Here is a 64,524-nt window from a genome sequence, read left to right as displayed (position 1 = left end):
ATTTTGGTTTGGGTTTAAGTGCTATTGATATTTTTGTTTGTTGTTTAAAGATTTAATCTGCATTTTTTTCTGTTATTTTTTTTTTGTTCAGTGAGAGGAATTTAGTTGGTTTTGGGCTTGAAAAATACATTGAAGTGTCACGGCTGCCGAGGCGAGCCGTGTGGAGTTGGAAGAAGGACCCAAGATGCAGGCAGTGGATGAAATGCTAGTGAGGTTTATTTACAAAGGTGTAGTGGCAAACAAGCAGTGGGGCATGACAAATAACTGAAGACACCTAAACTGGGAGAACTAAAAATAACAGACCTGGGAGCATACGATAAAGGGATGAGAAGCCGAGAGACTGGGACACAGGTTAACACAGACGAACCGGCAACAGGCAGGAGAACACACAGGGCTTAAATACACACACCAGTAATCAGGGGATGAGAGACAGGAGGGAAACACGGCTGGGAGGAATCAGAGCTGATGGGACTGGGGAAACGTAAACTGAACACACTCACATCAGACAGAGACCTTCACAATAAAACAGGAAACTAACAGACAGAGAACCAGACAGGACACTGAACTTGATAGGCGGACTCATAAGTAGACACAATAACACCATGGACAGACAGAGGGAACACAGAGAAGTGGGAGCAGGCAGGCAAAGAACAGAAACCTAACAAATGGCAAAATCACAACAGAATACATACTCGGAATAAACAAAAGCATAAGGAAACACAAAACACTGAGTCCTCAGACTCAGGACCATGACATGAAGTCGAATTCAGTGTTTGAGATTCTTCTGTTTAGCACTTTGCCCAAGCTTACCTGACAGCTGCGTGGTAGCCTATGTCACTATGTTCAGTTTCATGTTGCTCTACAATTGCAACAAATTCTTAGTACTTCAGTGTTCTTGCTATGGTGATGCTAGCCATTTCAGATTGAAACTAGGGATAGGACTCGGGGCCTGGAGCCTGGGGCTCGCTCGGGCCACTTCGGAGGTGGGGTGCCCCCGGCCTCTCGGCCTGGGGCTCGGTCACTCAGGCACGGCTGGCTGCCGGCAGAGCTCACGGGCGCGTCACTGCAACTCCCCCTGGCTTCTGCTCCGCGGCTGCTGAGTGAGCCCTCATCTGGGACTCTCCTCAGCTCTTTCTGGGACAGTGGCGCGGCTGCCCCTCTGTTGGTCTTCCTTGGTCTCTTGCGTTCTGGGGGCCTCTGGATGTCTGGAGTTTTGATCTCCTCCATACCTGCTTCATGCCCTGGAGGACAGGGCTGTGGCCCCCCCACACCCTCTAGCAGATCATTACACGAAGGAACCTTTTAAAAAAACAAGCGCATCCATGCTCACAGGTGTACACACGGGTGATCACACCCACAAACTACACCCTTTTTGGCTCCTACCTCAAAGCACACTGTGTTCTGTTGATCTTATGTGCTGCACAATAATGTTTAATATTTAGTATTTACTGTCATATTCCCATATATCATTGTGATGTTGTTTATTCTATTACTCTTGTTCTCTTCTGCTTGTTTTCTTTTTTCTTTCTCAGCAGGTGATCCAGGTGATTGATATATGCATTTTTTTTTCTGCTCATTCTGTTGGTTTTTGTTTTTTGCCCTTCTCCCCCGTCCCTCTTCTCAGCTGTTTCTCTTTCCCTCTTTCTTTCTCCCCTTCTTTCCTCCAGTCAAGTCTGTCCCGTATTCAGTAAGTGAAAATAAAATAAACAATAAAAGGTGAATCAAATGGACCATTACGGCAAGGCTGGGATGGTCAATTTGGTAAAGTAAATCCGTTGGGCATCTTTCTTTGCCTTTAGACAATAATTCTGATGGCAAAAGAGCCAAACGGGACAGGCGAAAAAAAAAAAAAAGGGATAGGACTCGAATTAAAAAAATTATCTAAATAATTAGAGGCTTTGTAATTTATTAATCTCGATCAATCACATTTGATTGCACAAGAAAATTTGCCCAAATCACAATTTTATTTTATTTTTTTAATGAATATTCATGAATATTGTAAACTTGAGCTCTTTTCATTTCTGGTGAAAAAAAAGTAAAAACTGTATTTCAATTCAAAACAGAGGAACAAAATAATATCCCTGGCCAAAATTGAGCAGACTTGAAAAACTAAAGTGCTATTTTAAGTACTTTAAGTCATTAGGCTAACACAGTGTGATCGCTGAACATTTTAGTGCCAAAAATAATAAATCCATTGGACTCACAATACCTCCATGCTTATTTACTGTCCATCTTTTTCAGCCATTTACTTAGACAAACTAGCCTGTTCACATTTTCAGAGCTCAAGGCAGCTCTCTCTTTTGTTACTATGTGACCTGCGAGTGAGAAAAGTCTCTCACATGGGACAGACGTGGCAGGACTAATCAGATACTTGTGGGCCAGGACAGACAGCTGTGGGTGGGTCCCTGCTCAACTGGACCACCACCGCAGTTACACTGTTCCTGCAGCAGATCCTCAAGGCTGGTCCAAACCTCTTCTCGCTCTCCCTTTGCAAGACATTTTAAATCTATAAAGCATGGGTCAAGCACAATAGCTTTCTTGAGCCACTGATGGTTGACTATAGCTACACTTTGGGATAGGTCCTTTGTGAAGGCAGTCTTAAATTTCACCACGTAGTTTCATTCATCATCGGAGACCTCCATGATGTGATGCAGGCGTCAGAAAGCAGGTAAAACCACTGAACATATGTCTCACCTCCAAGAAGCTCAGTTACAAATCTGTTGTAGACAGTTCAAGAAAGTAATTATTAATCTACATAATTACTGTCAACTAAAGCTTATTGAAGAAACAGTAACAATAAGTTTAAAAATTGTTTTATTTGCCTGCATGGCTCAAAGACAGCCGACAGCTTTGGGAGTTTTACCAGCTCTGATGGAATGAGTAGCTTGTGCGTTTGTTTGTCTAAAGCAGGAAAAATAGCCTCTTGATTCTTTAGTAACCAAGAAACCATATCCAGGATTGAATTACACTGTGTGGAAGCATCCTGTATGTAGTCTTTCAGCACAGGAGTTCGAAAGTTAGATCACCCGACGCCAGGGCTGGACTGGAACAAAAAAATCGGCCCGGGCATTTTGACTAGAGACTGGCCCACCAAAAATGTGACGTCATTCAGGGGTAAAACCGCAAAGGATTCTGGGAACTTGTGGCAAGAGGTACTAGCGCATGCAGGCTTTCAATTGAACTCAGTTACACAGCGATAAAAAGAAACACAAAAATGGCAAGAAGCTGTTGTATTATTAACTGCAATAGCCGGTGTTGTGCCAAAAGGTGATTGTCTGCCAAAAACTGATTTCCGGTATTTGCCAAAAGCTGATTGCTCGTATTTAAATTGCTATAAGTAACTTGTTGGGCTATAATATGTGAAACATATGTCAAATGCATCCCTCATGGATGACATAAAGTCATCTCTCCATCTCTCTCTCCTGCTCTTTTATTTCTCTCTCTTGCTCCATCTCTCTCTGCTGCTCTTCTGTCTCCTCTGTCACAGACTTCTCCACTTTTGATGATAAATCAGCCTGGTGCAACATGTAAGGATTGGCACAATTTGTTAAGATTTTGAGGAGTTTGAGAAACTAACCTTAAGCATAAAATAACTTCATAGCACCCGCCCAGCAGTATATAAACTCTATCATGCTAGCTAGTACGCAGTACCAGTCATTCTAAGCGACTGTAAAAAGTCAGCACAACGAAAACAAACTACAACTAAACTTGGTTTATATCTGACACAGATAGACAGCAGGTCATAACTTCTTACCTGAAGTTCAGTTCGTCTGCCACTATGACCGGCGGCCGCCTCGGGTCTCTCCTCCTCTTGCCTCCCCTTTCCCTTATCCACCTGCTGGCCTCCACCACTTGCTGATGTTGCTAAATCTGTGGAAGCTATGCCATAGCTACCGCCAAACAATTCAGTTATTTTTACACATTTGGCAGCGTCTGCCTGAAGGGCTTGTTTCTTTTTGGCCCTAATTTTTTCTGCACCTCCTTTCTTTTTTTTGTTCTCCATTTTCTTTAGTTTGTCTATAAGATTACTAAACAAGGGGGAGGGTGCATCCGACCTCCTCGGCTGTAATTGGTCCAGCCCAGAGTCGATCATGACCAATTGGCCAATCCAACACCTTTCATTATTTATACCCTTCCAAAAAAAATAAATAAAATTGATCGGCCCATAAAAACAAAAAATCGCCAGTGGCCCACCGGGCAAATGCCCGGTATGCCCGATGGCCAGTCCAGCTATGCCTGACGCTAACTGTAGCACATTTGCTAACCCCCTGTCTTCTACCACTGATAGTGGTCTACAGTCCTGAAGCCAGTCATTTCATCAAGTTTGGGGTGCCGAACTGGGACAGGTAACGCTACCAGCTCCCACAGTTTCTGTGCTCGCTGTAACATGCTTCACACTTAGATGGTACCCTAAGGTTGTAATGCTTCGGTGGTATGCAAACTCCTGTTTGCACAGTTTGCACAAAACCACGCTTTTATTAAGGCTTCCGTCGGGTAGTCTTTTGAAATGAAATTTGTCTCCAATCAGTCCAAGCAACGCGCTTTCTTCTGATTTATCCATTTATGTAGCTCTGATGTGTCCATCAGTCTAATCTGCGTACTAGGAAATCGTGCATTAACAAAAGTTCGAAGTTTGATTGGAATGCAAAGTGTGATTAAATGCATTATGTTTTTTTTAACGCAATATTTTTTTGTAATTAATTAATCGCAATTAACGCGTTAAATTCCCACCCCTAGTTAAAACATCAATAATGTAATTCAATTTTAGTATTGAGGTACACACTTCTTGGTGTATAACACAATGCAAAAATACTCATTTCAGTTCTGGGTTCATTTAAGTCACTTTATCTTGCATCCAGTTCAAAACTTGGACTTTATTTCCTGCCAGATTTGGTCATAAAATCTGCCAGTTCGTCTGACTGCCAGCTCCATTATAATCTCCAAAAAAAATGTTTATCCCAATTATCACTTCAACATCTCGTATTAAAGATGAAGTCAGAAATGTCCAAATTTCCAGCAGTGCATTTGATCCATCTTGTTACAATTTGCCCAGAGAGGGGCTCATTCTTAAATTAATTAAACTGCAGTCAAACAGCAATCTGCTCCTCACACGCACCTCACACAGCTTTACCTCTGACTTCATTACATACTTTTATATCTGTTTCCTGTTAAAAAAAAAAAAAAAAAAACTCTATCAAGCGCTCTTTTTTTTTAATCTTTGCTGGATTAAATGGAGCTAACTATATGACTAACTATCCTAATTTTCTATTGACCTAACGAGGTCTGTCAGGGACAACAGAAGGGCCAGATGTGGCCCAGGGGCATACAAAGGCCAGTTCTGTTCTAAAATAACTACTCTGTGCAGGTTTCTGTACTGCAGACTGGTGTTTCTGTGTACTCTGTGGGGGAGAGTCAAACATCGACAAGCACAGGCAAAGAAGAGAAGGCTCCCTTGATTTACTAACAAGCCCTGCTAAAATGCAGAAAGAACAAGCAGTTCATATTATGAAACCTAACTGTGGTGCTGACTGAAAAACACTTAAACCCACTGTTACTAACTGGTATGTCCTTGTGTTCAAGAGGAGGCATTCCTAGCCTGTGTTGAACACTTTATTAAGATTGAAGGATTCACTAACTAGAAAGTTATGAGTTTGCATCAAAGATCAAAGAGCAGCAGTCCTGATGCAAGATGGAAAAAATCATATTTATGCAGCCCTTTTCCTCTGAAAAGTGCTCCACAGCAAAGCAAATGACAAAATCAAACAGTGAAATAATAAACACAAAGAAGATTCAAATCAAACATAAAGAAAAGAGAAAATAGCAAGAATGGTAAAAATTAAGATGAAGACCAGCTAAGAAGATGCAAAACTTAGTGCATCTACCAATGTGTTTGGGAACTTGAACTTTGGAGGCTGTGAACATAATATTATAGATATATAATATTAAGATGTTTATTGGACATCACTGCTTCGATTTGCTACAGCACAGAAAGTCTGGTAATACCAGTAATGCTTTTATCATTGCAAATTTAATATATTGCTGATATATAGTACTGATTTCTGGAACTTTGAGTTTGCACCTTTTTTGCCATCTGTTATGTTAAACCTCCTGTAGAAACCTATTTATTCCCAGCAGAACACATCTTGTGTTTCTTGACAATGTTTAAATATAGTCCTCCTCTCCAACATCTACTCTTGGTGCTCATTCCCCGCTTACCTGCTGTTAGCCCTAGTTAGCATATAATGCAAATGAGTCTCAGTGGAATCTGTGAAAATAATTGCCTCATTTATCCAGACATCCGCTTCACTTTGATATTGAAATCTTTTTGCCCATTAAAATGTAAACAGATGCACGCTGGCATATTTAGGCTTTCTCACAGTCACAGGCAAACAAATACACATCCACACACGAAAAAGACAAACGCTTCCTCCATACATAGAATGCTAAACTGTTTTTTTCTCTTTTGTTTCCTAAGCATTAATCCATCTGCACTGGGGAATTACTAATTTTAGCTACATGTAACAGAGTTATTTATAGTCAGATAACTGATAAAAGTATGTTTAATTAAATGATGGTGTGACATTCAGAAATGTTATTTTACAAATTATTTTATAGTCATCTTCTGTCAACTTTTGCTGCGTCTCTTTGAGATGTTGCATCACCAAACCTGTTGTAAAAACGTGAGTTTAGCATCCTAAAGAACAGGATAACTTACAAGTTAATGGACAGCTTTAAGTGCTGTGTATGCATATTAGTGGCCAACGGGAGGTCATTTTGTACAGACTTTGGGAGACTTGATCAAGCATTACCTTACCTTTTGGAGTAGTGTAGCGTTCAGCTCCATCTTGCCAACCCAGTTATAAAAGGTTGGGATACTGTGTAACATATAAATAAAAAGAGAATGCAATGTTTTGCTAATCTCATAAATCCATATTTTATTCACAATATAATAAAGAAAAGCTCAAGTTTAAACTCATTTTAAGTTTTGATGACAGCAACGTGTCTCAAAAAAGTTGTGTAGGGACAATAAAAGGCTGGAAATGTAAGTGGTAATAAAAAGAAACAGCTGGAGAAATATTTTGCAACTAATAACGTTAACTGGCATCAGGGCACTAACGTGACTACATATGAAAAGAGGAAGAGATTCTCAGAAGTAAAAATTGACAGAGATTCACAAATCTGCAGAAAATTGCTTCTTTAAATCATTGAACAATTTCAGAATAATGTTCTGCCACATAAAATTGCAAGACTTTGGATATCATATCGATGATATCTACATGCCATCATCATAAGATTCACACAATCTGGAGAAACTCAGTACTGGAAACCTGTGATCTTTTGGCATTGTATTAAACACACACATGATTCAGTCGTGGAAATCATTGCATGGGCTCAGGAACATTTCTAGAAATCAGTCTGTTAACACTGTGCCACCCACAAACGCAAGTTAAAACTCTATTGTGCAAAGAAGAAACTATAGCTGAGCATGATACAGGAGGACTGCCGTCTTCTCTGGGCTGAAGCTTATTTAAAATGAATTGAGACAAAGAGAAAAAACTGTTTTAGGGTCAGACAAATCAATATATGAACTTCTCTTTGGAAAATATGGAGAGGAAAGAGACCGTCTGGCTTGTTTTCAGCATTCAGTTCAAAAGGAAGCATATCTCATGGTATGATTGGCAAATCACTGGATTCTGTTTTTATTTTAACTCATTCACTGCCAGCCATTTTCAAATCAGGTAACTCCCCACTGCCAGGGTTTTTGAGCATTTTTACTCATTTTTGAAGAGCCACAGAAAACTGTGTGTTATGATCATATAAACGCTGAACCTACCAAAATGAAGAACAGACTCTCTTCTTTCATCCAAAAAAAAAAAGCTTGTTTCTACCATTTTCCATTCTTTAGTAATCAGCTGTAGAAGAGAGGTGGGCTCCACCAAAAATGCCTGTTTTGACCAAAAAAAGGGAGAAAACGAGCTTTTTGTGAAAAATACATTTCAAGCAGAAAAGTGCCTTTGACACTAATATTTCTTGCTTTGTGACACCTCTAACATATAAAATAGTTTTTCACTTCTATAAAACAGAAATAACACTGAGAAAGGTTATGTTTTATCAAAACAATTTATTTACAAATATATGAAAAAATAAAATGTACATAGTGAAACATTTATTCACAATGAATAATTCACTTTTGTGTGGTAATCATTATAACACTTTCCGGGATGCAAGGGCACACAACAAGACTTGCACCACATTTTTGTCTCACTGCGCAATCCCTTACGTGCGCAAACCCTGCACCTCCTTGCAGGTCTACTTTTACTGCTGGTGGGCTTCAGTTTTTCAAGTTGGTGCCTGCCTAGGTCACCGTCTAGCCTGCTATCAGGGTCGGTGTTGTAAGGTGCCCTTGGGGTTTTTCTGCCTTTCCAGTCACCTTCCCCTTCAAATCCCACACCTGCCCCCTCCCATTGAAAAACGTAATTGACGTCTATAGACGTCAATGGCAGTGAATGAGTTAATTTTACATTCCAATTTTTGGGGAATTTCGGTTATGTTTAATTTCAATATTACCTATACCAGATGGAGACAAATACGAAACAATCGATGGTGCCAACAGCTGTAAAATTATAAAAGGACTCATTAGTAATTCTAAACATTTGATAGTAGACAGGAAGCAGAAACAACAAAACCAGGTCAAAGGTCAGAGTTCATGAGTTCTTGGTGCGGTCTGATCAAAGTCCATACTTAAATCAGATTGAGACGCTTTGGCATGACCTTAAACAGGCAATCCATATTTGAAAACCCTCCAGTGTAGTTTTTAAATAATTTCATTTAAGTAATTTTCTAAAGAAGAGTTGGCCAAAACTCCTCTGCAGAGATGTGCATTTGATCACAGTTCTTGCTGCCAAGGGTGGCACAACCAATTATTAGGTTCACAATTGTAACAGGTAGATTTGGATAGTTTTTTGTCCGCTGCAGAGAGGAATCTGGAGAAATGGAGGCGAGACGAAGACAGACAGAGAAAGAAAATATCCATTCGTCTAGCAGCGTCTGTGCCTTTAGTTTGTTCGGAGCTGGTCTGCTGGTCTATATAAATCAATGTAATGAGTAAATGTAATGGCCTGGTTGGGGTGGGGATATAACAGGGACATTTTGCTGATGCATACAGTTTACATCAACTTTCCTTATCATTATCACCTCTAGTTTGAGCATAGCTTTAGCTGCCTCATTTACATTTTACATTTTTTAATATGGAATAAGTGAGAGGGGAATATTCATGGCTGAATATTTGAACACAGGACATTTAACTGGAGAATTTTCAACAGTTACGTGTCACCTGATTCACTGTCTGAATATTGATAGAAGTGGTTATTTCCCTTCAGTGTCCTTTATGGTTGAGTTCAGCTGATATAAGATGATGAAATTTCATATCTGTGCTTATAATGGTGACCGTGCCTCTCATCATAATTGGACTCAGGGGGGGGCAAACAATGAGAGTGTGTGTGCGGCTGTGTTGGACTCTCCCAGGTGTAACTATATGCAGCTTATGCTAAAAATGAGCATGTGTACTCAGCAAGCTTTCCTGCAACAATATGTGCTTGTAGTCTGCTCCAGTAAAATTATTTGGCAGTGTTAAGTGATGAAGGGCTAAGATTTACCAGGCCCTGTGGCTTTTCTAGATACTTGTCCCGATGCGATGCTGTAATTTGCCACCAATTTCAAAGCCACCCCACAGTCCCCTGTCCCAATTTTCCTCGCATGCTCTTATTTATTCTGCAAACCAAACGGAGCCAGCCAAGGGATCAATGCACTCTTCCTCTAACTTTTTATTCACAGCATCTGCTCGTGGAATATTTTGGCAGGTCATTTGCCTGGAAAAGTATTCAGTCGTCTCCACGGCTTTCTGAAAGAACCTCAGCATAAGCTTAGTTGTATTATTCATTCATTTTCCAATATTACTTTTTCCTGTTCAGGGTTACATGGAGCTGAAGGCCTGTCCCATCATGCAATGGGTGGAAGGAAGAGCACTGAAACGCTGGCACTAAGGTTCACTTTCACACCTACTACGCTAAACAGTCATTATTTAGCTTATGTTGTATAAGTGAAGTCCATTTTTGAGGTTTAAGGAAGGTTTTGTCAGTATGCTGAGAGCTGCTTTACATCTCTGTCCAGTTACCCTTGTAATGAAAACAAACACAGCCTCGAGGTGTTACTTATGAGACTAGATTTATAAAGCAAGGTCAGACGAGAGGAGAGAACAGCACTCCATAAAGCTGATGTGATACATGTTTCTTCTGGCTCATTCGTGAAACATTCTGGTATGACATATCTGGAAACAATGCCTTTCTTAATCCCACTTGTTCCCCTCTGGGAAAAACACTGGTTTCGTTTGAAGTTCCTACCAACTTTATCTATTACTGATTTATTTATAATTAATATCCAACAAAACATATATGTAAGAGCACTCCAGGATCGAAGTTTTTACTAAAGCCACTGCCTGACTTCATTTGGGGCGACCGTGGCTCAGGGGGTTGGGAAGCGCATCTGTAACCGGAAGGTCGCCGGTTTGATCCCTGGGCTCTCTGTCCTGGTCGTTGTGTCCTTGGGCAAGACACTTTACCCTACCGCCTACTGGTGATGGCCAGAGGGGCCGATGGTGCGATATGGCAGCCTCACGTCTGTCAGTCTGCCCCAGGGCAGCTGTGGCCACAACCGTAGCTTGCTTCCACCAGTGCGTGAATGAATAGTGGCATTGTAAAGCGCTTTGGGTGCCTTGAAAAGCGCTATATAAATCCAATCCATTATTATTACTTCATATAAAATCTAACCCATATTTATATCAGCACTTAATGTAGTTTTTCTTTACACCATGTTTCATCTCTCTACCAGTGAAATTTAAATGAGCTAACTAAAAAACAGCACTGATCACTTTGGCCTTGCCTTGGCAGAGGTAGTATATCAGTTTAGTTTGTTGTGAAGTACGTGGTGGTGTCAGTAAGTCTCTCCTCCAAAGACAGTTAACAGCACTGACATGAAGCTTTCAGATCCTTGGGGATTCTCCTCAGACGTCATTTTTTCTGTTCAAGTTCATGTGAAGTCATACTTTATACGTGCAGGTTGTTTCTATGGAATCAGGCACAATAACCATGTAACACAGTGAGATGATATCTTCACAGGTACTCCATTGATCAGGGCTTCACAGTTAACTGCTGAGTTCCTGTCGTTCACTTTGGTTTCAAATGTATTTTCATTTTTGTGCATTAATAATCTAAAAGGAAACTGTTTCATTATATCCATAAATATAATTCAATTTCACCTCACTAATGAAAAGATTATTTAAAGGAAATTAATTTAAGTCTAAACTCCACGTTGCTGGAAAGCTGTGGTTCTGCCTCAGAATTAACATGATTGATAGAAGTAGTTGTCACATCATCAATCAGACGTTGCTATCAGGGTGTCTGCATGGCTGGAATGGGCCCCAGTCCCCCCACCCAAACTAAAAGATGGGTGGATCTATTGGTGTGCCATGTAGCTGAGTTGTTAGCATTATGGGTTCAAACCTTATCGGGACTTTCTGTGTAAAGTTTGTACCTGTGGTCGTTCTCCCTGGGGCTCCATTTCTCTCAAGCCGCGTTTTAAGCAATTCTAAATTGACTATTGTTAAAAAGTTAAGCCTTTCCAAACTTACCCAAACAGCCTCCACGTGTTTTTCCATCTCATATAATTATTAATATTATCATTATTATTATGGCTCCCTTTTGCCATAAGCCAACTTTGGGTAGCAACAATTAGGTATTAGCAGTTCCAGCACAGCTATCACGGTTCGGAATTATTAACGGACCTAAGATGCGGCACAACTGAGGTGAGGAAGCTTTATCTATGGAACGTGCTCAAACAACAAAGGCGAGGGTGGCGAAAAACAGAACTGAGTAAAACCTAAACTGGGAAAACTTAAACAAAACCTGAACACGAGTGAGGGTAACTTGCAGGGAGAATTCACAGGATGACGACGGGAGCACAGCAGACCAGAAAACACCAAATAACGCATACAAACCAGCAACAAGCAGGAGAACACACAGGGCTTAAATACACACAGCAGTAATCAGGGGATGGGAGACAGGAGGGAAACACACGTGGGAGAAATCACAACTGACGAGGCAGGAGAAACGTAACCTGAGCCAAGGACCTTCAGAATAAAACAGGAAACTAACAGACACAGAGAACCAGACAAGACACTGAACTAAACAGACAGACTCACAAGCAGACACAGTGACACCATGGACAGACAGAGGGAACACAGAGCAGTGGGAGCAGGCAGCACAAAATAAAACCCTAACGAATGGCAAACCAAACCCAAAGACATAACAGAATAAACAAGAACACAGAGTAATATAAAGAAACACAAAACACTGAGTCATCAGACTCAGGACCATGACAACACCTAACTGTAGTTGTCTCTTAGCTTTAGCAGCCACTCAGTGTTGCTTCACCAAGGAATTATTCTACATTTCTTTTTTTTAATGTGTCTTTTGTTTAGCCCTTTGTAGCTTTTTTCCCTCCACATGCTCAGTCAGGTTGATAAATGAAACTTAGCTAATCCCTTGGTTGCAGCGTTATATCTGGTGTATCTATCGACATTAAAGTCACAGTTTAAACTTTTTGCTGTTAATACTCACAGGAAGAAGGTAATGTAGGTACTGAGGAACCTAAAGTGCAAATTATTTTAGTAAGGAAGAAAAAAGGAGTGTATGATTCAGTTTGATAGCTACACTAGCTGATGCAATTACAGTCAGGCATTTCAAGGTAGGATAAATATAGGTCTTGCCTTCTGAGCAGATGGAGTCTGCCAGGGTTTGATGTGAACCTGTAGACACTGGCTCCACGGGATGCTTTTCATTTGACAGCTGCAGCTTGGCCTAAACATCAACAGCTAAAATGTGAAGATGATAAGGAGGACCCCAGCCTGCTGAGAGGCAGCATCCCACCAACAGAATTATATAAATATACAGTACTGTATGCAGTATTATATCATGTTCTCTATGGATGAGGAAAAGATTTTAGGACAAATAAGGAGTTTCAAGATGGAAATGATGAAAAAACCTTCATTTGGCACTGTTTGGTTCTGGCTTGAAAGATTACTTGAAATTCAAAATACTTGAGATAAATTTACAAAAAGGCTTTAGGATAATGAAAGTACTCATTCAAGTGCCTTTAAAAGCATTCAGCCCCCTTCTGAGTGGTTCTACAATGCCTCCTATGAACTGACATATCATGTGACTCAGGTAGTGGAACAGGTCATCCACCAACAGGGAGATTGGTGGATCAATCCCTCTGCATGTTGGAGTAACCTTGGGCAAGATGCTGAACCCTGAAATACACCTAATGCACCTACTGGAGTTTGAGTGTGTTATTGTGTGAATGAGACTTTTAGCAGAAAGTGGTTTGAGTGCACAAATTGAGTGGAAAGGTGCTATATAATTACCAGTATTTGTATGTCTGTGAAGGTTCTCAGTCATCCAGGTCATCGTAGTCAAAGGAGCTTGTAAAGAAAAGCGTCTGGACTTCTTTAAGTTGCTTGAAGACATTTCACCGAGAAGCTTCTTCAGTTCTAATGCCAGGTTTCACAATGAGCTCACCCGAAACCCTGGCTGATTGGGACCCACACCCATTTTCCCACCTTGGCTCAGGCGATTAGAGGATCATCAGGAGGTCCTTTTGCCCCTCTTTGGGGGGATACTCCCACTAGGTTTAAATCTGGGACTCTCCACCATTTGACCTTAGAACTGAAGAAGCTTCTCGGATGAGAGGTGAAACGTCTTCAAGAAACTTAAAGAAGTCCAGACGCTTTTCTTTACAAGCTCCTTTGACCAGTATTTGTACCATATCGTTGTAAGTTGTGCCAGACTTCAATAAAATGTAATCTGAAGAGCAACCTTTATTTAAATTTTTAAAAGCACAAAGGTTACATTTAATACCATAACCTACTAAATCGAAAACAACAAAGCAAAAAACCCTGCTCACCAAGATTCTGGACATGCTTTTCACAAGGTTTAGGAAAGTGTTTGAGGGGAATTTTTGACCATTCTTTGCAGAAGCTCATTTGTGAGGTCAGATACTGATGTTGGATGAGAAGGCCTGGCTCACAAGTCTTTGCTCTAATTCATCCCAAAGGTGTTCTATCAGTTTGAGGTCAGCGAAGGCCAGTAAACCTCCTCCACACCAAATCATGCTGCAACAGGAACTGAACATCCCAACAATTTCATTGGAGTATGAAATTGTCCAAAATGTCTTGGTAAACTGAGCCATTAAGATTTCCTTTGACTGGAACCTCCTGAAAAAAAAACCACACCATAATCTCTCTTCCACCAAACTTTACATTGGGCACCCTGCAGTCAGACTAACTGGCAACTGCCAAACCCAGACTCGTTCATCAGATTGTCAGACGGAGAACCTGATTCTTCACTCTAGAGATCTCCACTGCCTTAGAGTCCAGTGGTGACATGTTTTACACCACTGCATCCGGCAGTTTGCACTGTGCTTGGTGATGTAAGGCTTGGATGTAGCTGCTCAGCCACGAAAACGCATTACATGAAGCTCTCTATGCGATTTTCACTAGGCGAATTTTGGCCATATAGTGTATATACACATGCAAACTAGTGGGAAGTTTCTGTACTGTAAACCAGCTTGTAAATGAGCTGATCGATCAGAGTTAGGAAATGGACTGTGCACAACTGAAAGTGACTGAGGAAAATCTCCTGTAATTATAATTGTGTTCAATTAGCCTTAACATGATTACCAAAGGGACTAGGTGCTCTGCAATTGGAGCAAAAGAAGATCTTGCATGACAGCTTTTGACATTTGTTACACTTGTGGAAAGCGTCACTGGTATCACAGGAATGATACTGGTGTGAAAATCCTGACAGCAAGTTTGTCACTTAAAAAACACTTGACCTGTAGCTACGGAAGTCACAGGCTGCACAGGTATGAGTGCGTTCAAATTAAACTCCCCTAAGTGTTTCACTCAGCTGACATTGATCTTTAGTGAGTGAGCACGAGTAACACATGTACTGCGGCACTTTGGGAGCACAGAAGATGAGGTAAAGCTCTGGAGAAAGCTGTAGGGTATTGAGAGTGTTGTGGAGTGTGATATTAGGGCCGACGTTTACCATCGAGAGACCGACGCCGTAACTGTTTGCAAGCATCACCAGTCCAGCAGTTATGACAGACAGGATCTCTCAGCTGGAACAAGACATAGAAAAGAATAGCAAAGACTTAGAGTTGCTGTCCAAACAGACACCTTTTTATGATCATTATTATGAGTTATGCTCAAATGAAACTACCTGAAAGCAAACTGCATCAACATTGTTATTCCAAATTGAAGGAGATCATACTTGCCATTATGCAACTAATGCACCTATTGTCAGTCCTCCATTATCACCACGAGTGTTTGTTCTAATCAGGACTCATTGTCACTGGTAACACACTCTGGAGATTAGAGTACCAGTTGAATGAACGCCTCAAATCAAGTTTCTTCTTTCTCTTTTTGGACATAAAGCAGTATGCAGAATCCTTACTTCTCCTCACCTATCCTTTAATAAACTCACTATTAAAGGAGTTATCCAAAATGAATGTAGACACATTTAGCAGTGCTTTGTCAGCCCCATCAGCCCTGTGTGGGCAAAGCTTCAAAAACATGCAATTTAAGAATTCAAAAAGTTGACAAAATCACCCTGCAGGTCCATGTTTTTTTACACTGGACACCATACTGTAACCAGCACTTAAAGCTGAGAGCAGCAATGAGCCAAAAATATTAATATAGCTCACACAACTGAATGACAATAATAATAATAATATAGTAATAGGATCCAATCAGCAACACTGAAAATGCTCCTAACAACCACAGAGAGGACAGCTGGCTCAAGCTTTGATCAAAAGGCTGTCACTCCGGGCCTGACACTTCACACCTTCATCCCCTTTTTAAAAAAAAATCAAAATAAGACGTCAGATGTGAGCTGAATATCATCTGGAAATGAAACCACAGGCTACGTGTCAAAATGGTGAGGTGTGGGATATTGGAGGGGGGAATGGGAATTGTTCAAACTACATAACAACTCATACCTGCGAGCTCAACAACAGGATGTGTATTAAGACAGTCAAGATGAGCCTACACTCCTAGTCTCTATCAGTACTACAGAACTCCGGAGGGACTAGAAACCATATATCATCAGAGATGGCGGGAAAAAGAATCCATATTATTATTATTATTATGATTATTATTATTATTATTATTATATCTTAACAGAAGTCATATTTAAATATTTAACATGGGCAGAATTTATCTTTCCATTGATCGCACACACAAATGCTACACAAACTCAATGTGGCGTCTCCCTTTTCTCCCACACAGACACGTGAAAGGAAAATCTCCAAAGAGTAAAATGCATTCAATAAACCTAAAGGTAAATATTTTATCCTATTAATAGAATATTATTCACAGTGATATTGTTGTATTTCTGTCCTTGTTCTCATGTTATTATTATTCCAGTCTCCCAAGTTTTGTTTACACGCTCCTGCCTTGCCTTTATCCACGTCTCTGTTTGTGTGTTTAATGTTCGGCTTCATGTCTTATTGTTAGTTTTCTTTGGACATTTCTTGTTTTACTGGAGGTGTCTCATTCTATTTTAACCTCCTGATGTGAATCCTTTCCTCCTGTGCTCTGCTCTGACCTGTGCCCTGTATCCCAGTTACTCCTCATTGAGTTTATATATAGTCCTATCTTCCTTTAATCTTTGTCATAGTGTCTGCGTGTCTCCCCTGATACATTGTCCTGATGTGCTCTCTGTTTATCCTCGCTCCCTGTGATTATTTTAGACTGTGGTTTGCTCCTTTATTTGACTTTGTTATTAGAGTTTGCTGTTTTCCTAATAAAGGGTTTATTTACTATTATTTCTGTCTGTCTGGTGTTCTGCATTTGGGTCCACCTGCAACCGACAGAACATGCTCACCCTCTAACTCAATGCTTTATCCTTCATCATCTGTTAGTGGTCATAATGTTATGCCCGATCAGTGTATGTGTAATAAATCTGTTTTGTCACAGGTGATAGTGAAATTTGGTAGGTAAACTTTGGTTGGACCCTTTTTTAGCTTAAGAACTAGTGCTGAAAAGATTTCTCAAAGATTTAGTACACTGGAAAAATCCCAGTCGATGAGCAGTGCCTGAAATACTCGGACCAGCCTACCTGCCACCAACAACCATGCCACATTCAAAGTCACTTAAGTCGTTCTTTCCTCATTTTGATCCTCGGTTTAAACTTGAGCGGGTTTCTTTGAATATGATAAACATGATGAATATGATTTGACATGTGTACATTTGAGTTCAATTTCCCTACAACTGAATATCTCAGATCAATGGTGCACATCAGTGTCAGTAGGTGAGCAGTTGGTCCTTGTACAAATAAAAACTGCATGAAGTACATAAAAAACACATTTTAAGCCTTTGCGAAACATTTTTGGCCATGACTGTATTCTCCAAACCCATTTGTTATCTAATACCATGGTTAGTCTCTCATCCAAGATAAGTCTTGCCAGTGTGTAAGCCAGGAGCCATGTTTTTATTAAATATTCACTAACTATAGACTGTATAACAGGAACACAGCTGTCATTGATCATCAAATGATATGCATCTGTTAGCTTTAACCTCAGTGGCAAATATTTCCTGGAAATGGATCACAGATCTATGAACATCCATTTAAGAACATTTAAGGCTGTTAAAAAAATGAAAGTTGTATTAGCATCTGGGATGTGGCATCATGTCTGCCGGATGTCCGTATTAGTGTCGCTGTGATGTCTTCCCTGGACTTTTTCCTTTTTGTCAGTACCCAAAAACAAACACACAAAGAATAACAGTATGACCCATGTGGCTCATACCTGACACCAAAGGCCAGTACAAATACGCTCAGCAACAGACAGTCAACAACAGACAGTGCAGATATACATGAATGGTAATAAAGAAAATCATGTTTTAATATTTAAAAATCACCTTCTGATGCTTTGAGTGTCACAACAAATGAGTCACTGACTAAAAACTGTTGTATTTAAAAACACATACTTTTCTCATAGCAAGAATATGATTTCGTGGTTGGTAATAGAGCCTCTGACTGGACCGCTACTGGATGTTAGTCGCATCTAATGTTATTTATTTCCCTGTAACTCTGGGTGATAACATTACTGGTTGCTTTTAATGTATTAAACATAGCCCCGGGCTACATTTCCCTAAAACAAGGTTTCCTCCTCAGAAATTTGATTCACTCGCCTTCCCTCCTGTCTTTTCTCACTCTTCCATCTGAGCTATTTCCTCCACCCAGCACGTGTCTCTCATCTTAGTCGATTGCCACGCTGACAGATGAAAGGCTGATCTACCAAACAGACCTACTGAGTGAAGGAGTATAAATATACCTGAAGTAGATCTGCACTTGACCATTCGTGGGTCAAATGTTTCAGATTTCCTTGAACATCACATTGAAGCTACTCTCCCATCTGAAGCAAGGAAGATCTTTCATAGATCATATTAGGTTTTTTCCTCTTTCCTCTGTGTTGATTTTACAGTGTCAGCTCTAACTCCTGCCGTGTTTTTATGTCCCCAGCGTCATGCCTTTATGGTGTATCGGATGACAGATGAAACAAATTTAATGGAACCGCAGATGATGAAACACTATCCAACAGCATGTGTGAGGAAGGACAGAGGGCTTTTTAGGGCTCGACACAGAGCACCTACCTGTCATATCTGTTACAGTGATTCTTCCTCAGCGCAGTGCTGAATCAAGAGCTCACATTTACGCTGAATGTAAAGCAGGCGGCCAGATAAAGCACCTCATTTCCCGCAAACACTTCCCCTATGGCCACAAAATGTCAAACTACCATGTGCTAATTTAGCTCTTTTATGGGCACGCTGGAGCTCTCGGGTGTAGATGCATTTCCAAAGCAGCCACTGAGGAGTGAATTACTTTGCTGTAATGAGATCCCCCCTCAATAACAGGAAATCTGCATGTTTAGCCACTGAACTGTTTGAAGTGCCTGTAGCTGATATTTTCAGGCAAAAAAATAGAAAGAAAAAGAAAGAAATGGGATAAAATGACTGTTTCTTCTGACTCAGTAGAAAGGTGACGCATTTGTCCATCAGTGAGCCCAGGACAACATGTCTATATTGTGCTAAAGAGTGCTAATATGTGAAATGTTGGGCTGCTGGGTGAAAAGTAATGAGATGGTGTTTAATCTTTAATCGTGTCAATTTTACTTTCAGTGTTTTTAGGTCAAAATGGCATTGACTTTCTAAAAACATGATAATTTAACCAAGTCCTTATTTCCAAAGTTGTGATGAAATTCGTCGTAGAAATAGGCTCCAACAGTTACAGACTGAATCAGTCCATGTTTCTCTGCAGTGCTTCTCACCTGCTGTATATTCCCTGCTAATTTATATTCCCTCGAAGACTAATTATGAACTCCAAATTGTATTCTAACTGTGAAATTAATTTATTAGCTGACTCGGTCAGAAAGCATCTCACGTGAAGGCTGCTTTGTCTTCTTTCTTGGAAGATGGTATATTTAAATCAAAACATCATCTCTAATTTTCTGTATGTGGAAACAGAAAAGGAAAAGCTGTTTTATCCAAAGTTCACTTGTGAGTAAATGAGTTAAGATCACCTGAGAAATGATGAAGTGTAGGTGGATGTTCCACTCACCAGATCTTAATGTTGTGTAAAAGGCATTTTTTGAGCCTCTTGATGCTATTATGCATACTAACTCTCATAACTTACAATGCACAGAACAAAAATTGGTCACATAGTATCTTCAATCCCAATGCCCCAAGTGTATAAGATCAAGCAACTAGCCATGCAGCCTGTCTTTACAAACATGTGTTGCTCTCAAGTGCTCACTGAATTCAAGTGTGTTATCTTAACAATATGTGAAATTTCTTCCCTTCTAGATATTCCATGATTAACTTGGGTTGAACTGTGGCTGTGGTGCAAGGTAGAAAGGTTGGTGGTTCGATCCCTGGCTTCTCCAGTCTGCATGCCAAAGTATCCTTGTGGAAGATAGTGAACCCAGAGTAGCTCTTAATACTTTCACTGGGAAGTGAATGTTAGATAAAAAGCACTTAGACATAGAAAAAAATGCTTATGTGAATGATGTTTTCTAAGAACCAGTACATTTGCCATAACTGAAAAATATGTGGATGCGTTTAGGAACCACAGAGACTCAGCAAATAGTGCCAGAAGATGTAATGCTACAGAGCGGGCAGGTCACTGAGGCGTGTAAGTGTGTAAAAGTCGCCTCTGTTGTCGCCTCCTTTGGCATCAGCACAAAAAATATGCACGGCTTCATAGCAGGGGTTTCCATGACTGAGCAGTTCGTGCAGGTTTAATGTCTAGTAGGCCCAGTATTTCTGGCCTAAATAGTCTACCAGGATCGGTTTCACTTAACCTCCTCCTGCTATTCCCAGTCATAATCTCTGCTGGGAGGTATATTGCTGAACATTTAAAAATGACTCATCTAAAAGATGTTTCGTGAACTCTGAATGCATACTATTTTCTCAAATGTTACCGAGAGCTTCACACTGAGGTTTCCGTGAGGTTAAACTAACTTCAATTAAAAACAGACATACAGAAGACATATGTGAAAGTATGTGGACAGGGGTTTGGAAACACTTAGTGCTTAGAAAGGCTTAAAGATGAGTGAGTTTATGCTGGTTTGTTTGACTGCTTATCCATGAACCACTCTCATCATGAATTAATAACCACGCTGTCTCCCACTCCAAAGGCTGGTGTTGAGAGCTGTTGCTCTTAATTGTGATGGTGAAACATTATCTGACTTTAACTCCAACCTGCCAACGACAGGTTGTCTTAGGAATGTTCTTCTTAATGAGAAAAAAGCAGGCGACTGTGATGCATTTCAGTCCTCTCAATAACACGATGTTTAGCTAATTCTGACTATAATCTGACCCCATTAAAAATTACATGTTGAGCCTGAATGAAGCGTTTTTTAAAAGTGTGGTTACTGATAACCACCAGGCCATCATGTGCTGTGTTTTCCTGCCTGCAGGCTTGGAAGCTGCTGAGAGATGGAGGTCCACTTCAACCAGAATCAGGAGTAGGTGGAGAATTGGTTCATGTGCTGCTACACTGAACACACTGTGGCTTCAGAGCAGAACAAGCACCACTGATGCCGGCCACATTCAAAGACACTGGAGTTGAATCCATCTGTGTGACAAGACATTCACTAAATGAAACAGTGACTTAGCCAGTCTCCAGGTACCTAAACACAACACTGAACCACAATCTAGATCGAAATGGTTAGTGCAGATGGAACTTTCAAAATAAAATACTTTAACACCTTTCATCGAGCGTGCAAAAAATGTGATATATGATGCCCAAATTATAACAAAGGTAGTTTTCATGGAAAGCATGAAAATCCACATAAGAACAGGTTCTCTGTGGTACTGAGGACAGAGTGAAAACCTTTTACAATCCATTAGTCAAGGCCAGATCTCCTTCAACTTCAAACTCCACCTGCAGCGTAACAAAAGGGCCTGAAGATACAGGTTAAAGGTGTGCAACAGAGACAAACAGGCGCCTATAATTCAGTCTGATTCTACTTTTACATTTACGCTGCCACACGAAGAGTCTTTTCTATCAAATTGTCTCTTCATGCATCAGATTTCATCATTTCAAAAAAGTTTGTTCAGTAGTATTACATAGCCTATAGTTTTAGGTTGTTGTTGTTGTTTGTTTGTTTTTTGTTTACAGTATTCAATCATGTGTGGGATGGCTAGTTTCACGTTTTACATCTGGTTTAATATTTGCTTTATTTTTTAGCTTTTTTTATATTTGCATCTTAGTGTGGGGATATTATTGAAACAGAGACACCTACAACTTATAAAGTATGTGGGGCATGGGTATGCAGTTTGGGGGCCATTATACTCTTGGACCTCCTGGCACAGTTGCTGCTTATCTATGCCTGGGTCCAAATGGGTTATAAGACAACTGGTTCCTTGAGCAGCAGGGTAGCTAGCACTACTGTCTCACAGCAAGAAGGTCTTGGTCAGGTTAACTGGTGATTCTAAACTGCAATAGACCTGTCCATAGTGGGTTAACTAATCACTGCCGGAGTGTGAGGCACATCTGCCAAAAACAATCTGAGCAACTTGCTGAATACTTTTCACTTACCTCTACTCTACCTCTACTACTGATAGCAGACGCAGTGTCAGACCAAAGATGGAAATGGAGCATAATGAGTTTATAATTCTGTCTGATACTGACCTTTGCTGAGCCATTAACTGCTTTTGTCTATTTTTAGATACTCTACTCAGTACTCTACAGTCTTCCTAAGTACTCTGACAACTCCACAAATACTTCCTCCTATTGGGAATCACAGTTTTTGTTTGTTTGGGATTTTTTTTCCCGGGGAGTCCCCAGGAAGAGGCTATGAAAGTGAAAGAAAAGGGGGGGAAAGTGCAAGTACGTGTTTAAACTGTTAACTCTACGCTCTCGTCACTCTGAACAACCTAAGCTCACATGGAAATTGTATTCTTTTCAGTCTCTCTGCCCTTCATTATTTCAAGGAACTCCACCCTCCTCTTCTGCCATCTTGTGTTCATTTTCAAAACCTGCTTGAAAGGATGTGATGTAGGAACTGGTGGTGAGGGCAAAATGAGAAAGCTAATTTCTAGTATTCTGCTTTGCTAATTGCTTCATCTCCACATCTCACGTTGAGATAAGAGAGCAGCTGACTACCTATTAAAACTTGCAATATTAAAATCACAGGCAGAGTGAGGACTGTACAATCCTGAGCTTTTCAAACTGTTTGTGTTTATTCCATATTTAGTTTGTATAAAAGTGTAGGGAGGTGATGGGTTTAAAGTGTATATCCAAAATGTACTATTTCTTCTCCTTTTATTGCTGGATTTCCTTTATTTTATTACGCTCATATTATGACCACCAGCCTAACATTGCGTTGGTCCCCCTTATGCTGCCCTGATGAAAGTAATATCCACATGGATGGCATGAACCAAGGTTTCCCAGCAGAACATTGTCCAATGCTACACACTGCGTACAGCCTTGCTTCACTCCCCACATGCATCAATGTGTCTTTGCCACCCATGACCCTGTTGCTGCTTCGCCATGGTTCCTTCCATAAACCACTTTTGGTAGATACTGACCGTTTCAGACCGGGAACACCCCACAAGCGATGGCACTTTTGGAGACTAAGCTAGCCGTCACAATTTGGCCCTTTTCACTAACATTGTTATTCAAACAGCCAAAATACAAAGAGGAAAAGGAATCAAACATTGCTACATTTTGTTCTTTAGCCGTATTTGAGAGAGATCGAAGATTTAAGCAAAGACCTGTTTAATCAAACAGACTCCACAAAATGACATGAACTTTCAAAAAAACAAGACTTTATTTTAAAAAGTATGCAGTTTTGGACATGGTTTCAAACATGGAACAGCAGACTACATCTTCAAAAATTCAGGTTGTTATTTGAACATGACACAGAAAATCAAGACGACAACTTTATCAGAGGGTTTCCAGCCTGCAGGAAAATCAATGGCATTTCTTTACACAGGATAATAAACATCACCAAATATCACATGTCAACCATGTAGACAGATGGCAGGTATATTAGTCGCAGAGGTGGGCAGAGCAAAAACCAAGCCTCCAAAACAAATAAATAACATCTGCTCACACCTGGATCCAGTGGTCCGAGCAGGACTGCTGCACAGGGCTTTCATGACAAAATTCAGATGATCTGTGGTAGCTTGCTGTGACCTTGTGGGAGAGTTAATCCGGAGCAGGACTGACAGCTGGGACTCTGTAGTCCAGGCAGACTGCTGTGGACTTTATTCTAAAAACTATTGCGCACCTCTGTGGGTCGATGCTGCTGAGCCAGCTTACCATAACCGCCTCTCGCTGGATCATAATCCTGCCTGTACTCATCTCTCACCTACACAGTTACACACAGAAACACACAGAGAGGAGGGGGAAAGGAAGAGAGTATAAATCAATCACTTGTTCAACTGAGACTAACACACTCTACCCAACCCTGTAAAATCAGCATCCAACCATTTGAGAAGCACTTCTCATCACTCCAACCTTTAACGTGACATTTGTTTAACCCTTTAAGACCTACCATAGAACCAAGTCCGCCAGAGCTTATATTATATTTTTACCTGCTGTGGAGCCATTTTTGGGAGCATTTCAAGTTGCTATACATCAATACAACCATTATAGCCCAGATTTTAATAATATGTATTCATTAAGTGCATAGTAATTACATAAATTGCAAAAAAGTGCAATAAACTACAAAAAAAAATTGAAAATCGTTTTTGTTTTTTAACATATATTTCTAGTTAGAGAAATTTAAGAGGCTTATCCCTCAAAACTGTAAATACAAAAAAGTTGCACAAAATAGTTTCCCACCACAGGAAATTTATTTTGAGTGTCTTCATAGTTTTATTTTTGAAATACACCAATTTTTATACACTGCAGGAAAAACGAAAATAAATATTATACTGCAAATTTGCAAAAAAGCAGCATATGCATCAAAATAAACTATTTCCAGCAGTGCAATATGAGTCCTAAGCATCCCAGAAACGACACAGAAAGTCATAAAGTCAAAGATAACTTTTAAAAAGACCAGTATAGGCTCTGAGGGCCTGATAGTAAAAAAGACTACATTTCCGCGAAAATGACGTCACTTCCGGTTTCGGGCAGGTAATGGCGGAAATGCAAAAGTTCGCGCTGACGTCTATTCCAACGTAGGAAGTGTTATGAACAGCTGATCGGACCGGCACAGCGTGTTTCTGGAATATTATGTTTTTGTTCCTGCAAGCGCTTTTTATGCAGTTTTTGCAAAGCTTTATGTGGAAGGAAACTGTGACCTAGGACAAGCTGATGGCATAAGATGTGAGTACTACAACTCCGGTTTCATATGCAAAAAAAATTTTTGCGCTAGCTTACGTGGTTGCAGTGCTACTGGGATTTAAAAATAGTTACGCAAAACAGAGCGTGTCCGCTCCGATCGGCTGTAAAGGGTTAATGAGCTGTTCTCAATGACCAAGACTAAACTTTTACGCTCCAACACAAACATTTTCAGGAGTCATACTGCTGGGTGTTTGTAGGAAAGGAAAATCTAAACAATAATCAGGTCCTTTGCCCAATATTTGCTGCCATGTTTACGCTCCCAGAAAGCTCGACAAAATAAAACATGATTATGTTATGTTTGTTAACAGCATAATATACCAGCTCATTTTGCTAATGCATTACTACGGTAATGCCATCTATTTAAAGGCCATGGGTATTCATGCATAATTTATTTTCTAAGTTCTAAATATCATACTGGTGTATTAAAATGCCATGATAAAGTGTATTGATTTTTTGAATGCCATTTCAGTATGTGTCATTTTTCAAATGTCATAGTATGCTGCATTTTATGTTGTTGTCCAAAATATCTGCAGTGCAGAGATTGCTGAAGTGTTCAATGATAGACAATGATCGTCATGATGATGACAATCAGGCAAAAAGCATCAGCCAAACCTGAGCTCTCAACATAATGGAAACTACTACAATCACCAATTAAGTGTCCCTACTTTGGTGAGTTCATTTATGAATTGTATGAGTAAAATACCGTATTTTCCGGACTATAAGGCACACCGGATGATAAGGCGCATTAAACGAAACAAATCTGATATGATATGGATCTGAAAAGCAGACGCAAGCATTTCTGGACTGAAGTCTGGACAAGCGGCTTGAGGCGGCTGTTGTTTTTCGGGCTATATAAATAAAATTGAATTGAAAGTTGCTGATCTGAATGTTTAGTAACAAAGTGCACCCCAGTCAAGAGGTTTAAAAACTCTTATCTCACAATCAGTAAAAAAACAAAACAAAACAAAACATAACATTAAAAACTAAACTGAAACAATATTTTTATCAAAGTGATAAAACTGCAGGTTATGCAGGGTTCGAATCACAACAGCATGATCTATTGGAGGCTGATTTCGTTCAAATAAACAAGATGAACAACTAAGTGTTTAAATTATACCAGTGAGCTGAGCTCTAAAGCCCAGATCAGAGACGTCGACAATGTTCTTTAACATTACTTTAGTCGTGGGTTAATATCTTTTTGGATTAATTCAAATACGAGTGCAGTTACTCACAGAACTAACTTTAAGCTTTGTAGTTTGCTCCAATAAAAATAAATAAATAAACCAGCAGTCGGCATCCACAGCAGGTTGCTTCCATTTATTAAAGTACTCATATCCTAACCCTCACCTGTCCTCCTGATTTGCCACGACCAAACTGTCTTCCTTCCTTGAAGCCGGCATCCCAGTCTGTCCTGATGATGCGGTCATCCAGCCGTGTGCCATTAATGAAGCGCATGGCATGCTCTGCATCTCCACGGGTGTAGTATCTGGGACAGCGTTAAGGCACAACACGTGCAATTCATGATGTTCTGGTAACTTCTGAAGGGGATTCTGGAGTAGGGGTGGGCGATAGAAACGATATACGATAGAAACGATATAAATATGGCCAACGATAGAGATTTTGACTATACCGCTCTACCGCATGTTGATGATGTCATCAAGCTGTGCCTGTTTTGGTTGAAAGCATCGCAGCGGCTTCAACCATAATCATCTGCAAATTATGCCGGGCGACAGTCATAGCAAAGAGATGAAGCACTTTTAGAATATGAGGAAAGCCAAAAACTGCCCTTCCTCCACTTCCGTACCATTGATTCATTAATGTTGAATTCTCTCGCAGCTGTTCTATTCCCATGTTGTTGCAGTATATTGATAACTAACCTCGTATTGTGGATGAATAATCTCAGTTGTTCTCCTGACTGAAGTTTGGCCCATGTATAGCATCCTGCTATGCGATTGCATTTGTCCCTGACCACCAGAATCCCTCACGTTAACTTTTATCGAGTGGAAAAAAGTTGGCGTTCATCCTCCAGCTTCACTGTGCTAATGTTATGCTAACATAGCTGTGTCGCTAGCAATCACGTAGCACAACATTATATACCAGGTAGTCCAACTTCAGTAACCCTGTAAACGCCACTGCTGTTTAGTTTTCTGTCTTCATTTATGTTGGAAGTGGTAGCAGAGCTGTACGTTTTAATTAGCTTCAAAAATCTCTCAGTCAGAACATGGTATGAAATGTTTAGGTGTAAACTAGCGAGCTAACTTCCTGTTAACTTGTAACTCCGTTAAATGTAATAAATTCTGTTTTCATGGATGCCTGGATGTTAAACTTAATTGTTACACCTGGTAAAGCAGCAACGCTGATGATTTTATTAAAGATGAAAGAATTTAGATCGTTTTTAACTCTGTGTTCATTTGACTTTGGGAGCTGAAGAGGACGGAGTTTTGGACCCAGATTACTCTGCGAAGCTCCTCACTATGGCAGCCGTAATGCTCTGACAATCCATCAAGCAGTGTAGCTTACCAAAGTTGCACTAAAACATTTTTTAACAGATTTCTGCACGCCAAAATCAGTTCGAGGTCAGTAGGTCATACATAAGGCACACTCTCGATTTTTGAGAAAATTAAAGGATTTTACGTGTGCCTTATAGTGTGGAAAATACGTTATACAGAAGAAAATAATATATCGCGATATATATCGTTACCACACGTGCTAAAATTATACCGTGATATGGATTTTAGGCCATATCGCCCAGCCCTATTCTGAAGGCAGTCAAATTACTGACAGTTTCATTTAGCATGAATTAAATATTTTTGAAGGATACTCGACAAAGCAGAACCCACAAGCAGTCTTCTTGATTTTGTCCAGGCCAATGATGATACGCTTGACATCTCCACTTTTAGAAAACAGCTCATGTACCTGTTCACAGTGGCAAAAAAAGTTAGAAAACTTGAGAAAATTTAACAAAATATCTTCTGTGAATTTTCCAACTCTGGGACTTCTCTTATGATAAACTATCAGAAAAATCAACACTGAAAATATGTCTATTATGTGTTTTTTGACATATATTTTATGTGTGACACATCTTGCCCAAGGATACTTAGGAAAACCAACAATCTTCCAATTAGTAGATAACCTGCTCCATATAAACACTTGAAGCTTATGTGTAATGCCAGTGGTGTTTTGCTGGCATAACTATAGGACAATATTTGACTAACTATATTTGTTTTGAAGACAGATCACATGCACTGTTTTATAAATGAGTCTCCTAATGTATTAATAGCTCAGTCAGCAATTTTCCCCATCATATTGGTCTCTTTGAAGAAGAAATTCAGCAACTTTCCAATAAAGCCGAGTTATTACTTTAACTGGTGAAGGTTTTGTGTCTTACCTGCTCCTCGGTGGTGTAGAAGGAGAGGTTGCCCACATACAAAGTGTTGCTCTGCTTCAGAAGCTTCTCCTGATCATAGCGATTACCCTAAAAGCACAAGCAACGTTACAAATGTTTAAAAAAAATTGCTCTCAATAAGTTGACATTATAGCGTTCAAACGACCTGTGTTGAAGCAAGGAGTTAAGTTATAAGTTAGCCACGCTTTAGTCCCAACGAAGCATCATAAAACAACATCAGGAGTTTTTAAGGCCAGGTTAAAATACAGAGATGTGTTTTGCTGTTCTGTTTGTTCCCGAGTCACCTCCACCTCCACTACACAGCACCGCTCGCCTTTGTTGTTTGCTAACAGTTAGCTAAAAGACACATTACATTTACATTCCCGTAAATTACGATAAGTCACCGCCTTCCTAAAGACCACTTCCTCATTTACCTTAAAGTGTTGGTCTCTGTATTGGCTAATGTCAATGTAAGAATCACTGTTTAGCGCATTTAGTTTAACAGACATCGTGGAAAAAATCGCAGTGAGGCGCTTTGCTGCTCTTCAAATAGGCGCATGCCGGAAAAGCGATGATGTTGCTTCCGTTTCATGTGTCCGTCCTTTGAATAAGTCCGGGTACAGCAACTTCTATATCAGGTTAATGGCGCCGCCTGTTGGTATCACTGACTGTAGAAAACACATAACAGTGATTTGTACAGTCATCGGTTGATATTCAATCATTGGCAAAATACAGTCACTGTTACCAGCAGGCAGACTGTCTGTGACAGTTTAAAGACCTATTTGCATAAATCATAAAACCCCAAAACCTTAAAAACAGATGTTAAAAAATGTTAATTACGCATCAAAATACTATTTTGAATCCTGTTTCTATTACACAAGTGCAAGGGCATAATCACGCATGAGCTTCAACTATTTTTTTTAAATAATACTAAAAATATGTTTTTTAACGAAAGGTCACAGTACCTCAAAGTCAACAAAAATAAATAAATAAAAATAAAACAACAAACTTGGCTTTTATTCCCAAAATACAGATTTTTTTATTCATTAATATTACAGTTTTAAAAGTTTGTCGTTCGTTTTGTTTCTTGTATCCAAACTGGACACAAAAAGACTGAAAGCTTGCTACTGTTAAACTGAGTCGTAGTCACATGACTGCTGGAGCTGTGTGAGATGTGGTGCCACGCTGATGGCTACTGCACTTTTATTATTATTGGCTACTAAAGGATCAGTGCCCCTCTTTTCCTTCGTTCTTCTTCTGCTATTTTTTAAATAGTTTATTTTGTTAATATTTTACTGTTTTATATATGTTATATATGTTGAGAAAATGTGTCTGTGTGTGGGGGGGATTAATTTACTTTAATCTTATGCTTAACAAAAAGTTATTATTAATTAATGAAGCTGAGCTCTCTTAGGCAAACTAGTCTCCAGGCTCCGTAACAGACATTTAGAGCTCTTTTTTGGATGTTGGCTGCCTTTTACTTGTCTGTGAAGATGATTCAACACCACTTCAGTAATGTTGAGGCCTGGGCTCTGATGAGGTAAATACATGACAGACAGTCTTCCATTTTGGGTCTTTCTAGTTTCAATTAGAAGAGTGAAAACAAAATTTGCATTTTTGCAACAGGATGCTAGTAAGACTTTCAGAAAGCCTGCAGAACTACTGCTGAAGACCATAAAAACAATTGCAAGCCTGCTTGAAATTAAAATAGAAATAACTAGGGGTTAGCTAAATTAGTTTTCAAGTAGTAAAAAAAACAAATCAAAACAACAAAAGTACTAACAAACATTTTATTACATAATTCAAATTCTTACTGTTAAACCCCCCCCCAAAAAACGTATCCTAGTCTGACACGACTCCCACGTCACACTAAATTATTTCCTGAACAAAAAACCCCCCTAAATAACAAAAACAGTGTGCAGATGTGAATAAACCCGCTTTATAAAATTAAAGAAATTAAGAAATGAGATGAAGAGACGGTACAGCGTATTGAGCCCACAGTAAAATACAGGGCATAGGTGCTGCTGTCAACTCTCACTCTAGAGCTTAGCTGGTACAAACAGCCAGTTCTTGTATCTTCTCAACTTCAATTCAATGACTCAGAGCATAAAAGCAAAGCTGGTAGAAGGAAAACAGGAGCTTTGCTGACTCTTCTCTCACATTTGCCTTTTAATCTTCATCAGAGGTCACATGGTCTCCACTCAGCAGCACCTCCTGGAACCTGGAAAAATAAAGTCAAAGCGCATATTGTTATAGTCAAAGTAGAAAAACAACAAAAAAACCAGTGTGTGTCAATCAAATCAGTATGTCCAAGGACATCATCCCCTTAACAGATCCTGAAGGTTTTTCATATGCAGTAGTTACATTTTGAGTTCTCCAAAGAACAAAGCATTATTATCTGTGTAGATAGTTTAGTCTGGGTTTCAGCTTTGTTGCTGGAGCAATTGGCCTTTCAATGATCGAACAATCCTCAAAGAGAGAGAAAGTGAGTAATGCGTGATGCAGACCATTCTGACAGATCTGCTGGGTCTGGCAGAGATTTAGTCATAATGTAAATATCCCTGCTCTTAACACACCTGCTAACCTAATCTACCCAAGCTCAAAAGACATGCAAACAATGCAAAAGTGAGAGACATTCTTACTTCTGTGTCAGGAAGAAGGACAAGCCGATCTTCTAAAATCTATGCACAGCTTCAAAAAGGGAGTTTGTGAATCATTTGGAATTAAGATGATTTCACTCAACTTGAATAGAACCTGAATAAGCTAATTAACACACATAGTTGTGCTTTTCATTGCTTAATTGAACACATTAAGAAATTATGGCAAAGACTGGAAAGAGTTAAAAATTAACTCTTGAATTCAATAACTTGTGAAACAAGTTAACAATCAGATATGGCCAATAAGTGCTTATGCAACACGCAGAATGCTGAGGAGAAACAGTGGAGCCTTCCTTCCTACAAAACTCCCAGGATGTGAAGATCAAAAAATCCCTTTGAAGGTCCTACCCCAGGATCTTAGCTGGATTAGTGTCAAACCTAATCAAAACCTTAATGTTGTTTCACTGTCTTCCAGTTATTCTGGTGCTAATTAACTCGTAATTTCTTCTTCAGCTCTCAGCGAAGGTGGTCGCACTTTTCTCCTCTCCTCCTCACCCTTATCTTCCCTGCTTAGCCTCTATGTCCTTGTCTTGTCTTGTGTGCATTACTTTCCCTGGAATAGCCTCCCACTGTCGTTCTCTAAAACCTAAAAGAGAATTATGGATTTGATCAACTGGTCTCTGAATGCTATTGACACCCTTTTCTCAACGAGAAATCTGGGCTCGGGAGAGCCTGAGTGCCCTGGAGGGACTTTCCCTGCCGGATACACGATGGACGGGTGGCAGAACTGGAGGATCATGTGCCTGGCGGGACTGTCGATCGAGGACGCTGAAGATATCTATCTATTCGGAACCGTGATAACAGGGTTCATGCTGATCGGAGTTGGCTTAGCCCTGGTTTATCGGAGAAATAAGAGAGCGGAAGCGGCTGTTCAAACCCCCCCAAGGCTGCCCACTGGAATCGAAATGGAACGAGGCGCAACCTCTCACAATGAACGTAATATGGTCAACACCTTGGAGACGCTTGCAGCTGCTGTGAAGGCTCAAAACAACACCATTGAGCGTATGGGGGGAAACATCAGAGAGAGGCCTGCTCAAAATGAGACCCTTGAGCGACAGTTGGAAGACATCGCGGAACGGATCACTGCAGTTGTGAGGTCTCAGAATCAAAAGAATGATAACACCATGGAACAGAAGTTTGATACCATCATGGGGAGGCTCGCGACTCTCCAACGGGATTGAGAGACCAGCGTCGGAGTGTTAAAGAGCAGCCTGAAAATTCTCCTGGGCTGCTCGCATGGAAATTAACAAAATCAACATGAACATTGCGGATCCCCATCACGGCGCCAGCTGCAGGCCCAAGGCTGGAGCCGAACAATCACTCCCTGATAACGACTGTGTTACGGCTATTCTTCCCATCCCATGCAAGGACACCTGGATTGGCTGGAGGACTGTTTACTTAGCCTGATAGGCCGAAGGACACGGTCTCAGCTGAACTATGGACACGCACACACATACACTTACACTGATAGGCACTCACTCATCCCCCCTCCCTTTCCAACGCCTTCGATGCTTGTTTCCTGCGAGGGAACACGGCGGGTCTGTGTGCCGCGCTGGAATGGTAGCGCTGTGCAGGGCGGCTGCTGTGTTCGCTTCGGATTACTCCTCACCCCCCACCCACCCCTGTGGCTTGTCATGTCTTCACAATGTTGTGCTGTGGACATTTATGTGCTTTTTTTCTGCAGAGGAGTTTTTTTGTTTCCTGTTCTCATGCTGTCCTACCATGGAAGCACAGCATGAGTAGGGGTCTCTTTTTTTCCTCTTGTACTTTCCCCACTGTGGTGTACATTTCAATGTTTTTTTCTCTGATTCTACCAATCTCCGACCTGTATCCCCATGTAATGTTTGTGCTATATGTGTAAGGTCGGGGGGGGGGGGGGGGGGGGTCCCATTTCACTGCAGGGCAACCTGCATGTGACAAATAAAGCTTTGATTGGTATTCTTATTGCTTTGCAAGCTCCAGGTTATGGACTGCTGTCCTGACAAAATGTCTTCATGCAATTTAACTTCATTATTTCTTCAATTGTCGCAAGGTGTCATGGGCTCGAGAACGCAGTGGCAAAACATGAGACTACCACCTCCATGCTTAATACTTAGGAGCAGGTTTTCTTGGAGTGCAGTGGTTTCCTTACTGTTTTCATCCTATTTGTGCAGATGTCTGCAGGTGTTTTGCTGCTACCTCTTTTGGGATTGAAGCCTTGGGATGATCTCTGCAGTATGTCTCAAATGCAGAGGAGCAGCAGCCCTAAATTACACCTAATTTACAGACAATTTGGCTCATTGTAGACTGATGAACATTCATGTCACTGTAGTTTTTCTCGCCTTTCCCACTTCTTTTCATCACAGTAATGCTTCTAAGGTCCTGTGAAAGCTGTCGCAAACAAGGCATGTTAAATGCCAAGCAGGTTTCCTTAAGAGGTGCAGACTTTGCTTGCCTTTATTTACAGGAATGAAACCTCCTGCAGCCCACACTTCAAATTTCATGTCTTAAATCTGAACACCAAGCAAGCAATTTATTTTTTATAGCACTTTCAAAACAAATCCCACCTGAACACAAAGTGCTGTACACTTGACATGCCAGAAATGATACATTGAATAAGTTAAAAAATAAAAGATAAGATAAAAAAAATTTAAAAAGATGATAATTAAAATGACATTTAAAATAATAAAATTCAACCACAAATAGCAAATAAATAAATAAAATAGTATAAAATGGTAATTAGAATAACATTTAAAATAAATAAAATCAGCACATTAGATTAAAACAATAAAATCAGGGTCATATGCCAAGGAGTAAAAATAGGTTTTAAGACATGTTTTAAAAGTTGACAGTGAAAGGGGCCTCTCTAATGTGCTGGGGCAGATTGTTCCAGAGATTTAGAGCAGCAATAGAGAAGGCCCTGTCCCCTCTGAGCTTTCTCTTGGACCTGAGCTTCCCTCTCTCACCCTGTTGGACAACATCTACAGCCCGTTCTCACTCCCGAGGCGTAACATGTCGACGTTTTGTCACGTCCCGCGGCATTCCTGAGGAACGCGAAAGGAGACCTTTGGCGTTCTTATGGTACGCAGCGGGTTATGGCTGGAATCCAGTGCAATGACGCTCCCGCGGTAATAGACGTTCCAGCCCTGTATTCCAGCCCTAAACCTAACCTTATTCCCAGCCCTAACCATAACCTTATTCCTGATCTTAACCAGGACTATAATGATGTTAAATAGCGTGTTTCTAAGTGATTTGAAGAAAAAGAGCGAACATGTATAGATGGAGTCCAGGCGGTTCTCGTATTTCCTCTTTTTTACGAGGTCATCATTTAGGAACGTGCTGGGTAGCCGAAAACGTAATATGTTGACGATTTGTCACCTAGCGTAAAATGTTACGCTTTGGGAGTAAGAACGTGTTGTCTGTACATTCTAATTCCGTTGTTTTCATTCAAACTCTATTCTGTACATTCCAATTCTGTGTTTTTCATTCAAATTCCATTGTTTTGATTCAAATTCTGTTCTCTACATTCTAATTCCGTTGTTTTCATTCAAACTCTGTTCTGTACATTCTAATTCTGTTGTTTTCATTCAAATTCCGTTGTTTTCATTCAAATTCCGTTGTTTTCATTCAAATTCTGTTCTGTACATTCTACTTCAGTTGTTTTTATTCAAACTCTGTTCTGCACATTCTAATTCTGTTGTTTTCATTCAAACTCTGTTCTGTACATTCTAATTCCGTTGTTTTGATTCAAATTCCGTTGTTTTCTTTCTACTTCTGTTTTTTGTCTTAAACTTCCATTGTTTTCATTCAAATTCTGTTGTTTTCATTCAAATTCCATTGTTTTGATTCAAATTCTGTTGTCTACATTCTAATTCCGTTGTTTTCATTCAAACTCTGTTCTGTACATTCTAATTCCGTTGTTTTCATTCAAACTCTGTTCTGTTCATTCTAATTCCGTTGTTTTCATTCAAACTCTGTTCTGTACATTCTAATTGTTGTTTTCATTCAAACTCTGTTCTGTACATTCTAATTCCGTTTTTTTTCATTCTAATTCCGTTGTTTTCATTAAAATTCCACTGTTTTGATTCAAATTCTGTTCTGTACATTCTGCTTCAGTTGTTTTTTTTTCAAACTGTGTTCTGTAAATTCTAATTCCTTTGTTTTCATTCAAATTCTGTTTTTTTTCTTTCTGATTCTGTTTCTTGTTTTAAACTTCCATTGTTTTCATTCAAATTCTGTTGTTTTCATTCAAATTCCATTGTTTTGATTCAAATTCTGTTCTGTTCATTCAAATTCCGTTGTTTTCATTCAAACTCTGTTCTGTACATTCTAATTCCGTTTTTTTCATTCAAACTCTATTCTGTACATTCCACTTCTGTTGTTTTCATTCAAATTCCATTGTTTTCATTCAAACTCTGTTCTGGGGCCTGGGCCCTGTTTCAGGAAGCCGGTTTAGTGGAAAAACTGAGTAAGTATACCCTGAGTTAACGAAAATTCTGGGTTTTCGGTTTCACAAAGCGAGTTCAGCTGCAGCCTGAGTGAGTCACTATGACGACACACTCCGTGAAGCTAACCTGCCCCCTAGCAGGTTTACTACAACTAACCCTGACTGTCTCCGCCCCTTTGTCGGAAACCTGACAGTAGGAAGTGTCGGACATGGCGTGCCACTTCCTTGAAGAGCCAGTAGATCGTGAAGCCCAAATTCTCCGCAGAGCTCTCCGCCGGGAGAGAGTGATCAGAGCGCGTTTGGACATTTTATCATTTCCTGATGATTTTCTGTGCGAACGTTACCGTTTCTCAGCACAATCTATAATTTATTTGGATAACATCCTCAGGCCATATATTACGCATGTGACACATCGCGGACATGCTCTCAGTTCATTGCATATTATTTGTATCGCACTTCGGTTTCTTGCAAACGGGAGCTTTCTGTATAATATTGGTGACGCTGAGCACGTTTCCAAGGCTACCGTCTGTCGGGCAGTCAGGAATGTTACAGTTGCACTGAAACGTCTCCTGTACTCGTCTGTGGTGTTCCCCGGTCACAGACCCACAAGATTTATCAAAGAGGGATGCCACAAAATTGCAGGTATCAGGATGACCAAAACTTAATGTATGATGTGGTGATACTTGGACTACTACTTAAATTGCACATTTATTTTCAGGGTTCCCAGGCGTGATTGGCTGTACAGATGGCACTCACATTCCAATCATTGCTCCTTCAGTAAATGAAGGAGACTATGTGAACAGGAAGTCTTTCCACAGCATTAATGTACAGGTACATAGTTCCCTGTAGCATGTCAAACTAACAAATTATTTCATTATAGTAATGGATGCTAATTTGTGTTCTCTGCACTGTGAAGATCATATGTGATGCTGCCAACATTATCACAAATGTGGAAGCCAAGTGGCCAGGCTCTGTCCATGACTCACAAATATTCCGTGAATGTACACTGAGCACAAAATTTGGACATGGTGAGTTGAGAATACTTTAAAATATATAAAGACCAATTGCTTCAGGGACATTTGAACTGAAGTGTACCCTTCTGTCTTAGGAGAGTTCACTGGCTACTTGCTTGGTGATAGGGGGTATCCATGTTTACCCTATTTGCTTACCCCTTACCCTGACCCTGAACCGGGCCCACAGCAGCGATATAATCTGGCTAATTGCAGGACAAGAGCCAGAGTTGAAATGACTATCGGAATGCTTAAGGCCCGGTTACAGTGCCTGCAAAGACTCAGGGTCACCCCAGAAAGGGCATGTGACATTATTGTGGCATGTGTGATTCTTCACAACATTGCCACAATTAGAGGAGAACACTGTCCTTCTGAACCAAACATCAGCAGTGATCCAAACCATGAACATCCTGACCCTCCCACGGACATACAAGATGGAAGAGCAGTCAGAGACACCATATGTCACAATCATTTCTTTTGACCCATCACCTCAACATGTTGAAAGAAGAATAAACAGATTTTTTGTTCAACTGGCTTTATTGGTCGCCTGTATTTCCTGTACACAAAGTATTAAAAGATGTAAACCTCATAAAGTGTCTCTGTTGCTTCCTCCTCTGTAACAGCTGTCAATGTTTCTTCATTATTTTCCTGTAGTAAAGAAATAGACAACATTGCTGTTCTACTGTAAACTCATATAATCTGTGGAGTATTACTCACAACTGCATGTTGGTCTGGCTCAACAGGAGGCTGCACCAGATGCAGTACACCACCACCATCAACTGATAGAATATGAGGTTTATACAGGTCACTTATAACTTACAAGGGACCAAATGGCAATTAACAAACATACCAAGCACCTTACACTTCATTGTCATTATGCTCTCAAAGACAACCAAGACTGAGGGAAGGCAAAATCAGTCGGAAAATAACTTCACTACAAAATAATTCATTATGGTAAAGAGTTTATCAAATGAATGTGTCGCACTGCAAAGGTGACTGTGAAGAAAGGATGTATGCACATCATGTATTATTTTGAATTTACCCCCTATGTAGGCACTTGTGTCTTGCGGGGTTATTGCCTCAGAGGATGTCCCCGCAGAGATGCCTTCGGCCACAGGGCGCCCACTGTTTTGGCTGAGGGCCAACTGCTCAGCCTCTGTGAGTGGTGGTGGTGGAGGACCCCCACCTGTTTTTCGGGCCTCCGCTTTTTTTCTGTTGGCTATAACGGGCCACATTTGAGCATACAGAGTAAGCAAATATGTACTTGTAATGTGCTCAGATAATTTCAATAAGTGCTTACAGAAAGAAAATTAATGTAGCCTCTAACTGCAATTGATTTACATCGGACAAACAGACCAAGCACTATGGCTCATAATACAATTACACCTTACCTGTTTGGACTATATTTTTATATTTCATTTTTACTTGCTGCCAGGCACGTTTGGGGCCTGTTGGGTTGCACCTGCGCTCACATCACATCACAAAATAAAATGTATAAAATAACAAATAAAATAACATATGATAAAATAACGTGTTAAATGGGTGGAAATCCCTCGATCAATGTTTAAATTAACACTCACGCATTGACTCTGTCGGCTATGTTTTGCCATGCATGCTTTTGCAGCTGTGGCTGTGTTACTTTTTTCCGCGGAATTTGCATGTTATCGGCATATGCTGCCATCAGAATTTCGGCCTCAAGCGCTGTGAAATACATTGACCGCGCCTTCTTTCCCTCCGTCTCCATGGTGACTCGCTTAATCTGTGCTCCGCTTATCAGGGCTTTATGTATCCTCGTCCGCGCGCTTCACTTGGGGTTAAAGCAACTCCGCGTTGACTGAACTAATTGTTATCAGCCTTTCTGAAACGGAATATTCCGAGTTGGACAGTTCGGGGTTACTCAACCGTGAGTGTCGTTTTTCACTCTGAGTTTTCCAAACCGGCTTCCTGAAACAGGGCCCTGTTCTTCGTACCGCGCTAAGTGAGTTAGCTGGATGAGATTGTTGACGATTTCGCGTGATCCTGGATCGTTCGGTTCCCCGAAGCCCATCCGGGACTTGCTGTCATAGCAACAGAGCCGTAAGCATAAACCTGCTGGGGAGCAGGTTTACTTTATGTAAACAGGATTAGATCGCGGCCACGCAGGTATGTCCGCGTCATTCATACGAAAGCAACAGCGATATTCCACCACTGTTTCACCATAAATAAATAACATCAATGTAACTAAAGATAATGCAGCACTTGATCCTTTTATTGATTTCACACAGATACATACAGGTCATTCCCTAAAAAAGGGAAATGTACTATTAACATTCTATTACATGTATGTGATTATTACAGATGTAATTCATATTTCAGAGTAGTAATTGTAAATTACTTCGTGTAATCAAGATGAGAGACCACGGCTATAAAAGCGAAGGTGGATTTGGGAAGTCTGTCGCAGTCATATCCTGTCCGTTTACGCGAGCAACCCATTGCGGAAGGTGCAAGATTGATAAGGAGAGTCCTCAGAATTCAGCGTATATTGCGGGACAGACAGGATCCTTTAGCTCAGCGCGACAGTGTGCTCATAGAGAGATATCGATTTTCCCGTGAGGGTATTATTCACTTAACCAACTTGTTGACGAGGGGGTGCAGGACCACCACCTGTCTTTTTTTTTGCTCTGCCCTTTTCTTGGTTGCTGTTATGAACAAACAAACAGAGTATTCCAGGGTCTCTTTCCAAGAGACGACAAGCAATATAAGTGATAAATATTACCATTCTGTAGAATATTCTTATATTTCACTTTTACTTGTTCCCATGTTCTAGTGGGTCCTGTTGTGGCTCTAATGTGAAAGGGGATATAATATAACATATTATAATATAATATAATGTAATATAATATTGGATAATATGGTGTGATATGATAAATCTACCCTACCGCCTACTGGTGTTGGCCAGAGGGGCCGATGGCGCAATATGGCAGCCTGGCTTCTGTCAGTCTGCCCCAGGGCAGCTGTGGCTACAACCGTAGCTGCCTCCACCAGTGTGTGAATGTGAGAGTGAATGAATAGTGGCATTGTAAAGCGCTTTGGGTGCCTTGAAAAGCGCTATATAAATCCACTCCATTATTATTGTTATTATTGAATTACTTACGAGTTTGATTTGTCAGCAACTTTCTGCCAGCCCTCTCTCCTTGCTTTTGCAGCCTTTGCAGTGTTCCCTTGCGTTTTAATTAAACTCTGAAACTCCTGAAATCCCTCACTCAAGAGTTCTTGCTCTGCTGCCGAAAAATACCGAGCGCGCTCCTTCGACATTTTCGCCGACCAATCAAAGGGTTGCCGATCAATGTTTCTACTATCGATGCGTAGCCCCTGTTGGGCCACCCAGTGATCTCACATTACTTCATCCAGCTATACTAATCGTCAACAACAGGTGTGTTCGGGGAACCGGAATAGCGAGCTCAGAGTTAGCGCGATGATTTGGTCTTGGATGTTTCATTTGATCTTGGATGTAGTAAGCGACGTACGAAGCACAGGGCCCTGTACATTCTAATTCCGTTGTTTTCATTCAAACTCTGTTCTGTTCATTCTAATTCCGTTGTTTTCATTCAAATTCTGTTCTGTACATTCCAATTCCGTTGTTTTGATTAAAATTCCATTGTTTTGATTCAAATTCTGTTCTCTACATTCTAATTCCGTTGTTTTCATTCAAACTCTGTTCTGTACATTCTTATTCCGTTGTTTTCATTCAAACTCTGTTGTTTTCATTCAAATTCTATTGTTTTCATTCAAATTCTGTTCTCTACATTCTAATTCCGTTGTTTTCATTCAAACTCTGTTCTGTACATTGTAATTCTGTTGTTTTCATTCAAACTCGGTTCAGTACATTCTAATTCTGTTGTTTTCATTCAAACTCTGTTCTGTACATTCTAATTCCGTTGTTTTCATTCAAACTCTGTTCTGTACATTCTAATTCTGTTGTTTTCATTCAAACTCTGTTCTATACATTCTAATTCCGTTGTTTTCATTCTAATTCCGTTGTTTTCATTCAAATTCCATTGTTTTGATTCAAATTCTGTTCTCTACATTCTAATTCCGTTGTTTTCATTCAAACTCTGTTCTGTACATTCTTATTCCGTTGTTTTCATTCAAACTCTGTTGTTTTCATTCAAATTCTATTGTTTTGATTCAAATTCTGTTCTCTACATTCTAATTCCGTTGTTTTCATTCAAACTCTGTTCTGTACATTGTAATTCTGTTGTTTTCATTCAAACTCGGTTCAGTACATTCTAATTCTGTTGTTTTCATTCAAACTCGGTTCAGTACATTCTAATTCTGTTGTTTTCATTCAAACTCTGTTCTGTACATTCTAATTCCGTTGTTTTCATTCAAACTCTGTTCTGTACATTCTAATTCTGTTGTTTTCATTCAAACTCTGTTCTGTACATTCTAATTCCGTTGTTTTCATTCTAATTCCGTTGTTTTCATTCAAATTCCATTGTTTTGATTCAAATTCTGTTCTCTACATTCTAATTCCGTTGTTTTCATTCAAACTCTGTTCTGTACATTCTATTTCCGTTGTTTTCATTCAAATTCCATTGTTTTGATTCAAATTCTGTTCTGTTCATTCAAATTCCGTTGTTTTCATTCAAACTCTGTTCTGTACATTCTAATTCCGTTGTTTTGATTCAAACTCTGTTCTGTTCATTCTAATTCCGTCGTTTTCATTCAAACTTTTCTGTACATTCCAATTCTGTTGTTTTCATTCAAATTCCACTGTTTTCATTCAAACTCTGTTCTGTTCATTCCAATTCTGTTGTTTTCATTCAAATTCTGTTGTTTTCATTCAAATTCCATTGTTTTCATTCAAACACTGTTCTGTACACTCTAATTCCATTGTTTTCATTCAAATTCCGTTGTTTTCATTCAAATTCCATTGTTTTCATTCAAATTCTATTCTGTACAATCTAATTCCGTTGTTTTCATTCAAACTCTGTTCTGTACATTCTAATTCCATTGTTTTCATTCAAATTCTGTTCTGTACATTCTACTTCAGTTGTTTTCATTCAAACTCTGTTCTGTACATTCTAATTCCGTTTTTTTCATTCTAATTCCATTGTTTTCATTCAAATTCCACTGTTTTGATTCAAATTCTGTTCTGTACATTCCACTTCTGTTGTTTTCATTCAAATTCCATTGTTTTGATTCAAATTCTGTTCTCTACATTCTAATTCCGTTGTTTTCATTCAAACTCTGTTCTGTACATTCTAATTCCGTTGTTTTCATTCAAACTCGGTTCTGTACATTCTAATTCTGTTGTTTTCATTCAAACTCTGTTCTCTACATTCTAATTCCATTGTTTTCATTCAAACTCTGTTCTGTACATTCTAATTCCGTTTTTTTCATTCTAATTCCGTTGTTTTCATTCAAATTCCACTGTTTTGATTCAAATTCTGTTCTGTACATTCTGCTTCAGTTGTTTTTATTCAAATTCTGTTCTGTACATTCTACTTGAGTGGTTTTCATTCAAACTCTGTTCTGTACACTCTAATTCCGTTGTTTTCATTCAAATTCCGTTGTTTTCAAGCAAATTCCATTGTTTTGATTCAAATTCTATTCTGTACAATCTAATTCCGTTGTTTTCATTCAAACTCTGTTCTGTACATTCTATTTCCGTTGTTTTCATTCAAACTCTGTTCTGTACATTCTAATTCTGTTGTTTTCATTCAAACTCTGTTCTGTACATTCCACTTCTGTTGTTTTCATTCAAATTCCATTGTTTTCATTCACACTCTGTTCTGTACATTCTATTTCCGTTGTTTTCATTCAAACTCTGTTCTGTACATTCCACTTCTGTTGTTTTCATTCAAACTCTGTTCTGTACATTCCACTTCTGTTGTTTTCATTCAAATTCCATTGTTTTCATTCAAACTCTGTTCTGTACATTTTAATTCCGTTGTTTTGATTCAAACTCTGTTCTGTACATTCCAATTCTGTTGTTTTCATTCAAATTCCACTGTTTTCATTCAAATTCCATTGTTTTGATGCAAATTCTGTTCTGTTCATTCAAATTCCGTTGTTTTCATTCAAACTCTGGTCTGTACATTCCACTTCTGTTGTTTTCATTCAAATTCCATTGTTTTGATTCAAATTCCGTTCTCTACATTCTAATTGCGTTGTTTTCATTCGAATTCTGTTCTGTACATTCTACTTCAGTTGTTTTCATTCAAACTCTGTTCTGTACATTCCAATTCTGTTGTTTTCATTCAAATTCCATTGTTTTCATTCAAATTCTATTCTGTGCAATCTAATTCCGTTGTTTTCATTCAAACTCTGTTCTGTACATTCTAATTCCGTTGTTTTCATTCAAATTCTGTTCTGTACATTCTACTTCAGTTGTTTTCATTCAAACTCTGTTCTGTACATTCTAATTCCGTTTTTTTCATTCTAATTCCGTTGTTTTCATTCAAATTCCACTGTTTTGATTCAAATTCTGTTCTGTACATTCCACTTCTGTTGTTTTCATTCAAATTCCATTGTTTTGATTCAAATTCTGTTCTCTACATTCTAATTCCGTTGTTTTCATTCAAACTCTGTTCTGTACATTCTAATTCCGTTGTTTTCATTCAAACTCGGTTCTGTACATTCTAATTCTGTTGTTTTCATTCAAACTCTGTTCTCTACATTCTAATTCCATTGTTTTCATTCAAACTCTGTTCTGTACATTCTAATTCCGTTTTTTTCATTCTAATTCCATTGTTTTCATTCAAATTCCACTGTTTTGATTCAAATTCTGTTCTGTACATTCTATTTCCGTTGTTTTCATTCAAACTCTGTTCTGTACATTCTAATTCTGTTGTTTTCATTCAAACTCTGTTCTGTACATTCCACTTCTGTTCTGTACATTCCACTTCTGTTGTTTTCATTCAAATTCCATTGTTTTCATTCAAACTCTGTTCTGTACATTTTAATTCCGTTGTTTTGATTCAAACTCTGTTCTGTACATTCCAATTCTGTTGTTTTCATTCAAATTCCACTGTTTTGATTCAAATTCCATTGTTTTGATGCAAATTCTGTTCTGTTCATTCAAATTCCGTTGTTTTCATTCAAACTCTGGTCTGTACATTCCACTTCTGTTGTTTTCATTCAAATTCCATTGTTTTGATTCAAATTCCGTTCTCTACATTCTAATTGCGTTGTTTTCATTCAAATTCTGTTCTGTACATTCTACTTCAGTTGTTTTCATTCAAACTCTGTTCTGTACATTCCAATTCTGTTGTTTTCATTCAAATTCCATTGTTTTCATTCAAATTCTATTCTGTACAATCTAATTCCGTTGTTTTCATTCAAACTCTGTTCTGTACATTCTAATTCCGTTGTTTTCATTCAAACTCTGTTCTGTACATTCTAATTCTGTTTTTTTCATTCTAATTCCGTTGTTTTCATTCAAATTCCACTGTTTTGATTCAAATTCTGTTCTGTACATTCCACTTCTGTTGTTTTCATTCAAATTCCATTGTTTTGATTCAAATTCTGTTCTCTACATTCTAATTCCGTTGTTTTCATTCAAACTCTGTTCTGTACATTCTAATTCCGTTGTTTTCATTCAAACTCGGTTCTGTACATTCTAATTCTGTTGTTTTCATTCAAACTCTGTTCTCTACATTCTAATTCCATTGTTTTCATTCAAACTCTGTTCTGTACATTCTAATTCCGTTTTTTTCATTCTAATTCCGTTGTTTTCATTCAAATTCCACTGTTTTGATTCAAATTCTGTTCTGTACATTCCACTTCTGTTGTTTTCATTCAAATTCCATTGTTTTGATTCAAATTCTGTTCTCTACATTCTAATTCCGTTGTTTTCATTCAAACTCTGTTCTGTACATTCCAATTCTGTTGTTTTCATTCAAATTCCATTGTTTTCATTCAAATTCCGTTGTTTTCATTCAAACTCTGTTCTGTACATTCCACTTCTGTTGTTTTCATTCAAATTCCACTGTTTTCATTCAAACTCTGATCTGTTCATTCCAATTCTGTTGTTTTCATTCAAATTCCATTGTTTTCATTCAAATTCTGTTCTCTACATTCTAATTCCGTTGTTTTCATTCAAATTCTGTTCTGTACATTCCAATTCCGTTGTTTTCATTCAAATTCCGTTGTTTTCATTCAAATTCCATTGTTTTGAATCAAATTCTATTCTGTACAATCTAATTCCGTTGTTTTCATTCAAACTCTGTTCTGTACATTCTATTTCCGTTGTTTTCATTCAAACTCTGTTCTGTACATTCTAATTCTGTTGTTTTCATTCAAACTCTGTTCTGTACATTCCAATTCTGTTGTTTTCATTCAAATTCCATTGTTTTCATTCAAATTCCGTTGTTTTCATTCAAACTCTGTTCTGTACATTCCACTTCTGTTGTTTTCATTCAAATTCCACTGTTTTCATTCAAACTCTGTTCTGTACATTCCAATTCTGTTGTTTTCATTCAAATTCCATTGTTTTGATTCAAATTCTGTTCTCTACATTCTAATTCCGTTGTTTTCATTCAAATTCTGTTCTGTACATTCCAATTCTGTTGTTTTCATTCAAATTCCACTGTTTTGATTCAAATTCCATTGTTTTGATGCAAATTCTGTTCTGTTCATTCAAATTCCGTTGTTTTCATTCAAACTCTGGTCTGTACATTCCACTTCTGTTGTTTTCATTCAAATTCCATTGTTTTCATTCAAATTCCGTTCTCTACATTCTAATTGCGTTGTTTTCATTCAAATTCTGTTCTGTACATTCTACTTCAGTTGTTTTCATTCAAACTCTGTTCTGTACATTCCAATTCCGTTGTTTTCATTCAAATTCTGTTCTGTACATTCTACTTCAGTTGTTTTCATTCAAACTCTGTTCTGTACCTTCTAATTCCGTTGTTTTCATTCAAATTCTGTTCTGTTCATTCTAATTCCGTTGTTTTCATTCAAACTCTGTTCTGTACATTCCAATTCTGTTGTTTTCATTCAAATTCCATTGTTTTGATTCAAATTCTGTTCTCTACATTCTAATTCCGTTGTTTTCATTCAAACTCTGTTCTGTACATTCTAATTCCGTTGTTTTCATTCAAACTCGGTTCTGTACATTGTAATTCTGTTGTTTTCATTCAAACTCTGTTCTCTACATTCTAATTCCATTGTTTTCATTCAAATTCTGTTCTGTACATTCCAATTCTGTTGTTTTCATTCAAATTCCACTGTTTTGATTCAAATTCCATTGTTTTGATGCAAATTCTGTTCTGTTCATTCAAATTCCGTTGTTTTCATTCAAACTCTGGTCTGTACATTCCACTTCTGTTGTTTTCATTCAAATTCCATTGTTTTCATTCAAATTCCGTTCTCTACATTCTAATTCCGTTGTTTTCATTCAAATTCTGTTCTGTACATTCTACTTCAGTTGTTTTCATTCAAACTCTGTTCTGTACATTCCAATTCTGTTGTTTTCATTCAAATTCCATTGTTTTCATTCAAATTCTATTCTGTACAATCTAATTCCGTTGTTTTCATTCAAACTCTGTTCTGTACATTCTAATTCCGTTGTTTTCATTCAAATTCTGTTCTGTACATTCTACTTCAGTTGTTTTCATTCAAACTCTGTTCTGTACCTTCTAATTCCGTTGTTTTCATTCAAATTCTGTTCTGTTCATTCTAATTCCGTTGTTTTCATTCAAACTCTGTTCTGTACATTCCAATTCTGTTGTTTTCATTCAAATTCCATTGTTTTGATTCAAATTCTGTTCTCTACATTCTAATTCCGTTGTTTTCATTCAAACTCTGTTCTGTACATTCTAATTCCGTTGTTTTCATTCAAACTCGGTTCTGTACATTCTAATTCCATTGTTTTCATTCAAACTCTGTTCTGTACATTCTAATTCCGTTTTTTTCATTCTAATTCCGTTGTTTTCATTCAAATTCCACTGTTTTGATTCAAATTCTGTTCTGTACATTCTGTTTCAGTTGTTTTTATTCAAATTCTGTTCTGTACATTCTACTTGAGTGGTTTTCATTCAAACTCTGTTCTGTACACTCTAATTCCGTTGTTTTCATTCAAATTCCGTTGTTTTCATTCAAATTCCATTGTTTTGATTCAAATTCTATTCTGTACAATCTAATTCCGTTGTTTTCATTCAAACTCTGTTCTGTACATTCTATTGCCGTTGTTTTCATTCAAACTCTGTTCTGTACATTCTAATTCTGTTGTTTTCATTCAAACTCTGTTCTGTACATTCCAATTCTGTTGTTTTCATTCAAATTCCATTGTTTTCATTCAAATTCCGTTGTTTTCATTCAAACTCTGTTCTGTACATTCCAATTCTGTTGTTTTCATTCAAATTCCATTGTTTTGATTCAAATTCTGTTCTGTTCATTCAAATTCCGTTGTTTTCATTCAAACTCTGTTCTGTACATTCCACTTCTGTTGTTTTCATTCAAATTCCATTGTTTTCATTCAAACTCTGTTCTGTACATTCTAATTCCGTTGTTTTGATTCAAACTCTGTTCTGTACATTCCAATTCTGTTGTTTTCATTCAAACTCTGTTCTGTACATTCCACTTCTGTTGTTTTCATTCAAATTTCATTGTTTTCATTCAAACTCTGTTCTGTACATTCCACTTCTGTTGTTTTCATTAAAATTCCATTGTTTTGATTCAAATTCCGTTCTGTACATTCTAATTCCGTTGTTTTCATTCAAATTCCGTTGTTTTCATTCGCATTCCACTGTTTTGATTCAAATTCTGTTCTGTACATTCTAATTCCGTTGTTTTCATTCACACTCTGTTCTGTACATTCTGTTTCCGTTGTTTTCATTCAAACTCTGTTCTGTACATTCTAATTCTGTTGTTTTCATTCAAACTCTGTTCTGTACATTCCACTTCTGTTGTTTTCATTCAAATTCCATTGTTTTCATTCAAACTCTGTTCTGTACATTTTAATTCCGTTGTTTTGATTCAAACTCTGTTCTGTACATTCCAATTCTGTTGTTTTCATTCAAATTCCACTGTTTTGATTCAAATTCCATTGTTTTGATGCAAATTCTGTTCTGTTCATTCAAATTCCGTTGTTTTCATTCAAACTCTGGTCTGTACATTCCACTTCTGTTGTTTTCATTCAAATTCCATTGTTTTCATTCAAATTCTATTCTGCACAATCTAATTCCGTTGTTTTCATTCACACTCTGTTCTGTACATTCCACTTCTGTTCTGTTCATTCAAATTCCGTCGTTTTCATTCAAACTCTGTTCTGTACATTCCAATTCTGTTGTTTTCATTCAAATTCTGTTCTGTTCATTCTAATTCCGTTGTTTTCATTCAAACTCTGTTCTGTACATTCCAATTCTGTTGTTTTCATTCAAATTCCATTGTTTTGATTCAAATTCTGTTCTCTACATTCTAATTCCGTTGTTTTCATTCAAACTCTGTTCTGTACATTCTAATTCTGTTGTTTTCATTCAAACTCGGTTCTGTACATTCTAATTCTGTTGTTTTCATTCAAACTCTGTTCTCTACATTCTAATTCCATTGTTTTCATTCAAACTCTGTTCTGTACATTCTAATTCCGTTTTTTTCATTCTAATTCCGTTGTTTTCATTCAAATTCCACTGTTTTGATTCAAATTCTGTTCTGTACATTCTGCTTCAGTTGTTTTTATTCAAATTCTGTTCTGTACATTCTACTTGAGTGGTTTTCATTCAAACTCTGTTCTGTACACTCTAATTCCGTTGTTTTCATTCAAATTCCGTTGTTTTCATTCAAATTCCATTGTTTTGATTCAAATTCTATTCTGTACAATCTAATTCCGTTGTTTTCATTCAAACTCTGTTCTGTACATTCTATTTCCGTTGTTTTCATTCAAACTCTTTTCTGTACATTCTAATTCTGTTGTTTTCATTCAAACTCTGTTCTGTACATTCCAATTCTGTTGTTTTCATTCAAATTCCATTGTTTTCATTCAAATTCCGTTGTTTTCATTCAAACTCTGTTCTGTACATTCCAATTCTGTTGTTTTCATTCAAATTCCATTGTTTTGATTCAAATTCTGTTCTGTTCATTCAAATTCCGTTGTTTTCATTCAAACTCTGTTCTGTACATTCCACTTCTGTTGTTTTCATTCAAATTTCATTGTTTTCATTCAAACTCTGTTCTGTACATTCCACTTCTGTTGTTTTCATTAAAATTCCATTGTTTTGATTCAAATTCCGTTCTGTACATTCTAATTCCGTTGTTTTCATTCAAATTCCATTGTTTTCATTCGCATTCCACTGTTTTGATTCAAATTCTGTTCTGTACATTCTAATTCCGTTGTTTTCATTCACACTCTGTTCTGTACATTCCAATTCTGTTGTTTTCATTCAAATTCCATTGTTTTGATTCAAATTCTATTCTGTACAATCTAATTCCGTTGTTTTCATTCAAACTCTGTTCTGTACATTCTATTTCCGTTGTTTTCATTCAAACTCTGTTCTGTACATTCTAATTCTGTTGTTTTCATTCAAACTCTGTTCTGTACATTCCACTTCTGTTGTTTTCATTCAAATTCCATTGTTTTCATTCAAACTCTGTTCTGTACATTTTAATTCCGTTGTTTTGATTCAAACTCTGTTCTGTACATTCCAATTCTGTTGTTTTCATTCAAATTCCACTGTTTTGATTCAAATTCCATTGTTTTGATGCAAATTCTGTTCTGTTCATTCAAACTCTGTTCTGTACATTCCAATTCTGTTGTTTTCATTCAAATTCCATTGTTTTCATTCAAATTCCGTTGTTTTCATTCAAACTCTGTTCTGTACATTCAAATTCTGTTGTTTTCATTCAAATTCCACTGTTTTGATTCAAATTCCATTGTTTTGATGCAAATTCTGTTCTGTTCATTCAAATTCCGTTGTTTTCATTCAAACTCTGGTCTGTACATTCCACTTCTGTTGTTTTCATTCAAATTCCATTGTTTTGATTCAAATTCCGTTCTCTACATTCTAATTCCGTTGTTTTCATTCAAATTCTGTTCTGTACATTCTACTTCAGTTGTTTTCATTCAAACTCTGTTCTGTACATTCCAATTCTGTTGTTTTCATTCAAATTCCATTGTTTTCATTCAAATTCTATTCTGTACAATCTAATTCCGTTGTTTTCATTCAAACTCTGTTCTGTACATTCTAATTCCGTTGTTTTCATTCAAATTCTGTTCTGTACATTCTACTTCAGTTGTTTTCATTCAAACTCTGTTCTGTACATTCTAATTCCGTTGTTTTCATTCAAATTCTGTTCTGTTCATTCTAATTCCGTTGTTTTCATTCAAACTCTGTTCTGTACATTCCAATTCTGTTGTTTTCATTCAAATTCCATTGTTTTGATTCAAATTCTGTTCTCTACATTCTAATTCTGTTGTTTTGATTCAAACTCTGTTCTGTACATTCTAATTCCGTTGTTTTCATTCAAACTCTGTTCTGTACATTCTAATTCCGTTTTTTTCATTCTAATTCCGTTGTTTTCATTCAAATTCCACTGTTTTGATTCAAATTCTGTTCTGTACATTCTGCTTCAGTTGTTTTTATTCAAATTCTGTTCTGTACATTCTACTTGAGTGGTTTTCATTCAAACTCTGTTCTGTACACTCTAATTCCGTTGTTTTCATTCAAATTCCGTTGTTTTCATTCAAATTCCATTGTTTTGATTCAAATTCTATTCTGTACAATCTAATTCCGTTGTTTTCATTCAAACTCTGTTCTGTACATTGTATTTCCGTTGTTTTCATTCAAACTCTGTTCTGTACATTCTAATTCTGTTGTTTTCATTCAAACTCTGTTCTGTACATTCCAATTCTGTTGTTTTCATTCAAATTCCATTGTTTTCATTTAAATTCCGTTGTTTTCATTCAAACTCTGTTCTGTACATTCCACTTCTGTTGTTTTCATTCAAATTCCACTGTTTTCATTCAAACTCTGTTCTGTTCATTCCAATTCTGTTGTTTTCATTCAAATTCCATTGTTTTGATTCAAATTCTGTTCTCTACATTCTAATTCCGTTGTTTTCATTCAAATTCTGTTCTGTACATTCCAATTCCGTTGTTTTCATTAAAATTCCATTGTTTTCATTCAAACACTGTTCTGTACACTCTAATTCCATTGTTTTCATTCAAATTCCGTTGTTTTCATTCAAATTCCATTGTTTTGATTCAAATTCTATTCTGTACAATCTAATTCCGTTGTTTTCATTCAAACTCTGTTCTGTACATTCTATTTCCGTTGTTTTCATTCAAACTCTGTTCTGTACATTCTAATTCTGTTGTTTTCATTCAAACTCTGTTCTGTACATTCCAATTCTGTTGTTTTCATTCTAATTCCACTGTTTTGATTCAAATTCTGTTCTGTACATTCTAATTCCGTTGTTTTCATTCACACTCTGTTATGTACATTCCAATTCTGTTGTTTTCATTCAAATTCCATTGTTTTGATTCAAATTCTATTCTGTACAATCTAATTCCGTTGTTTTCATTCAAACTCTGTTCTGTACATTCTATTTCCGTTGTTTTCATTCAAACTCTGTTCTGTACATTCTAATTCTGTTGTTTTCATTCAAACTCTGTTCTGTACATTCCAATTCTGTTGTTTTCATTCAAATTCCATTGTTTTCATTTAAATTCCGTTGTTTTCATTCAAACTCTGTTCTGTACATTCCACTTCTGTTGTTTTCATTCAAATTCCACTGTTTTCATTCAAACTCTGTTCTGTTCATTCCAATTCTGTTGTTTTCATTCAAATTCCATTGTTTTGATTCAAATTCTGTTCTCTACATTCTAATTCCGTTGTTTTCATTCAAATTCTGTTCTGTACATTCCAATTCCGTTGTTTTCATTAAAATTCCATTGTTTTCATTCAAACACTGTTCTGTACACTCTAATTCCATTGTTTTCATTCAAATTCCGTTGTTTTCATTCAAATTCCATTGTTTTGATTCAAATTCTATTCTGTACAATCTAATTCCGTTGTTTTCATTCAAACTCTGTTCTGTACATTCTAATTCTGTTGTTTTCATTCAAACTCTGTTCTGTACATTCCAATTCTGTTGTTTTCATTCTAATTCCACTGTTTTGATTCAAATTCTGTTCTGTACATTCTAATTCCGTTGTTTTCATTCACACTCTGTTCTGTACATTCCAATTCTGTTGTTTTCATTCAAATTCCATTGTTTTGATTCAAATTCTATTCTGTACAATCTAATTCCGTTGTTTTCATTCAAACTCTGTTCTGTACATTCTAATTCTGTTGTTTTCATTCAAACTCTGTTCTGTACATTCCACTTCTGTTGTTTTCATTCAAATTCCATTGTTTTCATTCAAACTCTGTTCTGTAAATTTTAATTCCGTTGTTTTGATTCAAACTCTGTTCTGTACATTCTAATTCTGTTGTTTTCATTCAAACTCTGTTCTGTACATTCCAATTCTGTTGTTTTCATTCAAATTCCATTGTTTTGATTCAAATTCTGTTCTGTTCATTCAAATTCCGTTGTTTTCATTCAAACTCTGTTCTGTACATTCCACTTCTGTTGTTTTCATTCAAATTCCATTGTTTTCATTCAAACTCTGTTCTTTACATTCTAATTCTGTTGTTTTCATTCAAACTCTGTTCTGTACATTCCAATTCTGTTGTTTTCATTCAAATTCCATTGTTTTGATTCAAATTCTGTTCTGTTCATTCAAATTCCGTTGTTTTCATTCAAACTCTGTTCTGTACATTCCACTTCTGTTGTTTTCATTCAAATTCCATTGTTTTCATTCAAACTCTGTTCTGTACATTCTAATTCTGTTGTTTTCATTCAAACTCTGTTCTGTACATTCCAATTCTGTTGTTTTCATTCAAATTCCGTTGTTTTCATTCAAACTCTGTTCTGTACATTCCAATTCCATTGTTTTCATTCAAATTCCGTTGTTTTCATTCAAACTCTGTTCTGTACATTCAAATTCTGTTGTTTTCATTCAAATTCCACTGTTTTGATTCAAATTCCATTGTTTTGATGCAAATTCTGTTCTGTTCATTCAAATTCCGTTGTTTTCATTCAAACTCTGGTCTGTACATTCCACTTCTGTTGTTTTCATTCAAATTCCATTGTTTTGATTCAAATTCCGTTCTCTACATTCTAATTCCGTTGTTTTCATTCAAATTCTGTTCTGTACATTCTACTTCAGTTGTTTTCATTCAAACTCTGTTCTGTACATTCCAATTCTGTTGTTTTCATTCAAATTCCATTGTTTTCATTCAAATTCTATTCTGTACAATCTAATTCCGTTGTTTTCATTCAAACTCTGTTCTGTACATTCTAATTCCGTTGTTTTCATTCAAATTCTGTTCTGTACATTCTACTTCAGTTGTTTTCATTCAAACTCTGTTCTGTACATTCTAATTCCGTTGTTTTCATTCAAATTCTGTTCTGTTCATTCTAATTCCGTTGTTTTCATTCAAACTCTGTTCTGTACATTCCAATTCTGTTGTTTTCATTCAAATTCCATTGTTTTGATTCAAATTCTGTTCTCTACATTCTAATTCTGTTGTTTTGATTCAAACTCTGTTCTGTACATTCTAATTCCGTTGTTTTCATTCAAACTCTGTTCTGTACATTCTAATTCCGTTTTTTTCATTCTAATTCCGTTGTTTTCATTCAAATTCCACTGTTTTGATTCAAATTCTGTTCTGTACATTCTGCTTCAGTTGTTTTTATTCAAATTCTGTTCTGTACATTCTACTTGAGTGGTTTTCATTCAAACTCTGTTCTGTACACTCTAATTCCGTTGTTTTCATTCAAATTCCGTTGTTTTCATTCAAATTCCATTGTTTTGATTCAAATTCTATTCTGTACAATCTAATTCCGTTGTTTTCATTCAAACTCTGTTCTGTACATTCTATTTCCGTTGTTTTCATTCAAACTCTGTTCTGTACATTCCAATTCTGTTGTTTTCATTCAAATTCCATTGTTTTCATTTAAATTCCGTTGTTTTCATTCAAACTCTGTTCTGTACATTCCACTTCTGTTGTTTTCATTCAAATTCCACTGTTTTCATTCAAACTCTGTTCTGTTCATTCCAATTCTGTTGTTTTCATTCAAATTCCATTGTTTTGATTCAAATTCTGTTCTCTACATTCTAATTCCGTTGTTTTCATTCAAATTCTGTTCTGTACATTCCAATTCCGTTGTTTTCATTAAAATTCCATTGTTTTCATTCAAACACTGTTCTCTACACTCTAATTCCATTGTTTTCATTCAAATTCCGTTGTTTTCATTCAAATTCCATTGTTTTGATTCAAATTCTATTCTGTACAATCTAATTCCGTTGTTTTCATTCAAACTCTGTTCTGTACATTCTATTTCCGTTGTTTTCATTCAAACTCTGTTCTGTACATTCTAATTCTGTTGTTTTCATTCAAACTCTGTTCTGTACATTCCAATTCTGTTGTTTTCATTCTAATTCCACTGTTTTGATTCAAATTCTGTTCTGTACATTCTAATTCCGTTGTTTTCATTCACACTCTGTTCTGTACATTCCAATTCTGTTGTTTTCATTCAAATTCCATTGTTTTGATTCAAATTCTATTCTGTATAATCTAATTCCGTTGTTTTCATTCAAACTCTGTTCTGTACATTCTATTTCCGTTGTTTTCATTCAAACTCTGTTCTGTACATTCTAATTCTGTTGTTTTCATTCAAACTCTGTTCTGTACATTCCAATTCTGTTGTTTTCATTCAAATTCCATTGTTTTCATTTAAATTCCGTTGTTTTCATTCAAACTCTGTTCTGTACATTCCACTTCTGTTGTTTTCATTCAAATTCCACTGTTTTCATTCAAACTCTGTTCTGTTCATTCCAATTCTGTTGTTTTCATTCAAATTCCATTGTTTTGATTCAAATTCTGTTCTCTACATTCTAATTCCGTTGTTTTCATTCAAATTCTGTTCTGTACATTCCAATTCCGTTGTTTTCATTAAAATTCCATTGTTTTCATTCAAACACTGTTCTGTACACTCTAATTCCATTGTTTTCATTCAAATTCCGTTGTTTTCATTCAAATTCCATTGTTTTGATTCAAATTCTATTCTGTACAATCTAATTCCATTGTTTTCATTCAAACTCTGTTCTGTACATTCTATTTCCGTTGTTTTCATTCAAACTCTGTTCTGTACATTCTAATTCTGTTGTTTTCATTCAAACTCTGTTCTGTACATTCCAATTCTGTTGTTTTCATTCTAATTCCACTGTTTTGATTCAAATTCTGTTCTGTACATTCTAATTCCGTTGTTTTCATTCACACTCTGTTCTGTACATTCCAATTCTGTTGTTTTCATTCAAATTCCATTGTTTTGATTCAAATTCTATTCTGTACAATCTAATTCCGTTGTTTTCATTCAAACTCTGTTCTGTACATTCTAATTCTGTTGTTTTCATTCAAACTCTGTTCTGTACATTCCACTTCTGTTGTTTTCATTCAAATTCCATTGTTTTCATTCAAACTCTGTTCTGTAAATTTTAATTCCGTTGTTTTGATTCAAACTCTGTTCTGTACATTCTAATTCTGTTGTTTTCATTCAAACTCTGTTCTGTACATTCCAATTCTGTTGTTTTCATTCAAATTCCATTGTTTTGATTCAAATTCTGTTCTGTTCATTCAAATTCCGTTGTTTTCATTCAAACTCTGTTCTGTACATTCCACTTCTGTTGTTTTCATTCAAATTCCATTGTTTTCATTCAAACTCTGTTCTTTACATTCTAATTCTGTTGTTTTCATTCAAACTCTGTTCTGTACATTCCAATTCTGTTGTTTTCATTCAAATTCCATTGTTTTGATTCAAATTCTGTTCTGTTCATTCAAATTCCGTTGTTTTCATTCAAACTCTGTTCTGTACATTCCACTTCTGTTGTTTTCATTCAAATTCCATTGTTTTCATTCAAACTCTGTTCTGTACATTCTAATTCTGTTGTTTTCATTCAAACTCTGTTCTGTACATTCCAATTCTGTTGTTTTCATTCAAATTCCGTTGTTTTCATTCAAACTCTGTTCTGTACATTCCACTTCTGTTGTTTTCATTCAAATTCCATTGTTTTCATTCAAACTCTGTTCTGTACATTCTAATTCCGTTGTTTTGATTCAAACTCTGTTCTGTACATTCCAATTCTGTTGTTTTCATTCAAACTCTGTTCTGTACATTCCACTTCTGTTGTTTTCATTCAAATTTCATTGTTTTCATTCAAACTCTGTTCTGTACATTCCACTTCTGTTGTTTTCATTCAAATTCCATTGTTTTCATTCAAACTCTGTTCTGTACATTCCAATTCCGTTGTTTTCATTAAAATTTCATTGTTTTGATTCAAATTCCGTTCTGTACATTCTAATTCCGTTGTTTTCATTCAAATTCCGTTGTTTTCATTCGCATTCCACTGTTTTGATTCAAATTCTGTTCTGTACATTCTAATTCCGTTGTTTTCATTCACACTCTGTTCTGTACATTCCAATTCTGTTGTTTTCATTCAAATTCCATTGTTTTGATTCAAATTCTATTCTGTACAATCTAATTCCGTTGTTTTCATTCAAACTCTGTTGTGTACATTCTATTTCCGTTGTTTTCATTCAAACTCTGTTCTGTACATTCTAATTCTGTTGTTTTCATTCAAACTCTGTTCTGTACATTCCACTTCTGTTGTTTTCATTCAAATTCCATTGTTTTCATTCAAACTCTGTTCTGTACATTTTAATTCCGTTGTTTTGATTCAAACTCTGTTCTGTACATTCCAATTCTGTTGTTTTCATTCAAATTCCACTGTTTTGATTCAAATTCCATTGTTTTGATGCAAATTCTGTTCTGTTCATTCAAACTCTGTTCTGTACATTCCAATTCTGTTGTTTTCATTCAAATTCCATTGTTTTCATTCAAATTCCGTTGTTTTCATTCAAACTCTGTTCTGTACATTCCAATTCTATTGTTTTCATTCAAATTCCACTGTTTTGATTCAAATTCCATTGTTTTGATGCAAATTCTGTTCTGTTCATTCAAATTCCGTTGTTTTCATTCAAACTCTGGTCTGTACATTCCACTTCTGTTGTTTTCATTCAAATTCCATTGTTTTCATTCAAATTCCGTTCTCTACATTCTAATTCCGTTGTTTTCATTCAAATTCTGTTCTGTACATTCTACTTCAGTTGTTTTCATTCAAACTCTGTTCTGTACATTCCAATTCTGTTGTTTTCATTCAAATTCCATTGTTTTCATTCAAATTCTATTCTGTACAATCTAATTCCGTTGTTTTCATTCAAACTCTGTTCTGTACATTCTAATTCCGTTGTTTTCATTCAAATTCTGTTCTGTACATTCTACTTCAGTTGTTTTCATTCAAACTCTGTTCTGTACCTTCTAATTCCGTTGTTTTCATTCAAATTCTGTTCTGTTCATTCTAATTCCGTTGTTTTCATTCAAACTCTGTTCTGTACATTCCAATTCTGTTGTTTTCATTCAAATTCCATTGTTTTGATTCAAATTCTGTTCTCTACATTCTAATTCCGTTGTTTTCATTCAAACTCTGTTCTGTACATTCTAATTCCGTTGTTTTCATTCAAACTCGGTTCTGTACATTGTAATTCTGTTGTTTTCATTCAAACTCTGTTCTCTACATTCTAATTCCATTGTTTTCATTCAAACTCTGTTCTGTACATTCTAATTCCGTTTTTTTCATTCTAATTCCGTTGTTTTCATTCAAATTCCACTGTTTTGATTCAAATTCTGTTCTGTACATTCTGTTTCAGTTGTTTTTATTCAAATTCTGTTCTGTACATTCTACTTGAGTGGTTTTCATTCAAACTCTGTTCTGTACACTCTAATTCCGTTGTTTTCATTCAAATTCCGTTGTTTTCATTCAAATTCCATTGTTTTGATTCAAATTCTATTCTGTACAATCTAATTCCGTTGTTTTCATTCAAACTCTGTTCTGTACATTCTATTTCCGTTGTTTTCATTCAAACTCTGTTCTGTACATTCTAATTCTGTTGTTTTCATTCAAACTCTGTTCTGTACATTCCAATTCTGTTGTTTTCATTCAAATTCCATTGTTTTCATTCAAATTCCGTTGTTTTCATTCAAACTCTGTTCTGTACATTCCAATTCTGTTGTTTTCATTCAAATTCCATTGTTTTGATTCAAATTCTGTTGTTTTCATTCAAATTCCATTGTTTTCATTCAAACTCTGTTCTGTACATTCCACTTCTGTTGTTTTCATTCAAATTCCATTGTTTTCATTCAAACTCTGTTCTGTACATTCTAATTCCGTTGTTTTGATTCAAACTCTGTTCTGTACATTCCAATTCTGTTGTTTTCATTCAAACTCTGTTCTGTACATTCCACTTCTGTTGTTTTCATTCAAATTTCATTGTTTTCATTCAAACTCTGTTCTGTACATTCCACTTCTGTTGTTTTCATTCAAATTCCATTGTTTTCATTCAAAATCTGTTCTCTACATTCTAATTCCGTTGTTTTCATTCAAATTCTGTTCTGTACATTCCAATTCCGTTGTTTTCATTAAAATTCCATTGTTTTCATTCAAACACTGTTCTGTACACTCTAATTCCATTGTTTTCATTCAAATTCCGTTGTTTTCATTCAAATTCCATTGTTTTGATTCAAATTCTATTCTGTACAATCTAATTCCGTTGTTTTCATTCAAACTCTGTTCTGTACATTCTATTTCCGTTGTTTTCATTCAAACTCTGTTCTGTACATTCTAATTCTGTTGTTTTCATTCAAACTCTGTTCTGTACATTCCAATTCTGTTGTTTTCATTCTAATTCCACTGTTTTGATTCAAATTCTGTTCTGTACATTCTAATTCCGTTGTTTTCATTCACACTCTGTTCTGTACATTCCAATTCTGTTGTTTTCATTCAAATTCCATTGTTTTGATTCAAATTCTATTCTGTACAATCTAATTCCGTTGTTTTCATTCAAACTCTGTTCTGTACATTCTATTTCCGTTGTTTTCATTCAAACTCTGTTCTGTACATTCTAATTCTGTTGTTTTCATTCAAACTCTGTTCTGTACATTCCACTTCTGTTGTTTTCATTCAAATTCCATTGTTTTCATTCAAACTCTGTTCTGTAAATTTTAATTCCGTTGTTTTGATTCAAACTCTGTTCTGTACATTCTAATTCTGTTGTTTTCATTCAAACTCTGTTCTGTACATTCCAATTCTGTTGTTTTCATTCAAATTCCATTGTTTTGATTCAAATTCTGTTCTGTTCATTCAAATTCCGTTGTTTTCATTCAAACTCTGTTCTGTACATTCCACTTCTGTTGTTTTCATTCAAATTCCATTGTTTTCATTCAAACTCTGTTCTGTACATTCTAATTCTGTTGTTTTCATTCAAACTCTGTTCTGTACATTCCAATTCTGTTGTTTTCATTCAAATTCCATTGTTTTGATTCAAATTCTGCTCTGTTCATTCAAATTCCGTTGTTTTCATTCAAACTCTGTTCTGTACATTCCACTTCTGTTGTTTTCATTCAAATTCCGTTGTTTTCATTCAAATTCTGTTCTGTACATTCTAATTCCGTTGTTTTGATTCAAACTCTGTTCTGTACATTCCAATTCTGTTGTTTTCATTCAAACTCTGTTCTGTACATTCCACTTCTGTTGTTTTCATTCAAATTCCATTGTTTTCATTCAAACTCTGTTCTGTACATTCTAATTCTGTTGTTTTCATTCAAACTCTGTTCTGTACATTCCAATTCTGTTGTTTTCATTCAAATTCCATTGTTTTGATTCAAATTCTGCTCTGTTCATTCAAATTCCGTTGTTTTCATTCAAACTCTGTTCTGTACATTCCACTTCTGTTGTTTTCATTCAAATTCCCTTGTTTTCATTCAAACTCTGTTCTGTACATTCTAATTCCGTTGTTTTGATTCAAACTCTGTTCTGTACATTCCAATTCTGTTGTTTTCATTCAAACTCTGTTCTGTACATTCCACTTCTGTTGTTTTCATTCAAATTCCATTGTTTTCATTCAAACTCTGTTCTGCACATTCTAATTCCGTTGTTTTGATTCAAACTCTGTTCTGTACATTCCAATTCCGTTGTTTTCATTAAAATTTCATTGTTTTGATTCAAATTCCGTTCTGTACATTCTAATTCCGTTGTTTTCATTCAAATTCCGTTGTTTTCATTCGCATTCCACTGTTTTGATTCAAATTCTGTTCTGTACATTCTAATTCCGTTGTTTTCATTCACACTCTGTTCTGTACATTCCAATTCTGTTGTTTTCATTCAAATTCCATTGTTTTCATTCAAATTCTATTCTGTACAATCTAATTCCGTTGTTTTCATTCAAACTCTGTTGTGTACATTCTATTTCCGTTGTTTTCATTCAAACTCTGTTCTGTACATTCTAATTCTGTTGTTTTCATTCAAACTCTGTTCTGTACATTCCACTTCTGTTGTTTTCATTCAAATTCCATTGTTTTCATTCAAACTCTGTTCTGTACATTTTAATTCCGTTGTTTTGATTCAAACTCTGTTCTGTACATTCCAATTCTGTTGTTTTCATTCAAATTCCACTGTTTTGATTCAAATTCCATTGTTTTGATGCAAATTCTGTTGTTTTCATTCAAATTCCATTGTTTTCATTCAAATTCCGTTGTTTTCATTCAAACTCTGTTCTGTACATTCAAATTCTGTTGTTTTCATTCAAATTCCACTGTTTTGATTCAAATTCTATTCTGTACAATCTAATTCCGTTGTTTTCATTCAAACTCTGTTGTGTACATTCTATTTCCGTTGTTTTCATTCAAACTCTGTTCTGTACATTCTAATTCTGTTGTTTTCATTCAAACTCTGTTCTGTACATTCCACTTCTGTTGTTTTCATTCAAATTCCATTGTTTTCATTCAAACTCTGTTCTGTAAATTTTAATTCCGTTGTTTTGATTCAAACTCTGTTCTGTACATTCTAATTCTGTTGTTTTCATTCAAACTCTGTTCTGTACATTCCAATTCTGTTGTTTTCATTCAAATTCCATTGTTTTGATTCAAATTCTGTTCTGTTCATTCAAATTCCGTTGTTTTCATTCAAACTCTGTTCTGTACATTCCACTTCTGTTGTTTTCATTCAAATTCCATTGTTTTCATTCAAACTCTGTTCTGTACATTCTAATTCCGTTGTTTTCATTCAAACTCTGTTCTGTACATTCTAATTCCGTTGTTTTCATTCAAACTCGGTTCTGTACATTGTAATTCTGTTGTTTTCATTCAAACTCTGTTCTCTACATTCTAATTCCATTGTTTTCATTCAAATTCTGTTCTGTACATTCCAATTCTGTTGTTTTCATTCAAATTCCACTGTTTTGATTCAAATTCCATTGTTTTGATGCAAATTCTGTTCTGTTCATTCAAATTCCGTTGTTTTCATTCAAACTCTGGTCTGTACATTCCACTTCTGTTGTTTTCATTCAAATTCCATTGTTTTCATTCAAATTCCGTTCTCTACATTCTAATTCCGTTGTTTTCATTCAAATTCTGTTCTGTACATTCTACTTCAGTTGTTTTCATTCAAACTCTGTTCTGTACATTCCAATTCTGTTGTTTTCATTCAAATTCCATTGTTTTCATTCAAATTCTATTCTGTACAATCTAATTCCGTTGTTTTCATTCAAACTCTGTTCTGTACATTCTAATTCCGTTGTTTTCATTCAAATTCTGTTCTGTACATTCTACTTCAGTTGTTTTCATTCAAACTCTGTTCTGTACCTTCTAATTCCGTTGTTTTCATTCAAATTCTGTTCTGTTCATTCTAATTCCGTTGTTTTCATTCAAACTCTGTTCTGTACATTCCAATTCTGTTGTTTTCATTCAAATTCCATTGTTTTGATTCAAATTCTGTTCTCTACATTCTAATTCCGTTGTTTTCATTCAAACTCTGTTCTGTACATTCTAATTCCGTTGTTTTCATTCAAACTCGGTTCTGTACATTCTAATTCCATTGTTTTCATTCAAACTCTGTTCTGTACATTCTAATTCCGTTTTTTTCATTCTAATTCCGTTGTTTTCATTCAAATTCCACTGTTTTGATTCAAATTCTGTTCTGTACATTCTGTTTCAGTTGTTTTTATTCAAATTCTGTTCTGTACATTCTACTTGAGTGGTTTTCATTCAAACTCTGTTCTGTACACTCTAATTCCGTTGTTTTCATTCAAATTCCGTTGTTTTCATTCAAATTCCATTGTTTTGATTCAAATTCTATTCTGTACAATCTAATTCCGTTGTTTTCATTCAAACTCTGTTCTGTACATTCTATTGCCGTTGTTTTCATTCAAACTCTGTTCTGTACATTCTAATTCTGTTGTTTTCATTCAAACTCTGTTCTGTACATTCCAATTCTGTTGTTTTCATTCAAATTCCATTGTTTTCATTCAAATTCCGTTGTTTTCATTCAAACTCTGTTCTGTACATTCCAATTCTGTTGTTTTCATTCAAATTCCATTGTTTTGATTCAAATTCTGTTCTGTTCATTCAAATTCCGTTGTTTTCATTCAAACTCTGTTCTGTACATTCCACTTCTGTTGTTTTCATTCAAATTCCATTGTTTTCATTCAAACTCTGTTCTGTACATTCTAATTCCGTTGTTTTGATTCAAACTCTGTTCTGTACATTCCAATTCTGTTGTTTTCATTCAAACTCTGTTCTGTACATTCCACTTCTGTTGTTTTCATTCAAATTTCATTGTTTTCATTCAAACTCTGTTCTGTACATTCCACTTCTGTTGTTTTCATTAAAATTCCATTGTTTTGATTCAAATTCCGTTCTGTACATTCTAATTCCGTTGTTTTCATTCAAATTCCGTTGTTTTCATTCGCATTCCACTGTTTTGATTCAAATTCTGTTCTGTACATTCTAATTCCGTTGTTTTCATTCACACTCTGTTCTGTACATTCTGTTTCCGTTGTTTTCATTCAAACTCTGTTCTGTACATTCTAATTCTGTTGTTTTCATTCAAACTCTGTTCTGTACATTCCACTTCTGTTGTTTTCATTCAAATTCCATTGTTTTCATTCAAACTCTGTTCTGTACATTTTAATTCCGTTGTTTTGATTCAAACTCTGTTCTGTACATTCCAATTCTGTTGTTTTCATTCAAATTCCACTGTTTTGATTCAAATTCCATTGTTTTGATGCAAATTCTGTTCTGTTCATTCAAATTCCGTTGTTTTCATTCAAACTCTGGTCTGTACATTCCACTTCTGTTGTTTTCATTCAAATTCCATTGTTTTCATTCAAATTCTATTCTGCACAATCTAATTCCGTTGTTTTCATTCACACTCTGTTCTGTACATTCCACTTCTGTTCTGTTCATTCAAATTCCGTCGTTTTCATTCAAACTCTGTTCTGTACATTCCAATTCTGTTGTTTTCATTCAAATTCTGTTCTGTTCATTCTAATTCCGTTGTTTTCATTCAAACTCTGTTCTGTACATTCCAATTCTGTTGTTTTCATTCAAATTCCATTGTTTTGATTCAAATTCTGTTCTCTACATTCTAATTCCGTTGTTTTCATTCAAACTCTGTTCTGTACATTCTAATTCTGTTGTTTTCATTCAAACTCGGTTCTGTACATTCTAATTCTGTTGTTTTCATTCAAACTCTGTTCTCTACATTCTAATTCCATTGTTTTCATTCAAACTCTGTTCTGTACATTCTAATTCCGTTTTTTTCATTCTAATTCCGTTGTTTTCATTCAAATTCCACTGTTTTGATTCAAATTCTGTTCTGTACATTCTGCTTCAGTTGTTTTTATTCAAATTCTGTTCTGTACATTCTACTTGAGTGGTTTTCATTCAAACTCTGTTCTGTACACTCTAATTCCGTTGTTTTCATTCAAATTCCGTTGTTTTCATTCAAATTCCATTGTTTTGATTCAAATTCTATTCTGTACAATCTAATTCCGTTGTTTTCATTCAAACTCTGTTCTGTACATTCTATTTCCGTTGTTTTCATTCAAACTCTTTTCTGTACATTCTAATTCTGTTGTTTTCATTCAAACTCTGTTCTGTACATTCCAATTCTGTTGTTTTCATTCAAATTCCATTGTTTTCATTCAAATTCCGTTGTTTTCATTCAAACTCTGTTCTGTACATTCCAATTCTGTTGTTTTCATTCAAATTCCATTGTTTTGATTCAAATTCTGTTCTGTTCATTCAAATTCCGTTGTTTTCATTCAAACTCTGTTCTGTACATTCCACTTCTGTTGTTTTCATTCAAATTTCATTGTTTTCATTCAAACTCTGTTCTGTACATTCCACTTCTGTTGTTTTCATTAAAATTCCATTGTTTTGATTCAAATTCCGTTCTGTACATTCTAATTCCGTTGTTTTCATTCAAATTCCATTGTTTTCATTCGCATTCCACTGTTTTGATTCAAATTCTGTTCTGTACATTCTAATTCCGTTGTTTTCATTCACACTCTGTTCTGTACATTCCAATTCTGTTGTTTTCATTCAAATTCCATTGTTTTGATTCAAATTCTATTCTGTACAATCTAATTCCGTTGTTTTCATTCAAACTCTGTTCTGTACATTCTATTTCCGTTGTTTTCATTCAAACTCTGTTCTGTACATTCTAATTCTGTTGTTTTCATTCAAACTCTGTTCTGTACATTCCACTTCTGTTGTTTTCATTCAAATTCCATTGTTTTCATTCAAACTCTGTTCTGTACATTTTAATTCCGTTGTTTTGATTCAAACTCTGTTCTGTACATTCCAATTCTGTTGTTTTCATTCAAATTCCACTGTTTTGATTCAAATTCCATTGTTTTGATGCAAATTCTGTTCTGTTCATTCAAACTCTGTTCTGTACATTCCAATTCTGTTGTTTTCATTCAAATTCCATTGTTTTCATTCAAATTCCGTTGTTTTCATTCAAACTCTGTTCTGTACATTCAAATTCTGTTGTTTTCATTCAAATTCCACTGTTTTGATTCAAATTCCATTGTTTTGATGCAAATTCTGTTCTGTTCATTCAAATTCCGTTGTTTTCATTCAA

General features: G+C 36.7%; 1 protein-coding gene and 1 long non-coding RNA gene across 2 annotated transcripts; one reads left to right on the top strand and one right to left on the bottom strand.

Annotated features, from left to right (window-relative positions):
• Window positions 1-23,430: 23,430 nt before the first annotated feature.
• ncbp2 (nuclear cap binding protein subunit 2) lies at window positions 23,431-28,954 on the bottom strand. Its single transcript, XM_086269736.1, has 5 exons — window positions 28,797-28,954; window positions 28,366-28,452; window positions 27,799-27,893; window positions 26,325-26,463; window positions 23,431-23,997 (listed from the first exon to the last, which is right to left on the bottom strand). Exons 1-5 carry the CDS (start codon window positions 28,869-28,871, stop codon window positions 23,899-23,901), a joined length of 495 nt encoding a protein of 164 aa, XP_086125862.1. The 5' UTR covers window positions 28,872-28,954; the 3' UTR covers window positions 23,431-23,898.
• A 6,617-nt stretch (window positions 28,955-35,571) lies between these two features.
• Window positions 35,572-36,989, top strand: LOC147309633 (uncharacterized). The gene is made up of 2 exons (XR_015125669.1): window positions 35,572-36,276; window positions 36,362-36,989. It is a non-coding gene; the product is annotated as an uncharacterized LOC147309633 (long non-coding RNA).
• Window positions 36,990-64,524: the final 27,535 nt, after the last annotated feature.

This window comes from Aulonocara sp. 'chitande type north' Nkhata Bay, linkage group LG17 (genome assembly GCF_057382095.1).
Source record: "Aulonocara sp. 'chitande type north' Nkhata Bay isolate Kocher_YH1m ecotype deep benthic linkage group LG17, A_spYH_male_GT1.1, whole genome shotgun sequence".
Lineage (NCBI taxonomy): Eukaryota > Metazoa > Chordata > Actinopteri > Cichliformes > Cichlidae > Aulonocara > Aulonocara sp. 'chitande type north' Nkhata Bay.
Note: the sequence above shows the minus strand (reverse complement) of the source record. Positions and strands in the feature narration are given on the sequence as shown.

Bases quoted from the DNA above. Each gene is read 5' to 3' on its own strand.
- ncbp2 (XM_086269736.1), bottom strand. From the start codon at position 28,871: ATGTCTGTTAAACTAAATGCGCTAAACAGTGATTCTTACATTGACATT. The intron at 27,894-28,365 runs GTAAGACACAAA...CACTGTGAACAG, and splicing joins TCTACACCACCGAGGAGCAG to GTACATGAGCTGTTTTCTAA. The intron at 23,998-26,324 runs GTGAGGGTTAGG...GTAACTGTGTAG, and splicing joins GTGGCAAATCAGGAGGACAG to GTGAGAGATGAGTACAGGCA.